The sequence below is a fragment of the Aplidium turbinatum genome, chromosome 4 (assembly GCF_918807975.1).
Source record: "Aplidium turbinatum chromosome 4, kaAplTurb1.1, whole genome shotgun sequence".
Taxonomy (NCBI): Eukaryota; Metazoa; Chordata; class Ascidiacea; order Aplousobranchia; family Polyclinidae; genus Aplidium; species Aplidium turbinatum.
Genome location: NC_137475.1, coordinates 10,176,572 through 10,238,362, shown reverse-complemented (window position 1 = coordinate 10,238,362; position 61,791 = coordinate 10,176,572). Strand labels below are relative to the sequence as shown.

Sequence of the window (61,791 nt, the reverse complement as noted above, 5' to 3'; positions counted from 1 at the left end):
GGTATGACATCTTCATAACTGAGTTTGAACAGTAGCAAACAATGCAAGTGGAGTTAATCGTAGTCCACAGCACATAAGCAGTATAGTTTAGCACTGCTACTGATGTCGTCCAGAAACAGCAACCGCTATATGCCGATGTCACTCCTTCCTTTCTGAGAGCATGAGTTAAAACATTGGAAATTGTAGCATGTGCATTGTGCATGTTAATAGTTGAAAACGAAACAGGTGTTTCATTACTAAAAATCGAATGAGGCTGTTCACCAGACATTTAGTTAAATATCCGTTCTTCGCGGTGCACATTTCATTACTGTTACTTACACTACTGCTTCATTACTGTTATTTAGGAGTGTTTTGAAAAGTTTGAGTTCAGAACGCTGTGCACAAGTGACAGCAAATATTCTATTCCTGATGATTTGTCTTGTTAGAGAAAAATCAACGGCAATTTTTTTTGTTGCGGTTTATTCGCCGTTTGAAGACTTGAGAGCCTTCAACCTAATCTAGTGCAGATACACAAAAAACAAACATTTCAAATTAATTAATTTTTGTTCCTATTTTTTTCAATGCATAATGATTGTTTTGGTGTGTGACAACTGACAAGCCCTCTATTACAAAATATTCTGATAGTTCAGTTTGAACACACCGACAGAACCCGTTACATTATGCTTATTAAATGCCTGATAGACAGATTCGTTAAATTTTCACATACACCTGTTCAGTTTTACGTACATTAACTTAGAAAATGGTTTTTCTCAGTTTAAGGTTGATTTTAGATTGTGCAACATAATACGCATAGGTGGGCAAAGTTACTTTCAAAAGTAACTGAGTTACAGTTACAGTTACTTGGCAAAAATAGTAACTGAGTTACCGTTACAGTTACCAATTTTAAAAAGTAACTAGTTACCGTTACTAGTTACAGTTACTAGTTACTTTCAGTTACTCACAAATCTGAACATAAAATTCTGCACCTGGCCAGCTCTGCATGCAAGTCCAGTTTAACCGCAATGTTTGATATATAGTGTTAGAGCCATCCATGCTAACATAACAGCACAAGTACAAAACGAACAAGGTTTTATTTAAAAAAAATACTCAGTGGCTTATATGTTTATTTCCTTTGATAAATACGAACATTTCAAAGTGCTCGTTACTCAGGCTTGCCCTTTTGGGCTTTAAAATGTCCTTGCCCAATCGTCGTTGTCGTATGAGCCTCTGGGGCCGAGAGTCTATCCTTTTACCGCCCCAAATTCACGATGTTCCCGGACTACACTGGAAGGCTACTAGAGAGAAGCCAGTCTTTGGTTTCATCATTCATGACACGCAGACCTTCCACTCCGTTAGGTGGCTTGAAGATGTTACAGTCATTGATGATGTCCGTCCCGATAGTTCAATTGGTTAGCGCGTCACTTCTGGAACGAAGAAGCCTCAAGATCAAGCTGCACTGGTTCGACTCTCAGGGCATGCGCTTGAGCAACGCACGTTAAGGACTGCTCTCCATTTAGCGGCATCTAATAGATGGAATAATTTCCCGGCAACAAGACTTCAACAATCGGAAACTTCACTCTGTCAATCTCGGTGACCGGGCCTGCGTCAGTAATTTAAAACCTTTAGTCTACAACAGGGGTTCCCAACCTTTTTACGATCTCGTACCACTTGGACGCTTTGTAGCCTACTGCCAAGCGTACCACTTCTTGCAGAACAACTGATTTAGTCGAATTATATTTTATTCAGAAGAATAATATTGGCGTACTAAAATAACACTAAAGCACCACAACTAAATTTAATGAGATTTTTATTTACTGTCCACCAATTGATCGATTCGTGGTGTAAATTTGCTAACAGCGCATCGAAAGTCATTTCTGAGCGCACCTAGTCGGTTTCGACTTTTTGTTCATCATGACTGAAAATCCCTGCTGGCATTCCCACGTGGAAGGAAAAATGAGTACCGGTAGCTGTGGAACAGAATGAGAAGCTAGCGGTGAATATGAAGAGGCCATACTGAGCAAGAAGTTTATTGGAGAACATTCCTTGGAACTGTTATTGAACATTTTATTCCGATCTATTTTTAGCTTACAACTAGCATTATTCAACGCTATTTGTAGCTTAAGCTATAAAACAGTAGATGATATTTATCGAGAGCAATCATTTGACATAATTAATGCCCACTGTCCCACAGCGTTGTACGGCTTTCCAAAGCAACTGTGCTCTGTGTTGACAATTGAGATGACCTGTATTTTGCAACAAAAATAGTTACGTACGTACGTACAAACAACGTACGTACAAACAACAAGAATAGTTACGTACGTACGTACAAACAACGTACGTATAAACAACAAGAATAGTTACGTATGTACGTACAAACAACGTACGTACAAACAACAAGAATAGTTACGTAACAATAAGTATAGGCTTCGTGGAAAAAAATGTAAACAAAACCAGATAAACAAAATATAAAGTTGTGCATCCAGGTTTTAGTGAAAAAAATGGAAGCTTCCCGCGTACCACCTGAAAAACCTTCGCGTACCATTAGTGGTACGCGTACCACAGGTTGGGAACCCCTGGTCTACAAGTATGCGAAACTGACAGAATTTAGTTCTGCAAGAAGCTTTCCCAGTCTGATAAGATAAAGATTTAATCAATCAATGATGTGGTCTGCGGTCTGTTCCTCGGCACCACATTCACAGGAGGAGGAAGAGGCCATTTCCCATTGGTGCATGGTTGAGCGGAAAAGCCCGACGCACGCACGGAGACGGTTGAGGCGCACCCATGCCTGTCTTGGTGGTGTCATGTCGATGGAACGTGTGTCGGCGTCGGGGTTAAACGAATAAAGTCTGGTGATGAACAAGTGCTGCAATGAAAACAATATTTCTACTGCAGCACTTGACGGAATGGGAGTGTTATGTTTTTAAAACAGTTTTTTTATCGGTCCAATTGTGAATGTGGATCCGCTTAACTTGTCCTCAGGGTCCACTTCCAAATACTCCTGTAACAGATTCAACGCGCATTGCTTTCTTTTCTTGGTTTTTGCGTAAAGTGGTGCAAAAAGTCCTCCGTGGCTCTATCTACCACGGTACCACCATCCACTTCAGTGTCGCTGCTACTCCCCTCTTCAGCAGAGCAGTTTGCTTCTTCAATTGCTTGAAGCATGTTCTGTTTTATTTTGGTCTTCAATTCAGCAGTGTCGCTTAATTGTCAGGCATTAAACACAGATGAGTCTAAATTATGGGTGAAATGCAGTCGCAAGCTGAAAGTCGCTGTCCTCGAACCAATGACCAAATCTGGTTTGTATTGCTTCCACAAGAACGTCCACCATCGGCAAGCAAACAGCAATGCTGTTGCTGGTTTTAATGTCAGACAATCTTTTTAGAGGCATTGCAAGCGTTACACTAAATGCAATAAATTTCAACTTCTTGAAAGTAACTAACTAACTGACTATATAAGCATCAAGAAATTGCTTTTAATCGCTGCGTGTTTCTTGATGCTTATATTGCTTATAGTCAGTTAGTCAGTTACCTTCAAGAAGTTGAAATTTACTGCATTTTTATAAATATTTTCAGGTTCCTGATGAGGGCTTAAGTTAAACCGAAAACGTTTGACTGTTAAACTCATTGTAAATATGTAAAATATATTATTATAAAGCTCAACCCTGTTGTATTGTTGTGTCTTAATTGCCTGTCTTTGGTACATATTGATTAATCGCCAAAAACAATTAATTTAGCCAAATCAGTTATCAAAAATCGCCAAAAACAGCCAAATCATAAATATGAAGCTAAACGTCTTAAAAAATTGCCAGATTTCTGGACTTTGGCGATAAATTTGCCAATATGGCAACCATTCTCCACCAAACCACAAAACAAAAGTAGAACTACGCATGCGCAGTACTGCGCCGATACATCTGCGAGAAAAATGCATTATTGCGTAAAACGCAGTAAACACGCACGAACCAAGACACAAACACGTGCAGAGAAATAAACGGCAATTCAAAACTGAAATTTCAATACAAAAGTAACTTGTAACTGTAACTGTTGAAAAAGTGCTAAAATAGGAACTAGTTACCGCGTTTCGTTACTTTTGGAAAATAGTAACGAAGTTACCGTTACAGTTACTCAAAAAGTAACTAGTTACAGTAACTAGTTACTTTTGTAACTAGTTACTGCCCACCTCTGATAATACGCTATATAAACAGTAAAAGTGCATTCCTGCATTGTCAACTGACGTAAACTTATGCCACACAAATTCAACCCATCACAGCACAAGAGAGTAAAAACAATATTTTTCCACCTTTTAAATGTGATATATTTCGGTTAGAGAAGCGAGGTTTCAACACTAATTGAAGGATACGTTTGAAAGTTTCTGATTTCTCAAAAATTTTCATTTGTTACTCTTTCTGAAAGAGGTTATCTTATGATAAACTGCCAAACACTTAAGCAGAGTTAAAATGAATTGAAATTTTTTAAACAATTTGTGTTTCTGTAGAAAATGATGAGCTTAATTTCAGTTGAAAGCAATATTCTATCATTTAGTTAGGCTACCAAGAAAAATTAACTCTATTATCTCCAAGTGCCTTAACGAAAACCAACCTTACCTTGACTGTAAACTGCATTCGTTTCGTTGAGTCTCTTACAGTGAAAAGGTAGGAAGGCTGTTGTTTGTGGGAGCGAAATGACAGAATGATGGTTAGTTTTGGATAAGCGGATTGCTTAATATCTTTCTGTTGACGGAGTAGAAGAGAAGAGTCGAAAATCTGGGAAATTGGCTGCAAAATAATCCGAAAACGTTAATGCGATAAGATTGGAGCTGCCGACACAATGAAAGATGAACGGATTTTTTCTATCTTTTTGTCGCAGTTAGCCTATCTAATGAAGGCTCTGCAAAAGTGTGTATCATAATTGATTTTTTGTTTTTACACAAACTTATAACAATAACAATATTACAATAACACAACACAAGTTAAGCTGTTGCACCAAATACATCATTTTTTTTTTTAAAATCAATGTCTGCTTCATTGGAAAGTTTGTGATATGCATCCGAAATATAATAAAGCGAACAAGACATTGGTTCACGTTACTTCAACGATGCCAAACACCTCATCAATCTGACAAGGTTGACAAAAGACCTACTCTGACTACAGGTTGAAGATTAGGAGGCGCAAGGACAGTGTTGTTGATGTAAGTTGGGCTTTTGGGGTTGGATGGACGTTGTGGCAACTGCAAGTGGGCCAGTATATCAATGCCTGCAAAAAAAAAGTAGAAGTGATACTAGGACAGAAAAGTTCGTTGTCCTTATATTGATGGAACGTCTACAGCCTTACATCAATGTAAAAACCACGGATGTGCTAGCTGAGCAAAGAAAGCAGTAGCTCAACGTCCTTGAAATGTGCAACGATGAAATCACTTGTATCACAAAAGCTTTGACCACAACAAGTTTAAAATTTATTTATGTTGTTGAATGTAAAACTGACGTTTATGTGCTACAGCTGGACGCCATACTTGCAGGTTGCAGTGCAATTTCCTTGTTTGCCCTATCTCAACCATCCAATGCCATGTTACTATATAAGGCTTCATAAATGTTATGAAAAAAAACTCTATTTTTTAAGGTCGTCAAAGGGTCACTACTCATTTCGCGGTTTATTCTTCTCGTCAACTTGACTTTGTTGGCCGACTGTCGACACAAATGGCGGCAAAGTCGCTTTTAAACTGGAAGTAATTTTGCAACAAGCCATAAAGGACAAATTGCATGACTAAGTCGAATGATTAAAGCGTTTTCCGCCGTTACAGACAGATCAAACATTGTGACATACCCCGAAAGATCTAACAACCATTTGTAGTTGCCTGGTATTGTCCATGAATATAGCCATATACATGTCATACACACCGCACCATAAATCACAGTCTTGGTTTGAAAGTTAATTTTTGCGGCAACTCGCCGCTGCAAAGCAACTTACATCTTTTCCACCACATTTTCAATTAAAAAAACGTTAAATTGACTAAAAAACGACCTGCTGGAAATGAAACTGAAATGTAATTGTAGCACAAAGCTAAAAACATACAAACACAGCAGAGACAAAATAAGCAATTTAAAATAGACAACTGCGTATGCTGTATAGCCTACTCTTTCCTTGGCGTAAGTAAACAGGGCAAAAAACAAAATCTGTTTTAATCACAATCACTAAACGTTACTGGTTAATTTTTCAAACTCAAACCGTGTTTGAAGTTCATATCTCATTTGCCAGCAGGAGAAAAATCAGCAAAGCTTCAACACAGGCTAGCGCAACTTCTGCTGCGAAATCTAAATCCAAATTTAGGCGAGGAGATTTATATATTCGGTATTTCAGGCTCGCATACCGATGTCAAGTTTGACGCTGACCATGCACAATCCCAACCATTCAAAATCTGTTACAGCTCAAAACGCTTCAAATTTGGCGAGTACTGTACGTTAGTGTAAGAATTACGAAATTTTTTCTCGTTGAGAAATTAAATCGTAAATTTATCTTTTTTTGGCGGTTATTAAACGTCTTTGGACATGAAAGAAGCGATTTGTGAGAAAATGAAATGAAGAAGGAGTTTAGTTAAAATGGCACTAAGATGTGATTCCCACAAAGGCGAAAAATATTCATGAAAGCTTAAATTGCTTTGACGAAATTATCGCTCTGGCGCTAATGAAATGCTTCAATACAGCCACATCATCTTAAAAAGAACTGAAAACAAAATTCTTACTGAGGAAAAAAACTATATGACAAGCTCGCCATCCGGTCTGGTAGCGATTCTCAGTTGGCAGTGCGAATAGTGAAAAGAAATCACTGGAACCTCACAAAAGAATGACAGAATGCTAACTAAACTGAAGAACTATAACTAGGAAAACAAGATGGTCGTGTTAGCAAAGCGATATCATGGAAGAAGTCCATGGTGGTATTTTGCTAATTAAACAATTTTTATGACTAAGCCACAACACGAGAACATTCTCGCGAAAGTTCTATCGTAACGAAATCCAAACAACAAACCGAAATAAATCACTTTTACAAGGCATGTGTTTTAATGTGGGTGGTTGGCCACAACAACCGAATAATTTGGATACCTCGTGGGCATCTTATGGTATTTCTCTTATGATATTCCAATGGCAATTCCTTGGGTTAATTTACCCGCGTTTGTTACTACGTATCTAACGTTAAACTTGGACCAAATTTCTAAGCCACGTGTAGGCTTCAGCAGACTCTTCTTTTAAGTTTATGACATCTACAGGGGCAGCACATAGACCTACAAAACTTTCACAATCCTTTGTGTCGTTGTATTGTTTTACCAACAAATTTACAAAAAGAATTAGGCTGGATGACTAAACCAAAGTTTGTTTTCACAAAAGCAATACTACGCTACCAGTCGCCGCAGGGCCGCCAAAAAGCGGAAGACAAAAACGTTTAAAGTCGTTACTTTCCAAATTGCACAAAATAACAGTTTCATTACTTTTTTGTGACTTTCCAGCTTTTGAATGCCGGGATGTGAATTGAAGTTATAAATATAATTGTCATAGGTTATGACACGTATTCCAGTATTGGCAAAATTTTGATGAAAAATCTCAGTGCTGCACATCAAACAAACTTTTTGTTATAAAGTTTCGGCGTGCTAAGGTTTCGATACTCTCAAACGCACATTGTGCCAGGAAATTCTAACTTTACCAAAAAAGAACATAATGCAAACATAGTAGCCTACAAACACCAGTACTCAAAATATAAGCCGGAAGATTTTTTTTTTACCAACCGAATGTTCAACAAATTACAAAGATGAAGATTAAGATCGAAGATGAATTTTTAGGTTGAACAAGCTACCTACCTTTTTGTTGATGAGCCTGCGCGGCGGCGAATGAAGTTGTGATGCTCAAGATGACAAGAAACAACCTGAATGAAAAATTATTATCTTTAACAAACTGATTGTTACTACTTTTTTTTTAAATATTTTCCGCTTGCTTTCGCAACGTAACTGCAAAACGTAACTTCTTGCGTGATGGATACGCAGAAAAAATTCACAATTTCAAAAAAAAAGCATGAAAAAAAATTCTGAAGTCTGACAGTTGTGTTTTCACAAAGATTTGAATAGATATAAACATGGAGTATTAAAATACAAATCGAACCTTTTCCGTTCCCATAAAGCTCACAATAGACATTTAACAACAGTTTTCCGGCAACAGGGCGTTTGAGTGGGAAAAATGTCAACAATAAAATATTATGATACTTTTAGTCTGACCAGAAGGTTATGGTGTGGAAATTTGAAAACTGTGCGAAGGTACAGAAACCCCAGTAAGGGTGTATATTATCACATGAAACAAACAAATGTCCATGGACACCTATCACTCTATCATATCACATGCAAAAAATAGACAATAATGTTGCATATTTAGTTTCGGCCTATTGTGTGTGGCTGGTTTGCTAGTCAGAGACTGTAAGAACAAAGTTCTAAGCGCAACTTATATTTATGACTTGACAATGTAAGATCAAATTGTAGGTTTATTCAAAAACAAAACACTTTAATTTGTAAAAAACAACGTTATTTATGAAAATCAGGCCTAGCCCATCTAGCCGGAAACTTTTTTCAAACACAATTGAAAGAAGACAATCTTTAAAGTCTCTGGAATCACCGGACTTGCAATCGACCCAAGAACTACAAGATCCCAGACAGCAAATTTTTATATTGATTTAACGTGTGCAGACGTTGAATCATTGTAAAAAAACGGTTGATTTGCTGTCTGTAATACAGAGGAAAAAACACATAGGTGATTGGTTGGATGGAGGTTTGTTATCCTTAACATTCTGATAATGCACGCTGAAAAAATCGGAACCTTTAGAATCAATTTGTACGACAAGTAGTACGTAGTTTAACTGGTGTCTTGACGTTGTATTTGCGTAAAAACCGGAATTGTTCACTGGAAGTGCCTTTTGTAATATAGTCACCAGTTCGCGATAAATTTATGTTAGTTGATAAATGCGTCCTTGCGCGTACAACCACAACTTTTTTCCTCCTGTTCTATGAAACAGTAGCGCGGCAAATTGGTTGGAGTGCTAGCAGTTTTACAACTGTGATGTGTGCTTCAAAAATCGTTGTCGAAACTTTGAGTTTCCTGATAGTTACCTTGATAAAATTATTCAGAGAAATGCAAAATTTTCAATAAAAATTACCCAAAATCTATGCACAGAATCAACGTCACTCGCTATTACAGTACAATCCTAACATCTAAAAGGTTTTTGAATGAAAGTAATTTCCAGGGACAGAGATTTGTTTATAATAAATATAAAATTAACTCATTAAACACGCGCAATGCGCATTGTTGAGAATTCAAACATAAATGCTATGAGTGTGATGCAAATATAGTAGCCTGAAGAAACGACTTGAAATCTAGTATTTATTGCTAGTGCCTGAATGCTTGGGACATGTTAGTTACTTCATTTACGTGATGCCATGCATGTGCTTACCTTGTTTTTTAGTTATTTGATGTCTGTACATCTCTAGCCTACAAATCAGTTATTTTTTATGCTGAATTGTCAACGTCTGCAGACGTTAAATCAACATAAAAAATCGACTAATTTACTGGCATGGTATCATTACTGGGTCAACCTGCGTTCGACTGAGTTACAATAAAAACAAAAAAGTAAAAAAAAGTTAAACGAATTCTTACTTTCTCATTTTCACTGATGTTGTTTCAGCTGCTTCCAACATGACTATGCATCTAAAATTACTGATTTTCTCATATTATTTACTTGCAAGTTAATTATTAATTTTAGTTAAGTGGCCTAAAATGGCCATGGTGGCACCTTGAGTAGATAATATCTTGTATAAACAATAAACATTAAACTTCAATTTGAGGATGAAATGATTCTGTCGTTTTAGAGAACTAAACTCAACACTTGATGTACATTCAGCAATGAGTGGCCGCTATCAAGTCAAGTTCTGCTGCTTTCACAACCTTTCTTTCTGCAAGTTATCCTTAACTGAAGAATGTGAACTTGTTCTATCGGTAACCAATAACAAGTTGGCGGTTTGAGAAGGCTAAAACACCGGAAATGATACAGTAGGTTGGTTTGTCGTGTGATTTCCGTTTCGTTTTCTATAGATTTGGTCTGATCCATATCAATAAGTCAAAGTTTGAATTTTCGCTTCACTATAACTTAACACACAAAGATACAGCAACATGATGGCAACACAGTTAGCAAATTCATCCTTTATACATTGATTTAACGTCTGCAGAAGTTATCATTAATGTAAAAAGAACAGATTTTGCTGGATGGGATAGCCTATGTTAAGCTGGACCTAGGTGAAGCGAAAAATTGGTATCTTGCTATTGCTTTTTTGTACAATCTCAGTGAGAAAACGCTAGAAATTTTGGCTTAAATGATCAATCAATTCGTACTTATTAAAATTCAATGCTCATCAAATGCTACTTCATTTACAGTAATGCGCAACTCATATTCTCATTTTTTTAAACCAGGTATTTCATGTAAAATATAGAAATGCCTGGTTAAAAAAATGAGATTGTTTCTTTTTCATAAAAATAAGACATGCGGACTAATTAAAACAAAAAAGTACTGAACAACCAGAACCACTGCAAACTCAAAATTAACTCGTGTGTAAAAACTTTCCCTCTAAAACGGGAAAGAATGGTATTTATAGGCAAGGACAAAATGTAGTATGTCACTAAAAATATAGTGCGCTTGAAAGGACAAATCTGCTTTTGTTTGTGAACAATTTGAACATGTTACACAACGTGTTACACAATCACATAAAGTTACCAACATTTCAGAAAAGAAATAACTTTCGCGCAACCCAATATGGGCTGAATTCCCACGTAAAAAACTTGATTCGCTCGTCTTCATTGTCTTGAAGCATTTTTAAAAAAAGACACAAATTTAAGAACGCAATGCAACGTTTTTAACGTAAAAAATAAACTAAAATTTAGATTTGGGTGAAAGGTTTTTTTTTTATCATACCCGCCAGTTCGGTTGATGACAGTTATTATGCCATATGCCATAACCGGTGTCTCAGAACAAGAAGCACGTGCGGCAAGACATACAAATCAAAATTGGCTTTGAAGTTGGTTCGGTTATAGTTGGATGCACTCAGTTGTAAAATTAGGCAAATGGCCGGCTTTCCTGTTCAAAAATATGCTTTTCTTGTTGCGTTATTTGAAGCTTGTCGCAAAAACCCTGCAGCATTGTTATGGACGACTACCATAGGAAACCTCATTTTGACAAACAGCAGTTTCCAAGAAAAACAAGTGCTGCCCTGTTGATTTTTGTGTCGCTAAAACACTTGTCCGTACAATAGGCAACAGGTGTCTGGTCTAAAGAGTGCTTACTGTTGTTCTTGCGTAAATTTCACATCCAAGAGCGCATCACAAAATAGAATACTGTGCAAACTGACATTTCAGTTTCAAAATTGTGCAAATTACAGCGCTCATTCAAGCAAACATATTTTTTAAGGATATGCAATGCATTCGTATACAAAACTGGTATTGTATCTTGACTCTTGTATAGAACGTAAATAACTAAAAAACGACATTGCGTAAAACACCTGTTTTTCAAGAAAGTTTCCAAAAAATCAAATTATATCTGGATTCTGTTGTATAAAACCTTAAAATTAGTCCTACTTCAGCAATTTTTGTTTTGGTACATTTGCCATAAGTTCATGAGATCTACTCTGTTCTTTGAGTCTACAACTACGACATGCCCAACCAGCTGTGCACGGTGACATAAAATAATCGACATAAATTATACAGCCAATAAGATATAAATGGTAAAACTCAAGCGAGGAGGCTAAAACTTCCGATTTTTGAGAAACACAAGGTTGGACTTTAAAAGTGCTGATAAAATCCATAAAGACACTGAAATTATTGGCTCACCCGGATTCAAGGCTTGGGCTACAGCATGATGCGAAAGGCAGAACCACATTTACGTTTATGTCTGTCAACAGAAGTAGCTTTTTTCAAATTCTTAGAAACCTATCTACCAACGAAGACAAAAAATCCCAAAATGCCACAAAATATAAAGTAATAGTTTGCGTTCTTCCAATGACTGCAAACTACGCCACTACATTAGTCTGTAATTGAATGCCTGGTGAACAGTCTTATTCTGTTTTTAATACCATAAAATGTAAAGTTGATGCAGATGCAATGCAGTCAGGGCCGGATTTAGCTGATGGGGGGCCCGAGGCACTTTTAGATCGGGGGGCGCCCCGTGCAAAAACCATCTCTACGTCTACAGTAGCATCAGTCCAGTACTGCACAGCATTTTGCAGAAACTTTAAAGGCCAAAATGAAAACAGTAACACAAAATCACACTTTTTTCCACATAGGGGGGCCCTTCAAAAGTCGGGGGGCCCGGGGCAACTGCCCCCTCTCCCCCCCTAAATCAGGGCCTGAATGTAGTGACAATAACCTAAAGTCTACGATCAGCAGTGTGCGAGTTTGTTCTCAATTTGCTCAGTGTGTGTATGTGTGTGTTCCAAATACGAAATTGTAAATGAATCAATGCACAATGCCGTTTTTTTGCCTGCGCTACTGGACAGAAACGCAGGTCGACCTCAAATGCAATTGCGCAAGCAAATCAAACAAAAAAATCTCTTAGAGATTTTATCATTGTCAAAGCTGTCAAGTCGGATATAAAACCAAGTTTTATTGCGTCAAATTTAGCTGAAGCAAAGTCGTTATATCTTGGCAATGAACGTAGCAGACTATTTATTATGAGCTCGGGGCACCGGTAGTTCAAACACCTCAGAGGCACATTTTGAGGTAGCTATCTGTTGTGTTTTGAGCGTTCACCGAGAATGACGTCATTTTCTTATTTAGACGAGCTGAAAAATGTGCTCTTTGGCGCCACCGAAAGCAAGAACAAGACATGTCATCTTGCTTGTAGCAGATAAGATCAGTCAAGTATTTCCGCTTGAAGATGCAAAAGTATTTGCAAATGCTAACATCAAAACAACACTTGACAACGCGTAAATAATTAATTTTTTTAGGACATTCGAGTTGTATAACATTGCAGTAAAAGAGGCTGAATAAAAAAAAGCCAACAGAATGCATAAAATACATAGCTCAAATAGTTGGTTTGAGCAAGTAAATAAAAAACTCAGAAAAATTTACGAAAAGACATCTATCTCAAAAACAGTGAATCAAACAATTTTTTTTCTGTATGTCTTGACAACCAACAAAATCAGAAATCCTAAGTAAAATTTACTATCAACTTAATAATCTTTGTGAGTCAAGAAAAGCCAATATCAATCTTTAAATAGCGGCACGAGCTTCATCACGTAATAAGATTATATTTAACCTGTTCATTACCGATCATGATCCAGAATTCTGTGGATAGGATTTTGACAAGGGATGAAAAACTTCATATAAATATATGCACATGAAAAACTTTATATGTTCTTTGTGGCATGTTTATTCAGATTGTTTGATAAAATAAAACATTTTCTGAAAGTTAATACATTGAAAACTTGAAAAAACAAATGAAGATTTTAGAATTTAAAAGGTAAAAAGGTGTTTAACCATTTTTAACTTGTTTGCAAAGCTGAACTCTATTATCATGGACAAGAGGTGAAGTGAGGACAAAATTAAATCTATGCACATTCAATGCACAGCTATGTGGCTGCAGCTGTTGTGTTAAACAACTTAAACATCACTTAAGCCAAAAACAACAAATTTTGTCACATCACAAATTTCCTTTACACTCATCTTGCGCACGTCAGGTGACAACCGGCCACTCTACAGCAAGTATACGTTGAATAACCATTTATCGATGTAAAATCAACGTTAAGATTAGAAACTCATAAGTTCTGCAATCTTTTGTAATCGTACCGAAGTCTATTCAGATTCTAGTTACATCAAAGACCAAAATCTGCACAAGCATTTTAAAAATAAGGCTGCATTCAAAATTCAGAAACCGTAGTATTGCATACAAGAACAGTAAACCACAAAAATTGATATTAAGAGTATCTCAATAAACCTTCTGGACTACAATGTTGAGTTTAAAAACATTTAATGGTCTTAAAGTTTTTCCAACTAGCATCAACAAGACTTGAGTGCTTTCTTCTTTTAAAAGAACTGATAAGTTGTAGGCTAACCATGCTAAACGCTGCTCAAACCATTATTCTGAAATGAAGTCAGATAAAAAATACTTGCAAGCCTCGACACTGCAGGAAGTGCATTTGCAGGAGAAGGATTGCAATCGTTTGTTACGAACATATTTTGCAATGTTGGAAATATTTTCTACATGCAAAACGTCGAATAAGGTGATAATTTAAAACAGTTCAGAAAGCAGGAATAGTCAAGTGTTCTGCAGAATGTGCATTTAAAATCAAGACAAAGTATTTTGTAAAGAAATATTTTAAATTTTGAAATGCAATTCTTTGCAACAGCTCCAGAAACGGTGGAACAAGTTTAAACATCTAAGTCGGTACAGAACAATATCTTACCAAATAGGATTCCGACCAAATTTCAAACAACGCCAAGTTGCAATAGACTGATTTAGAGCTCTGAATCGACGAATATGGTGATTGGAAGGCAACGATAAACGAGTATGAGAAAAGCTCCAGCAGGGTTGACCGCCACGCATTGGTAAGCTGAACCTTCTGCAAAGGTACAAAAAGATATCAAAGCACGTGGAAGCTGAAGCATAGCTCATCACTTTGCTTTCACGTAGCCTGCATGACGTGGTTGAGATAGGTTTTTTTCCTTCCTATCATCCGAGAACTGCGATACCTGTAGCTTTTACTTTTTCATGTGATGATTTGGTTATTTTTTCAACTTTAATCCTGTTCCAAAGCGTCGTCCAAAAAAGTCAATAAAAAGAAATCTTATGACAAATAAGCAAAGTCGTTGACAAAAACGCATTTAAAAAACAAAGAAGTCTTCTTGATTGACTAAAATCAAGATTTATTAAAATTAAGATGATGCAATGGCAACTTTGGCGAAAATTAAGCAGCAGCAAAGTGTCTTCGACAGATTGAGCCAGTTATAACACGAATCTTTTCAAATGCATTCCGTTACAAACATTACAATGCGATGCTCTTCCTTTTCAATCAATTCCTCTTTTGTTACAAGTTGTGAAGCGAAACACATTGTTGCACTTGGAAGGGGTTCCCAAAATGTGCCATTGTGGCATTAATCTGACGATTCTAGACGCAAAAGCAACGTAAATGTACCGATTTTACTCCAAGAAAACGTTTTTGATGCTACTTCCCCGTGCAGTATTATCAGAGCAACAGGAAATAGAAAAAGGACTGTAACATTTGGCGCTGCTCGCACACTATGTAGATAAAAAATTTTCGTACCGTATCCAAGTTTATTTGATTTTAAGAGTGTATCAAATCAGATCAAACCGCTGAACACGTATATCGATTATTGTAGCTGGTAGGCTACTATCTTTTTCGTTCCGGACACGTTAATCACGAAGAATAACATGACGACATGATCGCGTTCTACCAAAATCAAATCATAGGTTGTTGATAAAACGAAATGAACGGATCTTAAAGAGTCAATCTAGGATTAATTTTTTCAATATATCACATCTTCTTATTTCAACCAAAACGTTCTGATCAACAATTCTTCTGTTTAGTTTGTTTTAATGTTTGCTAAACATGTTGAGTTAATAATTACTTATTGTAATTTTTAGCAAATGCAGGGTATAACTGATGAAAATAAAAACATCCGAAAAAAGACCATTGGTTCACGCATTGCTCAATCTCTAAGCTAATAGGAATTGAACAACTACCAGTATTTTGTTTTGTAAATGTTTTCCGACAAACTTTACGCGAAAATTAAGTCAATGACTTGACTTTATAGCAATTGGCAGGTGAGTATGCTTTTAGAAAATTATACAAGATTTTCATTTGCTGCTATAGCTTATCCCACCGCAAAGAGGAGATTAGTAAGTTTATAAACGTCAATAACTGTGTGATTGATTGACGGGAACTTAAAAATGGCGTTTGATATAACTTCGTTGAGTGGGTTACTTTGAGTTGTGTTTTTCTGCAGACGTTGAATCAGCGTAAATAGCATGGATTTAGGTCAGGATTGCAAATACCAGTGGATACCTATTTATAGAGGTTTTGAACGTCCAACGTAGACCCAATAGCTCAACTTTCTATCTGAAGTTAGTTTTTGGTGTATGTGTAAAAGTGAAAGCAGACCAGAAGCAACCGGGGTTAGCAAACTTTATTTTCAACAATTTTAGTAAAAAGGCACGCATTTTGAAGTAAACTATTTCAAAAAGCAAAATTGTCCACAATTACGATTATGTAGTTTCGGGAGAGAGTTTGCTTTCTTGTACCGAAGACAGGCAAGACACAACAATACAACAGGATTGAACATTATAACAATATATTTTACATATTTACAAATAGTTTTAACAGTCGAACGTTTTCGGCTTAACTTAAGCCCTCATCAGAAATCTGAAAATATGTATAAAAATGCAATAAATTTCAACTTCTTGAAGGTAAAGCTGACTGAATATAAGCATCAAGAAATACAGAGCGATGAAAAGCTATGATTATCATTATGATTATGCTAATAATAGAGGTGTGCTGCATCGAGAATGGCACATCTTTTCTATCATCTCTAGACTGACAAGCTTGAGAACTTCACGATATTTAATTATTACATGATTACATCAAGCGTAAAGCAGTCTTGTTACTGCCAGACCAAAAATGCTCAGCACTTGCACGGAAAAGCTAATCACATGTTGTTATGGAATTAAAAGCGCATCAGTTTCTATTCGATGTACCCGTTTCTGCTACCACTTGTCGCATAATTACTATAGTCCATTTTGGCTTTTCATATGCTTACACAGTGATGGCTTCTTACGGAAAATGATACATAAATAATTTGGCAACCCTTGTAAGTGAAAACTTCTGAGTTGCAACTCGCTTTGTATAAAATGAAGTGACTGAAGATTTTACCAAATTTCATCGAGCGGAAAGTTACTACCAAGTGATTAAACCTTAGTCCTAATGTAAACACTGAAATGTAATCTTTGACTCTGAATTTTTTATTCAGAGCCGAGTGCCAATAATTGCGTTATTCGGTGAGGCAAAACGTAGTAAACTTTATCAGCCGATTTACAAACTGAGTTTTTAGGAAAAAAAGTTTCATTTCACAGTTCGTTCATATTTCGATTTTTTTTTAACTCAGGTGGTAAAGGCAAAATAGTTCAAAACATAACCTTGTATATTTTGTCAATATTAGTACAAAAATAATAAAACACATTTAAACATCCAAACAGGAATAACTATCAGAAAGTTTCATTCAAACTTATGTTAGAAATTTGATTGCCTTTTGAGATAAAATAGGCACTAGTTTGCACAGCTATTATTTCGCAATTGCCTGCTGTGCTCAGAATAAAAGTAGACTAAAAACCCGATTTTATGCTCAGGAAAACAACAGTTGAGATTCCAACACTGCAGTTTAAGCAACGTAAAACGATGCCAGCTTTATGTTGAACAAGCAAAGAAGTGCATGCACGCATTTTCTGCAAACCACTTTTTTGATCAAAACAAAAATGCATTTCCTCACCTGCACTTAAAAGATTGTAAACCAGGCCCGGTAGAAAACCGGACGATTTGCGAAGACAGCGCCTTCGTTTGAGAACTTCTTGACCTCTTTGATAGAATTCAGCAACCATGAAAGCATATTCAATCCATTAATCTTCTCACAGGAAATAGCACAGTATCTGAAAGTCTTGAATCTAATTTCCAATCAGTCACAACCGCTGAGGCAAACTTGCTTTCTATGGATTATTCAAAACACGACCAGGGATACAACAGCCGCAAATTAAAATATGGTCAGCGTACTCCGTGACGATTCATTTGATTCTATTCAACATTGCTTTACCGACATGAAACTTGGGTCCATTTAATTCCAACGCTTTTTCGATACACTTCAATCTTCGCCGCATTTAACAAACTACCTCCATTTATCCAAATAGCTAAGCATTCAACCCAGCAAAATTACACTACTGAGCTTACCAACCCTGAAAAAAAATGTTTACAGTTTTATTTTTTGCGTTCTGCCTTCGCAAAAACGCCATAAAATTATATGTATGTAACCTTGTTGGCGCCTATGTGAGTCGTAAAAATGTTTCAACAAGTAGGCCTATGTAAGAAATAGTGTAAGATTCGTGTATCAGGCAATTGCCCAACATTTTCAGGCCCACACACGTTTTATCTGGAACAATACAACAAAAATGCACGACTTTTGTAACAGTTTGATACCATGCTATCCTTAAACGCCAGAAATAATACACAAAGATAGACCGTGCTTGGGATGTGCTTCGAATAGTCTGCTGAACAGTGCAACAAAAACCAGCAGTAGTTATCCTTGGGTCACCACACATTTCCACAGCACATAAAGGTTCCATTACACTTAATTAAAAACGCATTGTCTTTGCTACTTGTTCAACCCGCAGAATAAACGCAAAGTAAAATAGATAATAAACATTTTGCGGAGGTCTATTAAACGTGTTTAGCTGTGAATCTTTTCCAATGTTTACGATGAAATTTTACGTAAAAAAACCCTCAGAATGCAACTTCTCGGTTTCTCTACTCATTCACCTACTCATGCACCTACTCATGTACAATTCACAGCATTTTTACATTGTTTGTACCTCTGCTGTGGTCAGCCATCAATCAAGTCAAATTTGCAGGTTGTCAAAGGAATAACCAGTGATACAGGGACATCCCTTATACGTTGACGTGTAGTTTGTTTACGCTAAATTAGCGTAAAAACTTGTAATTTACAAACGGGTTTCCGCTCCTATTTAGTACACTTGAAACAGAGCCGAAATAAAATCAGGCTTTCTGCCCACAGGCGACAAGCAGTTGTTATTAATAAGCTTGAACGAGCTAGTGATAGCACAATTGCATGATTTCAGTCGGTATCTTTTCCCTGGATCAAAAAACAACAATGTACAACTTGGAAACAATCTTCACACTGGTAATTTTATCGCTTCCATTTAGAAGATAAAATACCAATCTCAGTAACCTGCTTGCAACTTTATACCTTTGCATCGTTATCAATTAAATAAAATTTTTTATGGAGATAGCCTTGTGTAAAAGAGGAGTTTCTAGAAAAGCAATCTGGAATGATGCTACGAAAACTAGTGTGTCGTCGAGAAAAAATTATTGATAAAAACAATTGAAGACTAGATTTCAAATACTACTAAGTCACAAAAAAGGAGTTTAGAGAAAATCTATATTAAAGTTCTGTAAATCTATAAAAAAATGTGTGTTGACAGACGAGTTATGCCGTTTACCATAGCCGTAGAAGAGTAAAACATTTTGGGGGTGCGAACAAAATGTGCTCAAATTTTGTCTAAGCAAATACTGTATATTTTTTCAAACGCAACATTTAGCGATTTTTTACAATTTGCCCAAATAACTAGACAATGGACACGTTTGCTCAAATTTGCGATGTTTTTGCAGCCTGGGTCCACTGCCAAAGTGCCACTAGCAGGGGTTTAGATGGGTGCAATAGCCACATTTTTGTAATAGTTCCGTATTTGACATAAATATTGCCATAATAATAATAATAATCATGCTTTTATTTGCGACCATTGCGATAACATACAGTAGGCTACACTGCGATCACAGATGCGATACAACAGACGACAGGAAGCAGCAAAGTGACATAGCCAAACTAAGGAGAGAAGCTGACTCGAAGACTAACAAGGGAAACAGTTTTTTAAATGATTTAGTTTGCCGGAGCGGGATGACGGTTCCTACCAGTCATGCCCGCAAGTATTTTTTTCAAACTATATATAGTTGATTATATCCACACTGAAGCCAATGTCCAGCTTGAACATCTGTGATTGCGGTTTTCACAGCTTCGCCTAGGATGAGAAATGCATGTTGCACCGGAAAATTATTTGCTTAGTAAACTTCATCGTGACTTTTTTAGTTTAACCCCAGACAGCAAATCAGTCGTTTTTTATATGGATTCAACGTTCGCAGACATTGAATCGACGTAAAAAATGACGGATTTGCTGACTGGGGCGCTGCAATGGAGGTAATTTGAATGATGTCGGGGAAAGCCGTGTATTATGAACCCCCTAACAATAAACCTTCCTAATTTCACAACTTCAATGAAAATATGGACAATATTTACAGAACAGCAAGCTAACATGCATACCTATTCCCCATCAATATATTAGCATGTGATATTTTGCAATAAAAAAGTTATTTCAATTTTCTTAATTTACCAAAAGAGTTCATATTACACAACCCTCTGTGTAATATGAACCCCTGTGATGTGTAATATGAACCGCTTTGAATCATTGCTGAATAGAGGTAGATTGACTACACAAAAACTGCACTAAAGCAAGCCACATTACATGTGCAGCATAACAAAATTTATTACCATAAGGTTTTCAAATAATTTACACCAATTTTAGTAAACATGCACTACTTTTTAAATGTAAGCATGAAATTCACAAAAAGATAAGCAACATTAATCGAATGACATGCACTGCATTGAAAATGCTGGTGAAATTGAAGTCTGAACCCAGTTTACAGAACCCAGAAGCACCCCAGTTTACAGAACCCCAGTTTACAAAAATTCATTACACCATCATAAAGCACTTGATAATATGAACCTGGGTTCATATTACACATTCAGCTAGGGTTCATGTTACACACTTGTGGTGATTCCAGTTAAAATGCTGATAATCAACTAAATAATGCATTTTTTAAACAAAACTTGTTGTGATTTCCATCATCAAGTTTATTTGAGGGTATATTAATCAAAAAATTACAAGTCCATTGATATACTGATAAAAAAACAACAATTTCTCCATCTGCAAAATAATATCACACAAGCTTTAAATCTGCATACCCCCAAAACTTCAGCAACGCGCCAACTTTCAACAAGAACATTTCCGGTCGAATGACCAGCAAACTTACTTAATTCAAGCTGTTAAAAGTTAAACATTTTTATTGCCACGTTTTCTGAAAACAACAGGGGGTTCATAATACACAGCAGTTCATATTACACGGCTTTCCCCTCATACGGTAAAACGTGGAACAGCACTTAGCAATAAACGTAGGTCATTACTGTTAACGAAATTGTGGCTGAATGTTTTTACACAAGTGGCTTATGTAGTAAAGAGGAAAGGAATTCTTGGAAGCAGAAATATCTCATTTCGTTTAATTCTTGGTCTTGGATCGGTTTCATTTCGTTGCGAATTCGAAACGATAGGTTGATTTGAAATTGGAACAGGACTTTATGAACACCTTGTATTATATTATATGAGTTTCTGAAAATTTAGCATAATGGACACGTTTTGCCTTTGCCGTTTGCACGTTTGCCCAATGGACACGTTTGCCCAAATTTGCGATGTTTTTGCAGCCTGGGTCCACTGCCAAAGTGCCACTAGCAGGGGTTTAGATGGGTGCAATAGCCACATTTTTGTAATAGTTCCGTATTTGACATAAATATTGCCATAATAATAATAATAATCATGCTTTTATTTGCGACCATTGCGATAACATACAGTAGGCTACACTGCGATCACAGATGCGATACAACAGACGACAGGAAGCAGCAAAGTGACATAGTCTTCGAGTCAGCTTCTCTCCTTAGTTTGGCTAACAAGGGAAACAGTTTTTTAAATGATTTAGTTTGCCGGAGCGGGATGACGGTTCCTACCAGTCATGCCCGCGAGTATTTTTTTCAAACTATATATAATTGATTATATCCACACTGAAGCCAATGTCTAGCTTGAACATCTGTGATTGCGGTTTTCACAGCTTCGCCTAGGATGAGAAATGCATGTTGCACCGGAAAAATATTTGCTTAGTAAACTTCATCGTGACTTTTTTAGTTTATCCCCAGACAGCAAAACAGTCGTTTTTTATATGGATTCAACGTTAGCAGACATTGAATCGACGTAAAAAATGACGGGTTTGCTGTCTGGGGCGCTGCAATAGAGGTAATTTGAATGATGTCATGCGGTAAAACGTGGCACAGCACTTAGCAATAAAAGTAGGTCATGCAGTGGCTTATGCAGTAAATTGGAAAGGAAGTGTTGGAAGCAGAAATATCTCATTTCGTTTAATGCGTGGTCTTGGATTGGTTTCATTTCATTTCGTTGTGAATTCGAAACAATACGTTGATTTGAAATAGTAACAGGATTTATGAACACCCTGCATTATATGCGTTTCTGAAAATTTAGTTATGTTATGTTTTGACACAAATTCTCTCGTTTCGTTTTATTTCGAATGGAAATCTTTTAAAAAAATTTGTTTCGAAATAAAATAAATGATTCGAAAACCTTACTAGTTAAGTAAGAAAACAGTAACTCCAATAAATTCATGAATTCAATCCATTGTTATGCAGCGTTCCGACCGTGGGTTGTTATCCAACAGTGCAGCACTACCCAAACGTTTTCGAGTGTTAATCTTGAACATTTTTGTCCAGAATAAGCAAACTGCACAGTGTAACGATAAGTTGTAGTAACTGGAAGCGTTTTCGAGAGTTTGGAATGCACATAGCCACAGCAACCATTTAGCATCATGGTGATAAGAAAAAATCTTGTTAGTCTTTTACAAAAACTATTCTCTATTTATCTCCAAGCAACGGAACACAGCAATTAATTAGCGTTTGTCGCCCAACTTCAAATTGGCGAACACTTGCTAAAGAACAGTTTCGCAGGGCTTTTGTCTGACCCTTTTCCGTTTGCATTTCTAAAGGCACATAACTACTGCATTCGCTAGCTGTTTGAAAAAAGGCGTCAACGCTTTCATTCAAATTTTTTGCTTTGATCAAGCGCTAGTGTATGGGAGCTTTGCTTTAACATGGCGGCAACATTAGCCTCTGTCCTAAAATTGTTATCTTTGCGTGTTTATCTTTGGTCTTTGCATGTTCGACTTGACCTAACAAAGAAGTTGCTCAATTTCACGCCTATTACTTAAGTGCAGCTTAGTTGCAAACATCAAACAGATTGTTGGTGATGAAAATGAGCAGGTAACAAAATAAAGAAACAATTGTATAATAACAAATGGCTGTACCGGCATGAGTTTTTCATTGAACCACACAGCTCTCAACAACAACGGAGTTTCGAAATCTTTTTTTTTAATAAAAACTTTGCCCTTGCACTTCGTTGTGATTCATTGTATTACTGATTCTAAAACGCAAAAAAGTAGTTTGAATGTATGAAAAAATGCTACAGGATAGCAAAAAAAACGGCCTAACCATTAATATTATAAGTAGTCGGCAAAATAACTTGGGCCAACGAAATTCTTCACTGAAGAAACAATGGAAATAAAACGAATGAAACCAAGGACGTTTTAATCGAAGCAAAATTTTGTTATTGTTTGCATTTTAAGAACGTGACCTAATTCCTTTTGAATTTGACCATTTGTTGACCTTTTTGTGCGTTATAAAATTCTTGTGCGTTTCGACCTCACAACGAGACGAAATTACGACAAAAGGTATTTGCTTCAAAGTAAAATTTCATTTTGAAGTAATTTGTTTCGAACGCTTTTAACAAATTTTAAAATTAAAAGCAAGCTTTAAGTTTTCCGTCACTCACATGCATTTTAAATCGCTATAAACTGAGAAACGAAACGATATAGAAATCGACTGTTCAGAAATACTGGTTAAACTGTGTATTGAAGCGTCAACGCTGGTTTAAACAATCTAAAAAGCTTCAATTTCAAAGTAACAAAATCATTTTTTGCTGACAGAAATTCACTATGTTTCGTGGGACAATTTGTGCAGCCAACGCACAGTATTTGGTGTTAAGAGAAATTTCATTTGCGGTTAATTTTCCAAAACAAACCAACGAAAAACTACAAGAAAGTATCACATTTCAACAGTCATGAGAGCTGTACACTAGAAATGACTTCAAATAGCAGCGTTTAAGGTTATGCTGTGAGCCCACCTACGAAAGGTAAATATGAAATGACAATGACAAATGTCATGAAATTGTGCAAGAAATGTTGATTTAACTATGAAGTATTAATGCGTTTCAAACATACAACATAATATATTAAATTATTGGCTTTTAAGTTCAACATCTTGCTAACTTCGAATGTAGCATAGAACTTAACTAAAAAGATATATGCTTCGGTAGAAAGCAATTACGTTAAACTAGCAAATTTTCGACAACTACGGTTCCAACCAAAAGCAAGCAACGATTTGCATGCGTTTTAAATCGAGTCAGCCTTGCAGCATACCGTCCACCAAGGCCACTTACTGCTCTATTGTAAAAAAGTAAAATAGCACCCCTACTCCTGACTAGTAAAGGCAGTTTGATAAAAAATAAAATAAATATGTCCAAGTGCGTTGATTTAACAAAAGAGATGTATGGAAATCACGATTAGCAAATCTTTAAAAACTGGAAAACCAGTTATTGGCCGCCACTGGTTTACCTTCAAATCAAACGATCCATCAAGTCAAACCAAAGCTGCTTTGACAAGGCAAACAATGATCAACCGACAAAGCGGTAGCTCTTTGACAAAGCAATTACGACTGGAGGTGATTGGTTGAATGCAATTGATCATAAATTAGAAAAGTCCTGCTGCCTGTAATTACATGGATGAAAAAAAGCTGGGTACAGAGTTCGCCAAAAAGAGACAGGTAATGTGCAAAAGTTTTAAAATAATTTTTGAAAGCGACTTAGAAACAGAAAAAATGTTATTTATCACGTATAGCGCCACAAATAAGTTTCAATTGACCACAGCATCACAACTTTCTGATTGTGCTGACGTGTAGTTTTGTCCACAGACAACGTGAGCGCGTCCGATCATGCAGGGCGTCAGCAACGAGAATATGTAGTAAGTTATGATACTATACTTTACATTAATGACTAGGTCAGACTTATCCACTCAAACACCTTTCCCGGGGGGGGGGGGGGGGAGAACTAGGGTGGCATAAACAGATGTCAGGCGCTGTATCTACTTGGACATTCCATCACTAACATATAGCACCATCGTTGAACATTCTATGCATGTGCGCAAAAACTATGTCACGCATGTTATTGAATGAAAATTTTGCCTTTTAAAGATGAAACCCCAGCTACCAACACATGATCTATTTCCTCATTGCGCTGAAGTATCTTTATTCTTTTCAGGCGTTTTTCATCACCACAAAACGTCCTTACAAATATTGACCAATCTATTCATTGTTGTTGTCAACAAAATAATAACGGCTGTGGCTTCGCCCCCCGCAAACGGACTTCAAGTGCCTGCAAATACCCGCGTCAGAAGATCAAAGTTAATTTGATTATGGTATCGTATAGCTTTACCTACGCTTCACATAAGCACACAATAACTATTCAAGCTTACAGTAAAAAGCTGACATATTTGTGAGAAAACTCAAGCTTTCTACGGGTTGCATTCAGACATGAAAACCACTTAAAACTAACATCATTCAAAATCCATCACGTTGTTAAAAAAATCTCTACATTTAACTTCAGGTTTATAACATTCTACAATATAAAGCTATGAATAGTTACAAAATCTGTTGCTTAGCTGTCAAATGAATATGAACCCAATAACCTCTAACTACCCATCCATACTGATAACAAACTAGAATAACAAGGGCGGGAAAGTTACAAAAGCTGATCTGAGCATGAGAAATCTCTTGACTGCACAGTAACTCTTTTGTGTCTTGGTTACAGAATGCAGCATAACGAAGTGGACCCAGCTGGCTCAAGCGTAAAATCCAAGACATTAGAGACGAAATCGCAGTCGGCTAAATCACCTTTGCCTGCTAAGCGCGTGCCATAGACACGAAAGGTGGTAAAATGAGCAAGTTGTAATGAAATACGCTTCAGTGACGTTCCTAGGTTATTTGATCGATGATGGTCATTTTGCTGCATGGCAGAAATAGAAAGGATGTTAAAAGAGGCAAGAAAATATCAGTAACTTATGCCTTGGACGATTGTAAGAAGAGATTGAAACTGCTAACGTTACATTTTTAAGCTACAGTTTTGAATATCAATGTATTCAGATGAGGTCACTCAACCAAATGAGCAATTGCGTCATACTTGAGGATAAGCAAATATATCATATCTGTCAATCATTTAAAGCAGCATGCTTGAGTGAACATAGACAGCATTGAGTTAACCCCATAGCTACTTGGGACCTTGACATACGCATCAATGCCGGTATTTTGCAAAGCTAAATCTCACCACAAAAGCAGGCTGCTTACTCGCTGCTTACAAGCAGTCAGTCATGAAAAGCTTTTGAGAATTTAGAGGACTTATTATGGAAATACAATGCGGATTTGCTTTACATTTGTGCACATGTAGTTGCGCTTCTGTTAAAAATTAATTCATTTCATCCACTGACTTCTTCGAGTTGCTTAACTTCGTTCAAGTAGAACGGCAAATTTTGTCAGAATTTTTGCAGCTTTTTAAAGAAAATTTACTGCGGTGTGCCTCAACAGAAGGCTCGCCAGCCATTTCCAAATTGCAATTGCCAGCACAGGTGGGTTGTAAGTCAACTAAGGTTGAAAAGGACTAAAATGTATCAACCAAAATGAAAAACTGGTAGCCAATGATTCTGATATAACAGCCAATAACATGCATTATAACACAATTTTAATTGTGTAAGATTCTTTTGACCACGGACGTAGTAGATTATGTGGTTAGACTCATGGGGTTAATTTAATTTGATCACGCTTTTTTCTGGAGAAGTTCGTCAAGTAGTATTGGATCTTACAGGGATCTGATGATATTTTGCTGTCACTGCAAAATGTCATTGATTGTAATTACTGTAATTGCTGATTGTAATAAAGTAGTTTAGATTTCCACAGAAAGTTTCTTTCATTTAAGAGCCGGACAAAGATATCTTTTATTCAACCTCAAAGTGTTTGAAACTCAGTTTATTCACGTGTTTGCTATCAAGCCTAAGTATTTTAAAAAATCATAGATATCTATCCCCTCCAGTACTTTGTGGTTTTTCGTGGTTGCGGGCAGCTTTAAAATTCACAATGTACAATAATCCATGACGTCACAAGCCAATACATTCTGCAAAGGAGTTAAAGGTATTTTGCACATTTTTTACTTTATCAAATCACTTCAAGTGCCACAGACTAAACAAAAGATAAACTATAACGCTCATTTCATATCGGTTTAACCTCAAGCTTCCTGAGGGCCTCACACATTCGAGCAGCTTTAACCTTATGTTGGAAGCTTTAAACCATTAATCTTTTAAGATGATTTACTTGTAGAACAAGCACAAAGCAAAAATCAATTTTTCACTGTTCTGTGAGTTTTCATAACGTGATCAAATGCAGTAGTTGTTTAGATGGGAAGACACTTACCTTTAGCTAGCAAGCCCACAAGACCTAAGTTAAGCACAGTACCGACAAGTACAATAATTTTTATGCTGTCATTTTGCAAAAAACTTCCACTGACGGAATCTATGCTAATTACCAAGCTACATAAAGTAGAGGTGTTGGAATGTGCGAGCAAACATCCCATGTTACAATACTGTAAGCCAACTTGCGAAGCAAATTTGTAGCAATTTCAAAGATGATACGCACTGCACATCAAATAGGGCACATGAACTGACACAACTACCACAGTTTCACTCCTACCACTGTTTCTGCAAGGCACTTAACCAAGAAACGTCAAGAAAAAAAACGTAAGTATCAATAATATGTAGTTTGTTGGAACAATGAGAAAGAAATTCTCTTTGGTTTGTGTAATCTAAAAACAGATATCTTGCACCAACAATATATAATGCAATAAATGACAAAGTGTTCTACTACAACAAGCAGGTTTCATTAATATCTTTAACTCAAACAACGTGACCGAGAATAAAAAACAACTTGGAGTTGTAATGATGTTGAAAAACAACAACAAGTTTGACAATAAGAATTCGACCAAGATAAAGGACTTTGACTGGATGCATGCTCTGTCTACAAACGAATTTGCATGCTATAGACTACCCCTATGCAAAAACAAACTACTGTTAACATCCACATAAAATTGCCACATGCACGAACGGGCTAACTACATCTTCTTTCCGTTGCTATAAACCGTTAATTTTGAGGGAAGGTCTTCTTGATTACAAGATAAAATTTAAAATCTTATGTTATCGCGTTTATGTCAAGAAAAAGAGCACAGTTAACGTTCTTTGCTGAAATTTGCGTAGGAGTTTGAAACAGTGAAAGCACCCGAAGCAGACTCGGTTTTCACAGAGAGATTGTAAAAGAATGTTAGTAAAATATTGCTAACATTTAAGCTCTGTGGTAACAAATTTAGACGGAAAACAGGAAAATTAACGGCATGGATAGTGTAAATCTTTTCGAACGACAGGACAACTTCAACAACAAATCAGTTGCGTCAATTATCCGACAATAAATTGTGTTTTCTTTTTCACAGAGGGTCGTCGTAGATTTTCCTCCTCCATTTAGATCTCTGATTTGCTTCCTCAACACCTACTGTACTTTTATTTCAAATGCATCTTCTCTGATTTCATCCATGGACAAATTGAAGCATCATTCTTGATATTTCTTTCGTATGGTGGATGTAAATCCTGCCATTTTTCTCTGTGGTCTTCATCTCTTTTCCTCGTGTGTCCACACCGACATAAGTGATAATTTTCATTTGTTCTGACGTTTCGTCAATCATGCACGAACAAGTTCTTCGAGGAGTCACTTCAGGTAATGACTTGTTTAATACATGGCAGATCCAACGACCATGTTTCTCAGTTCAGTACGCCATAGCCCTCAGGAGGGCCGTAGGTATTTCTCTCTGAAGCAGTATACTGTTCATAATCATGAGAGAAATCAAGGGCTATGTTACTGCATACTACCACACAGGCAAAGTAAAATTTACAAATTCAGAACGAAGTATAAAATTTAGGCGGAGTAAAAATTCGAATCTTTTGTTTTGCCCTCTTCTCAAATTCTCCATTATCATAGTCAAGGCAGATGTTGCATCAGTGGTGCTTTCCAAGGGCACGAAGTCAATGTAAAAAGAAACAAAATACACCAACATAATCGAAATAAAAAAATAAATAAATAAACATTGTTTGGATTGTTGTGAATTGGAGCAGTAATGTTTAGTTACTTTAACTTTACAAAGTAAAATTACACATTCATAAATCATGCCACACACTGGGTAAATTATGTTCCATCAGTCAACACTGTTTTTCCGTTACACAACGTTACATTGGCATAAGTGAGGTTAGAAAAACTGGACTGGATTTGGAATAAAATCAAAAACAATTTTTGAAGCTCCTGACGAGGTCTATTGGTCTTCAAAAACAGTCCAAAGAATATCCTTGCATTTCTATGTCAACGCTTTGGGACCCCACAACCGCAAATTACATTATGGACAAGAGGACTGTACTGACTCAAAACCAACTAAACAATCTAGGAAGTAAAGTTGCCATTTTTACAAATTTTCAACGACTGGCAACGCTGAAACGATGCAAAACTGGCAACTTTTATTACCTGGAAACGACAACACATCAACGGCGATGGAACGCTTTGATCAGATTTTCCATTAGTTCCTTGTTGTTTTGGTAGAAAAAATAATTTCTTAACTTTCGGTGATGGGAAGAGTCTGGGACATGTCAAGCATGTCGTGTGATAATGTAGTGTCTTTGTTATGTTAATGAGACGTATAATTGCATTGATATGATGCAAAATTCTGCAAATGTTTGAAAAGCATCAAACAACACAAAAACCGGCTTATGAAGAGGCAATGTGTTACTCAAAGACTCCACTTAAGTATTCTAAGTGGTTTGTAGAAACAATATTTAAAGTACTCAAGTGGATGCTGCTTGTCTAAATTGTGTGAACAGTTTCTTGATCCACGAGTAAGCTGTTTATGGATTTCGCAAATAATCAATTTTAAAAAATCAAAAAAATTTCAAGAAATCAGTGAGGTTTGAGAATTCTCAGTGGCATTACATGAGTGTAGAAAAGTATACAATGATGTGTAATTGCCAGATCTACAGCAGAAAATACGCGATATCTATTCTGCGATATCGACACTGTTTTCTGACATGACGGTCATTGTCATGGCAATGCAGAATTATAGCAAAGAATAAAATAATGGGCTGAGGCAGCAAAACAAAAATTGAGTAGAATTTCAAAAAAAAACACTTAAAAGGTTTAACGTTTCTGTTTCGAAATGCTTTTTAAATGTGGGAGGGGAAAACTGCACAAAAAATGTGAAAAACCAAAAAGTCTTATTATAGGAACAACTGAATTAACACAAGTAAAGCTACCATGCAGCTGCACAAGTTCTCAGTGCTTTAACAAAAAAAGAGTTTTCATGAACTATGCGCCAAGAAAAGAGGGGTTGCACAGACAATATGGTACCTGTAAATTGCGACTGGTTTCCGTGTTGCGACATCTAGATACGCGAGGAAGCTTGTTCCTACTTGTGAAGCCAAACACTCAACGAAGTCATGAACAAAACATATCACCTTCACTTGAACGGTGATTTCATTGTAGACAAGACGACAAATTGCTGAGAAAGACCGACATAAATACACAAACAAGACTCAAATCTCGATCGCTAGAAACAGTGGACACCGGAGGCCGATCCAGCCAGTACTGTAAATCAGTCTTTCTTGCAGCGATTCAACGACTGCATAGTCCAACGGTGGGCAAACTGCGGCTCGCGAGCCGCATGCGGCTCTTCAACATATTTTTTGTGGCTCTTGTATTGAATCGTAATATTACAAAAAAATTAAGATTATACTTCATAAACATATTATCTCGGACTGTCAACCAAGCAGTGGCGTACCTAGGGTATAGCAGGTATGGCTCGAGCCATGGGCGCCACATTGATAGGGGCGCAAAAATCGGTTGGTATAAATAAAAATTTGTGACTTAGCCTACACTGTCTTCAAAGTCTAATTTGCGGCCAATACAACACAAACATCAAAAAAGAGTCTCTCTTTTACTGTAGCCATTGTTAAACAATAGAATTGTGACTTTGCAAAGCAACATTGTGCTTCTCCTGGGTCATTTTGCGTTCAGTCAGCAACAATTGGAAGTTTAGTAAAGTCGCTATAAGCAGCGATTAGTTAAAGCTTAGAAGTAGTACCAGAACTTACTTATTTATTTTTACAAAAATTTATAACTTTGTAAAATCAAAACATCGAGCAACCTTGACAAACGAACACTTGGAAGAATTAATTCGCACAGCATTAACAACTTATCGTCCAAATTTTCAGAGATTAGTGAGTCAAGTACAAAACTCATATGGATAAACAATCGTTGTGTTTTTATTGCTGTTATGTTATGTCAACTGATTTTGCGGCTCGCTGGTGTTTATGGTTTATCCGCGAGCGGCTCTTTCTTTGAACAACTTTGCCCACCCCTGGCATAGTCCAATCAATGCAAAAAGGGCTCTTTTACTGCCTGTGTATTTGCATGGTGGTGCGACAGGGGAAAATTGCTATGAAAGTGAGCACGACTTTCTATGATGAATATTTTATGTTAGATGTTGACCGTAAAAAGCACGAATAGGAATTTTTATCTGGAAAATAATTTAATGTACAATTTCAACAACCTGTTTTTCAAAAGACCATTTTGTCACACTATCACTCAACCGCAATTACCCCAGTGGTTAAATTTCCTATATTTTCATGTTTTTGACTCTGAAGAGGCTCGTCAGTCTCTCTCATATACAAAATGTAAATCATCCGATAAAATTGCAATTCAACTCAAATTTTAATCCAACAGCAATGAGAATGTTCTAAAAACAAATACAGTATTGTTGAACAATAATAAAATTTCAAACGCTCTACCCACAGTAACTCTGAATTGTGGAACATTTGTTAAAGTTGGTCATAAATTCAGCCCTACCAATTAAGAAGCAACAGTCAGTTTTTGTCAGAAACTGTACGTTTTCTTCATAATTTACTCACATTCTTTTGCGGTGATTGTCATGTCTGATGAACAAGAAAAAAGAAAAAACTGTGGTTGAGCAAAGGCTTGAAAACAAAACAAGATATGAGACCTTCGTCTGAGTTTGGTCTGAATCAAAGCATAAAAAAACTGTGTCTGGCCAAGTCAAACTTTTATCCTTGAGCAATGCAAACAAAAAATTAAAACGATAGTATTGTAAAAAAAATTGATTTTCAATCTTTCATCACAGCACGGTGCTGGCACGTTGTAGACAAAGCCTTCAAAATTTTGATTGAATCAACTCCGTTGTTTTCGATACAACTGCTTTGGGTAGAACAGATCACACAGGTTACCGATATGGTCATTTCGTCTGCAACTTTCGCTAATACGATTATCTTCTCTTTAAATCAAAAGAATTTAAATACAGCAAAAAGAGCAAAACTTTCTCATTTGCAAGGAATTTCGAAGCTCGGCCATGTTTAAAAGAATGTACAAAACAACGATCCATCTGGAAAAAAAATGCCCAAAATATGACGTTTAAACTTCTTCGGACTTGGCAACACTTCGTCATTGAAACTCCAAAAGTCCGTTTCGACATCTTAGTTAGTTGAAGCGCTAGTCTAGTGCCCAAAGAAACCGTAAGATCAAGCAAGGCTGGTTCAGCTGTTGGGGTGTGCGCTTTTTAACAATTTAAACCTTATTTTCCATTCAGCCGTACCAAGTGGATAAATTAATTTACGGACAACCACACTTTAACACATGGAAACTTCACTCTGTCAGTCTTGATGACCGGACCTGCGTCTGTGTTACAAAGTCTCTGCAAGTATAAGAAACTGTCAGGATTAAACTCCCTAAGAACCTTTCTCAGTCCGCGGGATAAAATTCCGAAATCGATCAACTGCAGCAGCATCCAGAACATAAACAAACTAACTTTGGCAATTGAAAATAAAATATCTCGTGCTGCAGAGAAACGTAATTCAGCCATATCTTATCATAGGAAAATCTGGCACCAAAGTAATCACATGGCTCTCCTATGGCCTCACTCGAATTAATCTGACATGGAGAGAAATTTTAAATTGAACAGTTCTACAACGTTTGAAATGCTGCTTAGGGATTAAAGTGAAACAAGAAGGTTTAAAACTCTTACACACATGTTTGAAGACATACAATCTGCGAGGCAAAACACGTGTTGCCTGGAACTAACAAACTGTTACAAAATTAAAAACCGGCTGCCCCCAGACAGCAATTCAACCGTGTTTTGTATGTAAACGTTGAATCAACGTAAAAAAAAACGATTGATTTGCTGTCTAGGCTGTCCGATAAACCAAATAAATACCAGGATACACGTAGCAGGTAAGGAATCCATTGAAGTTCTTTTTTTTGGTTTCACAAACACAAATTGCGAGCACTCCCTCCACCTGGTCCCAAACAAGGCATCAAACTAGTTCCAGTAAGTAAACACAATAGAGCTTCTTCTCTTGACATTCACAAACCTTAGCAAATAAAGACATTCATATCTTATTAATAGCTTTTGTGTCAGGGCTCAGCTTTGGTGGACACTTTCAAGCAGCAATTATGCAGACATTGTTAGAAACGATTCCCCGCCCATTTAATATTATTGTTGTATCTCTGCTCCATTCTATTTTCATGCTTGAGTGACCCGGCCATGCATTAACAATTTTTGCTAGTTGATCTTTCTTTTTACGTTTTGGCATGGACTGGAGTGGTCATTGTTTTATAAATCTGGAGAACTGGAGATTTGGAGTGACTAGGGAATATGTAAGAATTCGGTAAGCAACTGTTTGTTTCGTTTTATTATTGTCGTTTTCAATACACCATTTCTTCTAATAAGTAAGGCCTGCACTTTATCCAGTCTAGGCAAAAAACGTTTTAGACATCATTTATAAAACATACCTTTGCTTGGTGCAAGGTTATGCCTGTCTAGTTAACTCTAGCTAGTTGTGTAATTTGTTTGTTATCCTAGGGTAGTCTTTTCAGGTCTGCCAAGGATTCATTTATGGTATGTGCCTTTGTCTAGCTCACTTTAGCTAGTTGTGTAATTTGTTTTGTTATCCTAGGGTAGTCTTGTCAGGTCTGCCAAGGATTCACTATTGGTTTGTGCCTTTGAGCCTGCCATGCTGTAAAGTTTGTTTGAATTTTGTAATTTGTTTGTTATCCTAGGGTAGTCTTTTCAGGTCTGCCTAGGATTCATTTTGTTGGTGTGTGCCTTTGAGCCTGCCATGCTGTAAAGTTTCTTTGAACTTTGTAACTAGTTGTTTGTTATCCTAGGGTAGTCTTTTCAGGTCTGCCAAGGATTCATTTTTTGGTTTGTGCCTTTGAGCCCGCCACGTTGTAAACTTTGTTTAAATTTTGTAAATAGATCTTCACTTTGGGCAGTCTTGTCAGGTCTGCCAAAGATTGAAGCTTCTAAGCCTGTACTCTGTCAGGCCATTGTTCTAGTCAGGTAGAACTGGTTACCGTTAAACCCTGTAATTTTAGTAGGTTGCTTACTGACATTCTCCGTAATATCGTGAAGGTCAATTGTCACCTCACCTAAGGTAAGTACCGTACAGATTTTGTTTTTTGTAGCTTGTATATTGCTGTGTGTTAATTATGGCTCGTAAAAAGCCCAAGCAAACCCCAAGACGGAGTAAGCCAAATGGTTATGCTAGTGGCTCAACAGAGCAGCATGAGGCCGCCTCTAATATTAGTGGTCAACATGACATTAGCGAAGAGCTGCCAGGTCTCGTTGTGTTAGAACAAGAGCTGGTTGAAATCGAGCTTGGCATAACTTCCATCGACATGGAGCTATGCTCAAGTGATGATTTCCTGAGTTCTTCTGAAGTTTTGGAGGTAAAGAAAAGATGCCTCGAACTTCAAAGGAAGCTCTCCCTTAAACGTTTAGATTTACTCAAATGCAAACCACAGCAATCAGGCTCAATGGAATCTAGGATCAACCGTATGGGGGAAAGCATTTATGGTTTGCTTGAAGCCTGCTCTACCCTCCTTCGAAGCTGCCGAGAACAATCCAAGCAAGTGTCACATCAAACATCATCGGTAGTTATGGATGCAGGCAGTGACACAGGCAAAGCTGCTGAGTCTAGCAGTCACGTGACACCCCGTGAGAGTGGTGTAAAGATACCACCTGTAAAAGCAGAACAGGGTATCCTTCAGGGCAGCAGTAGTGCTAGTAATATTCTTAATCCTTACACATCTCCCTTTCGCACTGAAGCTAATAATAGTAGTGAATTTCCCATCGTCGTGCCTCAACCCCAGCTCAGTGCAGGGTTTCAAAATGTTCATGGTCCTCGATTATCGCTTGAGAAATTTGACGGCAATGTGTTAAAGTTCTTTAACTTTAAGAGGCGTTTTGAGCGATACATTGAGTCAAATTATCTAAGTTTTGAAGATCGCATCGCCTTTTTGGAGGACAATTGTGTAGGCCAGGCCTTGGAAGTAATATCTGGCCTGAGTTGCTTGCAAAATAGTGAAAGAGCATATAGAATGGCATGGGATAGATTGAGAAAAAGGTTTGGCAACCCTGGAAAACTCATGGCCAAAGTGAAGGAAGATTTGCTGCAAGGACCCCCTATTTCAGAGTGGGATGCGCCAGGCCTCACAAAGCTCTGCGACAAGATGTATAAGTGTGAAGTCAGTTTCGATGGCTGGGGCAAGTCTCATCTTTTAAATAGTGACGAGGTGCTTCAACGGCTGTTCCTGCGACTTCCTTATAAGCTAAAGGAGCAGTTCGTTAATGTTAATCACTTAGGATCGGACTGTGCCACGTTTGGTGATTTAAGAGTCTTGGTCGAGGATGCAGCCTCTCGAGCCGACAGCCAATATGGCCATCTTATGCAACCAGGCAAAGATGTTAAGAGAGCTCCACAACCATCGCTGGCTCGATCTAATCCGCAAGGTGGCTACAAGCGTGCTTCGGTTTGCACAACCCAAGAGCAGATTTCCCAATCTGCTAACCATAAGCAAGAGTCCTGTTGTTTGTGTGCAGAGTCGCATGCCCTATGGAAGTGTGAGATGTTTAAACAAAAGCCTGTTGCAGAAAGAAGAACCCTGGTGCAAAAGCATAGACTGTGTTTTTGTTGCTTGAGAGCAGGCCACAGAGTGGTTGATTGCAGATTTAAGAAATCTTGTGCAACGTGTGGATCGAGGCATAATTCACTTCTGCATGTAAACCGTGTGGAAGAGGAAAGCCCCTCTGCTCTGAAGAAGGGCATCTCAGCAACAACGTCCGCAACTGTGCCAGCAACATCTGGGACAACAATTTTTAAGGTTTTGCCAGTTAAGGTATGGGCTGGGGACCCCTCCAACTATACCTATACTTATGCTTTTATCGATGAAGGTTCTAGCGTCAGTCTATGCTCCTCAAGCCTCGTATCTCGCTTAGGGGTTGCTGCGACAAAAAGCAATGTGGAGTTGCTGACCACCAATGCTGTCTCCTTTCATGACAAGAAAATTGATTTTTTGGCTGTGCAGGGAATGGAAGAGCAGGCTGTGTTTTCCGTTGCAGATGCTCTGGTGATGGACCAGATTGTGGATGTCAGCCACAGTATTCCCACCGAAGCACTTAGTAGTGCATATAGTCATTTGGAGGACTTAAAGTTCCCTGAACTAAAAGATAGGAAGGTTGAGTTGTTATTGGGTAGCGATCTTCACCAGGCTTATCTTTTGCAGGAAGTTCGTACTGGCGCACCAGGAGAACCATGTGGACTGCACACTCTTCTGGGTTGGACCATTTATGGGAAAGATGGTGGCGATAGGCAACTCAACTCACCAGTAATGGTAAACTTTCTTAGCGTAAAGGAGTCTTGCGATAGAATGTTAAATGTATTGTTGCAGGATTTTAATGACATCGATGAGCCACAGGCCCCCTGTCCTTCAATTGAGGATAAACGTGCGCTGCAGATCATGCAGGACACGGTGAAGAAGGTGGATGGACACTATTCTGTAGGGCTGTTGTGGAAGGATGAAGACCCGGACTTGTGCAATAATCGCTCTATGGCACTCAAGCGCCTAGAGGGAATGAAGCGCCGATTTATTACTGACCCGGTGTTATTCAATAAGTATCGTGATAAAATGCAGGAATATGTTAAATGTGGCTATGCTGTGCCACTTGAAACTGGTGTGGTAGACACACCAGGGAAGACGTGCTATGTGCCCCATCACTGCACGACCAATGCGGCCAAGTTTAGAGTCGTTTTCGACTGCAGCGCGAAGTTTAAAGGCGTGTCATTAAATGACAAGCTGCTTCATGGCCCAGATCTCACCAATAACCTTGTAGGAACATTGTTTCGCTTCAGGCAACATCCGATCGCTGTTGTGGGCGATATTAAGGCCATGTTTTCCCAAGTACGTGTAGACGAAGGAGACAGGGATGCCTTTCGATTCTTATGGTATCCGGACGATGATCTCAAGCGGGAACCTGTCGACTACCGTATGCAAACTCATGTGTTTGGAGCAAAGTCGTCGCCATGCTGTGCTGCCTTCGCACTTCGGATGACTGCCAAAGACAATGAAGCAGGTGCTGATCAAAACACTGTTAACACAGTTTTAAAAAATGTTTATGTTGACGATATTTGTCATTCATGTGAATCGCCGGATCAGGCTATCGAACTAATACAACAACTGCGTGAACTATTACAAAGTGGCGGCTTCCATTTAACTAAATTCCTGTCTAACAGTGCAGAGGTCTTGAGTTCTGTGTTGCAGGAAGACTTGGCGTCGAAGGTCGATTTGCCTCAGTGCCAGCTTCCAACGCAGAAAACCCTTGGTGTTGTGTGGAATGCTGCGAGCGATTGCATGGAGGTGAGGGTGAGTATCCAACAAAAGCCTAACACCCGGAGAGGCGTTCTCTCCATGATTTCGCAAACATACGACCCACTAGGTCTAATACAACCCTTCATTTTACCTGCTAGGCAACTCCTGCAGCAGGCATGTGACGCTCAACTTGATTGGGATGAACCCCTTAATGGCCTTGGGCCAGTAAACATTAATTGGGAAGCTTGGTTAAAGGCCCTTCCAGAGCTTGAATGTGTTTCCATCGCTAGAAGCCTGACTCTTTTTGGTAAATGTGCTATCCGCTTTGAATTGCATGGTTTTTGTGATGCCAGTACCAGTGGCTATGGGGTCGTGTTTTATGTTAAAGTGTTTTATGATGATTCTGTAGTAATTTGTAATTTTCTATTTGGCAAGGCTCGAGTGGCTCCATTAAAGCCTGTTAGCGTACCTCGCCTGGAGCTCACTGCTGCTGTGCTCGCTGCCAAAGTCTGCAATTTTATCCTGACGGAGTGTGATTTTAAATTCAATTGTGTTGTCTTATGGACAGACTCAACTGTTGTGCTGCGTTACATTAATAATACTTCGACTCGTTTCCACACCTTTGTGGCTAATAGGCTGAGCACTATTCACATGCTTACCAGTGTCAATCAATGGCATTATGTACCGACTACCTTAAACCCCGCTGATCTCGCGTCTCGGGGAGTTTGGCCTGATAAAGTTAATACCGCTAAGCTTTGGTTCAATGGTCCTAAGTTTTTGCATGATGTCACGAGCAATTGGCCAAACCAGTCCGACTTTGTTGGCGGAATTTCGTCAGACGATCCAGAGGTTAAAAACATTGAACATTGCTCAGCCCAACAACACGCGATTACGGACTCGGACTCTCTCTGTCGGTTGTTTACCCGCTACTCGAACTCCCACGATCTACAAAGAACGGATGTTTGTATTTTTAATTGTTTGGCGACCCGTGCTGTGCACTTTGAGGTCGTGCAATCCCTGGAGGCAAGTGCATTCATTCAAGCCTACCGAAGATTCTGCAGCCGTAGAAACGTTTGTCCTACTGATCTGTACAGTGACAACGGAGGAAACTTTGTTGCTGCAGACCGCGAACTTCGGCAAGGACTCAAGAACCTCCATCAAAAGAAAGTCGCAGATGTCTTACTTCGGCATGAAACGAACTGGCACTTCAACCCTCCGCGTGCCTCACACCAAGGCGGCTTCTACGAAACATTTTTTCGTTTATTAAGAAAATTGATGCGGTCGCTGGTGGGAAACGCTACGTTGGATGAGTTCGACCTTCTCACGCTGGTAGCAGAGATTGAAAGAATTTTAAACGATCGTCCCATCACTTCGCTCCCATCGTCACCAGATGATCTGCAAGCCCTGACTCCAAGTATGATACTCACCGGATCAGCTTGTGACACCCTACCGCCAGATGTTTTTATGAAGGCTGACGGTTATCGACGCTCTTGGAGAAAGACCCAATACCTCACAAACAAGCTTTGGGAACAATGGCTGTTGCAATATCTCCCTCTGTTGCAGCCCCGACAAAAGTGGTTTGGCACATCTCCAAGCTTGAAACCAGGCGATTTGGTACTGGTAACGGACGAGGCAACTAAACGTGGGCACTGGCCCAAGGCTATTGTAAAGGAAGTTATGCCGGACACTAATAAACTTGTCAGACGCGTGCGAGTAAAGGTTGCTGACGGTACAGAGTTTGTTCGCGACATCAGAAAGATCTGCCTGCTAGAGGGCAGTATGGACTTTTAAAATGACAATTTTGTTTTCTAGGCTGGCTGGTTGGCACGATTGCACAACTGACATTGCTCATGCTGCTTAGGTTTCATATTTGAATTGTATTGCGTGTTTGTGTTTATTTTACTATTATTATTCTTGTGCTCCTCACTACCGCAGCTAGCGCGGCGTCGTCGATGCATTTGCATCCAGCAGTTCTGCCATAACTGTGTTATTGACTCCCATTAATAGTGTTGTTTCTATTTGCATCCTGCAGTTATTTACACTGTAGCAGTCTAGCTCTGTTTTTGGTCTGACTATTTCACACACCTGTCTCACTACTAATGCTTTTGCTATGTGCGATATTATTTTTTGTGTTTTGTCAATTCATTGTTTAATTATCACGACTCGACTTAACAGTCGCGTGTTTTTTCTGGTAGCCTACTTTTTCTCTGACGTTAATGTCACTTGCGCTGGTCATAGCATTGTGCAGTATTAGGTTGTATGTGTGCTTTTGTTTATGCCATATCCCCACTTCTGCCACTGGTACCATGTATGCTATCATTTGTTTTTCGTGTATCCGTTTATGCTGACTTCCAGTTGTCGGTAGACTTATGTTTTTGTGCTTAATTTTAGCAATCGCTAAGCATGTTGGTCAAAAGGGTTTTTTAACTCCTCTTGGGCGTGTCTTCGATGTCCTTCTGTAGGCTACTGTTATGCATGTTCTATTAAGTTTGTGTGTAATGCAAGCCAGCCTTTGTGTTGCAATTGTGATCCTTGCTAACCGCGAATATTTTTGATTCTGGTCGATATTTGCATAATTCATGTTCATTGTCGTTTATTTGGCCACCTTGTGGCAATTAGTTGGTTTGTATTTTGCTTCGTTGTAATCGTTTTACAGTGGTAAAACCCTCATTTGTTAAACTCTGGTTTTGGGGGTGGGTATGTTAGAAACGATTCCCCGCCCATTTAATATTATTGTTGTATCTCTGCTCCATTCTATTTTCATGCTTGAGTGACCCGGCCATGCATTAACAATTTTTGCTAGTTGATCTTTCTTTTTACGTTTTGGCATGGACTGGAGTGGTCATTGTTTTATAAATCTGGAGAACTGGAGATTTGGAGTGACTAGGGAATATGTAAGAATTCGGTAAGCAACTGTTTGTTTCGTTTTATTATTGTCGTTTTCAATACACCATTTCTTCTAATAAGTAAGGCCTGCACTTTATCCAGTCTAGGCAAAAAACGTTTTAGACAGACATTTCTCACCGTGTTGTTGTCGTTTGATTAAATGTTTTCACAAAGCTCTCTATATTGTGTAAGGCTATCAAATACTTCAAGTACAGCAGTGCAAATTTGCATAAGATAACGATTTGGTGTCGTTCAAGTATCAAAGTCCTTATTTATAGAAGCGAACGTGCCGGTAATTCTGTGTAATTGTACGTCTGCTGAATTACACCCTTTTGGCAGGTTTTGACGAAAGCCTGGAGCCTTCATCCGCAGAAATCCTACACTTTACAGCCAACCTAAGCTACCAAAACGCTTGGCTTACTCACTAAACCAGCAGAAAGCCTAAGCTAATACATTTTTCTGTATGTAAGGCAATACAGCACTTGAACGTGATGTTTGTTGAACACACAAACACGATAACTTGCAATAAATCAAATGCTTTTATACAATCTACAAACTAAGGCTAACCAGAGAACTAACACTGTGCTGAAATAGCATAATCTCTCATCTTCTCTTTTAATTTTGGTAACTACAAATTTCTCATCATACCAAAACAACGACTGTCTCAGAGCTCAAATGCATCTTTGGCTACCTAAACCAGAATTTTTATGTAATAGATTTGAATACTGAAACTTGAAATGAACTACACCACTGACATTTTCACCTCTGCATAAACTGTAGGGAAACATGCCCAGACAGACAATCACCTTTATGGCTGTCTTGCAGCTGATTGAATGACAGGCTTTGCCGGTAAAGGAAAAAAATGGTGTCTCTCGGTTTGAAGTGTAGGATGATGACCTACTAAGTCGGCAAAAGCAAACTTGTGTAAAGATGTAAATATTTGAGCAATCGTAAAAAAAGGTTTAATAACTGCTCGCGGATCAGTGGTTACTGTTGATGATGAACTAGTCTGAAGAAGTCACATGCTGTTTTGATCATTTTTTCGTCAAATTTATGTAAAACAACAAAAAATTAAAAAAATTGATCCTATTACAAGTTGACCCTTGGCTGTTCAGCCAAAGTATTTTCAGTTTTTCTCTATTCAGCACAAAGTGACCTGTAACTTTGCCCTTTTTCAACTTTAGTGCAAAATATCTCCGTGTTTCTAGGCACTTGAGATTTTGTCATTATTTTCCAATTTAAAGCGATTTGTCCTTTTCACAAGATATTTCAAATGCAGAAATGAAAAAACTAACCAGCCAAGAAATCAGTACCTTTTTAAATTGATTCAATTCGGCTTGTTAGAGACTCGTGATTCCCAGTAAACGTAGTTTGTTTCTTTTGTGTGCTTTCAATGTAAAATTGACATCACTAGCGACTTAGTTTGCTGATAGACTGGGTTATGCATAAGACACCTGCGTGATTTTGGCTGTGTTTATTGTACTAGAATTTGATCCTTTTGCCGTGCTGAAATCAGCTGATATAATTGAATGGACACTTTGAAGCAAATGGTGGTTTGGTGTTAATTGTTTGTTGTGGCGTAAGTGGCTTTAACTTGGCAAAGTTTTCAATGATTTTCTTCCTGCCTAAACACCATAAAAACTACAAAATTCTTAATACGTTTGTCTTAAGAATTTTGTAATTACTGTATGTTGCAATTACTGTAATTACTGTATTTTGCAATTACTGTATGTTGATTAATAGTTTGGTAATTTGTATTTTTATAATTACTTACATTGTTTTCAAGAACGTTGTTGCGTCGTAAAATATTTTGCTGAACTACTGAGATCTCAAGACGTTCCAAATGCGTCGAAACGTGTGATATGCAAGAGTCAAGAACATTTATCTTCTGTCTACATCTGCAAGTAGAAACGATGCATTGCTGGGATGTCAACCACAAAAATTACTCAAAAACCTCACGGAAACTATAAACGTTCATTGCTTTGTCAGAGCAGTTTTATTTTGTTTTCTGTGAAATTTCAAAACGTTTGTGTGTGTGTGTGGGCTATGGGTAGCCTGTTGCTTTATTGCATATACTATGCCCCGAAAAGAAAAAAACTGCTGTTTTAAACAATTGTACGCGTTGGCGGCCACCACCGTAACTCATTGATTGTAGATATCTTTATCTTTCGAGTGAAAAAGCCTCTTTAGATGCTTAATCCTAGCAGTTCTGCATACTTATATCTAGACTATTAGAGTTTTTGTTCAACTAATGCAGGCCGGTAGCAGAGATTGACAAAGTAAAGTTTCCGGTTATTGAAGTGTTATTGGCTGTGTAAAGTATTATATTTTCTACGTGCGTTGATTTGGAGAAATGTCTTTAAAATGTGTTGTTCAAAAACGGAACCCCGAGATCAGTGTCAGATCCAGTGGGGCGAAAGGGGCGATTACCCCTCTCCTCAAAACACAGAAAAGTAACTTTATTCATGGCGAATTTTTCAAGTCGGATTAATACAGACCTAAACATCATTGTGTTTTTTTGACGTCGCCCCCTTAAAGCTACTTACTGGATTCGCCTATGCCGGGAGCTGAACCAGCGTTGCCTGATGTTACCCTTTATTTGTTTATAAAGTTGAGCGCTTATCCAACTAAACCATTTTAGGGAAAGGATTTTTAGCAAGTTACGAACTTTAGCATTTCAATCGTAGGCTTGCTAAGGTCCCAGAATGTCATTTCATCTACTCATTTTAAAATGGTTCACCTGTCCTGACTGCCTTTCAAGTGACTATTTCTAATTGTTTTGGTGGTAATATTAGCTATTTGCAGATTTAAATCTTCGAGCTAAGCACACATTTTCACTTCCTTTCTCCTACCAAATTTATAAAATAGCAAAACAAAACTTTGAGTGTTTGCTGTAAGGCGATTTCACAAAATTTGCAAAAAGGAGAATTTCAATAAATTTTGCACTCTTAAACATCAAACATCGTCTTTTTCCACTTTACACTTCATATAATTTGGTGGATTTTTGCATGCTGCTAAGCCCATATATTTCGGTACAATAGCCTTAAAATAGGCTTTAATTTGCATAAAATTTCGCAGACGTATAAAAGTTTTTTGCATGATTTTCTTCATAATTTTGTGAAAACGTTGTTTAGCAGCAGAGGCCTTTTTTCGTCTAGGTTGACAAGATTTATCTTTTATATCCAGTGCTGTATTCGAGGGTATACGGCGGTATACGCAGTATACTCTCTGCTTTTTCGAGCAACTATTAGTATACCCTCTGGTTTTCCAAAGAGAGTGCGTATGCTATCCTTAATTCTTGACAACTATACTAACTAACTACTTAACCCTTTGAGGACCATTAATAATGTGAGCTGTTTGATGTTTATTAATTGCAATGGACTACCTGTGGCTATCAATTTACCGCTAAAAAATATGTAAGATCCTGGCTGCTAAACCACCGATCAGCTAAAGATATATAGCCGAGCTGACTGCACAGCCAGCTGCATTGCCGAGTGGTGAGAGCCCTCGAACGGCAATCGAAAGGCGCCGGTTGGATACCGCTTACGAGCATGCGGCTGTGTCTTTGGCAGGACATTTTAAGGCATGCTTGAAGGTGGACACGAAGATTGGCTTCCTTGTCTTCCCGTCCACATAATCTAAATCTTCAACCACCAGGGTAAGCCTGGATGCAACAACAAGCTAAGATTACTAGATCCCAACTTTATAAAGAGGTTAAAGATGTAGACTGTTTGGAATGTATTTATAGAAAAATAAACAATTTTGTACCTCTCGTCTAATTTTGATGTTGATAGTTCATGTTATGGTAGAAATAGAACAAAGATTAGTATTTTGCAAGTTGTGTATTATTTATCATTTTGGCAAATCTGACAGTATACCCTGTGCTTTTTTTACGAATACAGCACTGTTTATATCCATGAGAGAACTTACTGCTATTGTCATATGGCGTGCTTCTTTTTTATCTTTATTTGTCATAACTTAGAACCGAGGATCAATCCTTTTAAGTTTTCATCGCTTTGCTAGGAAAGTATTGACTTACTGTACCTCGGATTGCAATGGATCAACGGTTTGACGTTTCTTCTCTTCTTTTTCCCATGAACCTTTATCTTCTTCGCCACCCCAATGCTAGAGGGGCTCTACTTTTTACCACTCTTAAGCAGTGGCAGCGACTCGGCGTAGATCAGTGCTTTCCAACCTTTCTAGTCACGACCCTTTTGATAAATTTTCAAGCCTGCGGAGCCCTACCTACAATTCTCCAATAATTTGATTACGAAATGTTTAATGCATTATCTACTACTGAGGGATATTCATTGTAATTTCGGAAAGAGACATACACAGTAGCAGATTAAGCGAGCGCAAAATGTTTGCAAAAGTAGGGGAAAATCCGATGTTTTTTCTCCGTTTTGAGGAAAGCAAGTCATCATGTGCCCCCTGCTGCTGGATATATATGACAGTTTCCGGAAATTTTAATGAAACAAAGTGTCTTAAACGAAACATGTAAGGCTAGAACGTCCAAGAGAAAGGTTGTAGCATATGAAATCAAACGCAATACGAAAAAATGAAACAAGTGATGATAGTGTGTCAATTATGCAGGTAGCCTGGTATGATTGCTTTTTGATTTCTTTTATTATTCTCTTTCGTTGCACAAACAATCGAGATTACGGCAACAACCTAATACCAAGACACTCATGGACCTCATTACACTATCTCACAAGGGGTCCGCAAACCCGACAGTATTAAAGCAACAACTAGTATGTATGATGTATTGCATACGGCAGCAGCAGTAGCCTATTCACACTTTATTGTACCTGTCACGGTTTCTTTCTATCTCTTACCAGGAAACAAACTTGGAAAGGTTCAATGACGTAGTTTAATGGGATATTACCGAAAGGAAGTCAATTAAATGTCGAATAGTTCTACTGGTGAAATCATAATGAAAATTCTTGAAGGACTTTAACGAATGGCTTCTCAAATAACTCTAATTTCGAACACAATTTATATCAGCACCAATTCTCATCTACTTGTATTCAATTACTTCAAATCTCAATCAACAATAATCTCTGCGCCTATTACCAATCCACAATTCATAACACAACTCTCATAATCAACTCATAATATTAATAACGATTACGCAAATTACACCACTATTTATAGAAGGTTGTTCGGTCTAGTAACTTCGAAAAGGTTACGTAATGTTACATCATAAGGACTCATTGTTTTGTCAAGTTGCACTAAACGTAAACAAGCAAGTTTAAAGAAGCTTCCAGATTGTCACGTAGGGTAGAAGATTCTAGAAAATGCATTACATAATAAAGATTTCACAATCACAGATCTACTGGTAAACATCCTTATGACGTCATGACAAACGACACTTGGCAATTGTGAAAAACAAAAGAACATTCCAGGTTTGTTCTGAATGAATGTTTTGGACATACAGTACATAATAAAGAATTTGCAATCAGAGGTCACTACAGGTCAGTAACCGATAATAACACATCGCTCAAGGATTCCACAATCAAAACAGCACGTTCGTTAGGATACAAAGCAGCCCGTTGCGAGGCCTTGTACATTGATTGTGACAGTACTGGTCACAGCGGTAAACCATAATCTCTTCTTGGGAAAATTTTAACATAAAGTTCCCTAATCCGTTCGTCTGTATATAATGACCGAAGAAACACACACTTGAACTTCTTTTCAAACAGTGTATTCCTGTAAAATTAGCCCGAGGCTACCGAAAACGAGGGGGTGCAACGCCTACACCACTTAAACTGTCACTACACAACAGATTACTTGGATAAAAGACGGAACCTTTGTCCAGCTAGCAAGCACTAAGCCAACAGTTAAATGTGCGGCCAACTTTCAAACAATCATTTTACGAATGACCAGAATAGATAGCAATATCTCAAATTCACGTAGAAAGTAACTGTGACGCAATAAATGAAAGACAATTATGAAGTCATTCCAACAGGTGTTTAAAGCTGATGTAATATTTCCTGTTTAAACAGGCCCAAACAAGTCCAAACAAGTTTGACACAAGTCTATGAACGATGGTGCAATTTTGGCACATTTTCTAGCAACTTCCATGACGTAATATTCAGTAGACTTGAACGGTTTTATATGACGTTTGATTTGTACAGAGATTGGCCGTAACATAGCGGCCCCTAGTTATGACAGTCTAACATGGCATAACTAAAAAAGAATTGAAGGACAATCGTGAGCCAATGAATAAAACACACGATACACAAATTTTTTGAATCACTCACGTTTAAGTTAATACGCAAATACAAAGGGCATGCAAAGAATGAACAGCAATAAGAATAAACACGACGATACATGAAATTGGTACCATAGGTACACGCTAAATGACGCTATATACAATAGTTGCGATAATAACCGACTGTTCCGGGCTCAGACAAGTATCGGCCACCGCAGACAAAACCAGGCTCAAACCCTAACACTTAGGTGTTCTTTACGGGGGCGAGGCACGAAATATCCCTCAACACGTAGTCTACTTTCACTTTCCCCGTACTCTCATCATAGTTGCAGACGGCAACTTTGGCTCTACGAACCACAGGCTTCCCTTTCCTAATTTGTGGAACTACCTCATGCACCCTCCCAAGTTGATACTTCCCACGTTTACCAATGTCTTGGAGAGAACCTACCACTACAAGTTGACCAGGCTCCAAATTCTCGGCCATTTTTAGCCATTTTTTCCGGCCCTGAAGACCTGGCAAGTAAAAATCGATCCATTTATTCCAAAACTGCTGAGAAAGTGACAAATTGAACCGATAATCCCTTCTTAATTGGTCACGATCATGTGGTTGCCCAACAGCACAGTATGGGTCTAAGTATGGGGTCAAAAGTGAGGCAGGGGTGATGACAGTAAAATCCCTAGGGTCGTCACTCAAAGGTACCAAAGGGCGTTCGTTCACGATCCGAACGGCACTGCCGGTGTACGTAAGCAGTTCAATAAAATTGGGCTTACGAATTGAAGAGTCCAAAATGTGAAAAAAGTATTTGGTCACATCAGCCATGAAACCAAATCTTTCAAGCCGAAATCTAGCCAAGACATCTGCCAGAGGGTTTAACAAGGCAGACAAGTCAGGACAAGAAGACATTACATCATTTACACAAGTTCCTCGGAATTCAGATTGTTTTAAAGCCTTCTTCTTTAAATCAGCAGCTCTATCTGACGCAAACACAAAATTGTTAGGTAGATCAATATCTTCCTTCAACGGAACAGGTATCTCAAATCGACCATCTTTCAACTCAATATTCGGTTCGACAAGTTCTCTAGCCAAAATATCATTGAGAGACAATTCACAGGTTTCATTTTGCAAAGTCAAATCCTGAATGACTTTATTCAGGTCTGCTATTTCCATATCACGAGACTCAATTTTACGCTGAAAGCCAGAGATGACATCCGACTCTGAAGACGTCTGCACTCTGCACACTTTAGCAACGCTTTCAACTAAGGGTGACTTACCACCACAAGCCAACCAACCGAGAGGAGTGAGTAAAGCATGCGGTTCACTGCGATTTTCACCAACACGTTCTTCTTTTGCCCACATCAAATAAGCGTTGTCGTTTCCAATCAGTACATCTACAGTACTACAATCATTCAAATGAAACATATTCACGTCATGAAAATGACGGAAACTACTTAAATCCTGCTTATGTGGTAAAGTCTTAACATCGTCAGCCCAAGCTGGGTTAACCACCGAAGTTATATCACAAAACAGTTCATTCGTCTCTAACGACTGAATGTTGAGTTTAACAAGGTCAGCACAAGTAGGTTTCTGACCAGCCAGAGTATCCATTTTAAACGACGCTTTATCATACGGTTTAAGACCAAGTTCGCACACCAAGTCACTCGAAACAAAGGTCAACTGCGAACCAGGATCATGCTGACAATACACCAACTTCGATTTGCCAGTCATTGGATTCAAAACACGAGCAGCAGTAACGCGGTTAAAGGCTGCTTTAACATTTCCAATCTTAACATTACGCACAGGAACTCTGGCACCAGCCTCATCTTTACCGACCAAATCCAGAGAATCACGTGACGTCACATAAAAATCATGCAGAAGAAAATAGTGTTTCCTATCGTTGGTAGGTCCACACTTACGACAGTTATTTGCATGATTACAGTCTCTAACCATATGCTGGCGCAAACAAGTCAAGCATTTGCCAGCTTTCACAATGACATCTCTCCGATCTTTAGGTGTCAAGCGCAAAAATTCTTTACAATTAGACAAAAAATGATATTCAACTTGACCACGTGACGAACAACAAAAACATGCCGGTATGTCACTACGTCTGGCCACACCGCCGCGCGGTGCGCCAACAGCAGTCGAGTACTGCGAACTCCCTGAAATCACATTATCATGGGGTTTTACCGACGTCTGCCTAACCGGACATGAAGGCAATTTTCCTTTGCCAAACTTTTTAAATTGCTGCGACTCACCAGAATCGCCCATTAACATAATGCTAAAATCAGTCGACTTGCGCGTTTCCTCTCGTACTACAAATTCAAACAAACTCTGAAAGGTAGGTTCCTCAGTGCTACCATACTGATCACCTAAAAAGTCAAGATAACGCTGCTTAGCGTCAAACGGGAGTCGCTTAGCCAAATCCAAAACAAAACGTCCTTCTAATTTATCACGCTGACCATAAGCTTTCGCGTAAAGCAAACACTGCGACAATTCATCTTTAAACTCTTTCAAATCACTGGAAGAGATAGAAGTCAATTTGCTACCATAGCGATACTTTCTAATTTCTGGTTCTGCGAAAAGACCTCCACGAACTCCAAAACGTTGGGACAAGCGAGATAACGACATTTCTATCCTGTCTTCCTCTGACAAGCCAGGAGTGTCGGAAACCAAATTAGCAATCGTTTGTGCAGCTGTTCTAACACAAGCTGCTTGCAACAAAGTCAAACGAGTTCCCTTAAAGGGCGAAGCTGCCATCAAGGCCATAACACGATTTTTAAAGAAGACAAATGGCATATTATTACCATCGTAACCAATCAAGGCCGCCTTATCGAAGAACGTCCTACTATTTTGGTATTCAAAAAAGCAATCCTGCTGTTGAGAACTCGATTTAGCGGGAGAAGACAAGCTATATCCCTTAAGGGGCTGAGTGGGCTCAGTCACATGCACAGCCTGATCACGATCCTCAAACACGTTAAAATCAGGAGACACGATACGCCTCTCACAACCACCTAAATTACGTGTAGCTGGGCGATCAGCAACTAGCGGCGCAGAAAACTTTGAAGGGGGCAAAGCATTACTGCTAATGGCGGCCCCGTGACCTGTACGCTCTGGGGGAGGAGTTCGGTTGTAATTTGCAGACCTTGGCTCTACAGCCTTCGGAAGACCCTTAGCCGTGGCCCCGAGACCTCCTGAAACAGCTGGAAAACATGTGGATTGTACAGGTCCACTTACGGATTGAACAGGCGTGTGGAAAAGGTTAGGTAAATTAAACTGTGATTGATGTTCACTTCTGGAATGCCTAGAAGAGCCCTTCCTAGAGCTACGCCGGGAGCCCAACTCAGAACGATATTCAGCTAAAACTACCTCTTTACGTTGTTCGGCCCTCAACTGAGCGTCTTTGAGTGCGAACTTAGCAGCTCTCGCTTCGGCCTCAGCTCTCGCGATGGCCTCAGCTCGTATGGCCTCAGCTCGTATGGCCTCAGCTCTCGCGGCGGCCTCAGCAGCTCTTGCTTCGGCCTCAGCTCTCGCGGCGGCCTCAGCAGCTCTCGCTTCGGCCTCAGCTTGGATCTGGAGCTCCTCTCGTCTTAACTGTAGGTTAATTTGTGCAACTATCCGTGACGAGCTCTCAGACATCCTAGTGCTTACATTTGAGGCGCTATCCTCAGGATGTATGCCAGCATCTAACCTATCTGAGAAATCACTTTCTTTTTGTTCGAAGTTATTTTTTAACGAGTTAAATTCGGGATCTACCCTATCACGAAGTTCTGCCAAGATTGCAGAGTTAACAATTTTACTCAAAAGAGCATGGAAATGCCTTAATTCCTCTTCTAAAGTAGATAAGTTAGATCTAAAAATTAACAGTTCCTGCTTATCACTCAAAGAACCTAGGGCCACAGAAAGTTTCCCAATTTGAGTCAAAATATCCCGTCTAAGATGCCGGGCCTCTCGAACTGACTTAGCCTCATCGTTAATGGGTCCCTCCCCAGAATGGCCTGCCCGACCGCAAAGAACATCATCAGGCTTAAACTCAGTCGAGTCGACGGCGGTCGAGTCCCTGTCACCACCGAGTGTAGACATATTAAATGTTAGGGCTAAATTTAACAATTAAAAAATTAAGTTACACAAACACACAAATTACAGTAGTTATAAAAAACTTAACTGCAAAGACCGTAAAAATACAAAAAAGAATTTAAATGCACGATACCGTAGCTGTACGAGTATGTGAAGTCCAAACGTCCACAAAACTTGCTTGGATTCTTCCACTTGAATCTTCAAGCACAGATGGATTGCCTTTAATCTTCTTTCTTGCCAATAAATGTCAAAGTTATTTTTCTTCTGTACCAAACTGAGAAGAAATGTCTTTACTTTTCTTTACTTCTTTAGACTACCAACCAATAAGATCTTCTTTTATTATTTCTTTGCTTCTAAGTGCTTCTTGGCCTACCAACTAACTAACTTCGTCTTTTATTTTTTGCTTCTAAGTGCTTCTGTGCCAAACACTAGACAGAGAATCGTCTTTTATTTTTTATGGTCACAGCGGTAAACCATAATCTCTTCTTGGGAAAATTTTAACATAAAGTTCCCTAATCCGTTCGTCTGTATATAATGACCGAAGAAACACACACTTGAACTTCTTTTCAAACAGTGTATTCCTGTAAAATTAGCCCGAGGCTACCGAAAACGAGGGGGTGCAACGCCTACACCACTTAAACTGTCACTACACAACAGATTACTTGGATAAAAGACGGAACCTTTGTCCAGCTAGCAAGCACTAAGCCAACAGTTAAATGTGCGGCCAACTTTCAAACAATCATTTTACGAATGACCAGAATAGATAGCAATATCTCAAATTCACGTAGAAAGTAACTGTGACGCAATAAATGAAAGACAATTATGAAGTCATTCCAACAGGTGTTTAAAGCTGATGTAATATTTCCTGTTTAAACAGGCCCAAACAAGTCCAAACAAGTTTGACACAAGTCTATGAACGATGGTGCAATTTTGGCACATTTTCTAGCAACTTCCATGACGTAATATTCAGTAGACTTGAACGGTTTTATATGACGTTTGATTTGTACAGAGATTGGCCGTAACAAGTACCCACGAGCTTCTTTCCAAGAATCGTTAAGAATACGAACCTGGAGCTGGATGCTACTAAAACTGACCTTGACTTCAGTCCTTCTCAAGTATCAGCGATCTAAAGCTCGTATGTATAAAGGACTTACTGTAAATAACTTACTGTAAATACTGTAAATATGCACTAAAAGTCTATTGGAGAGTAGCCCAGTCATTCATTGGTGTCCAAGGCAAGCAGATTTTCTGCTCCATTTGGTGAAGTAATGTTTAAAGTAATTTTTGCCTCTCTAAATCTATTAATAGAAATGTGCTGCTTGAACCGATATTTCATCGTTATTTTAAAACTTCAAATGCAGCGCTGGTCGCACGATATGTTCATGCTGGTTGTAGTCTATATTTAACACACATGCAATGCGTTGATTATTATGCAATGAATGCTGTCAACACAACAAAAAGTGTCCTCGATGCTAAGCAAAAAATTTCGCAAAGAAAATTCAGCAAATATAGTTTCTTACGTAGCCTACTATCTAGAAAAAATCTTGATTTTCTGTTTCACCTTTGGTGAAATCTTCAGAGAGTTCTTATTCAAATGAAGCTTGCACTTTGTGGAAGCCAACAGTAGAAAATAACAATCGAACAGTTGGTAACTGTGTTTACCTTCAGTTCTGGTCTATAGACCTACAGTACTTACACATTTATCATTATCCCTTCCATAACTACTTGAAGTTGTCTAGGTACTAGATAGCCATGATTTTTTACTTACTGTATATCTTTCATACCAGTAGGCTGTAGTGAGATACTACTCTACGAGTTTAAAGTAAGCGTTTGTCACAATTAGGCTACTTTATATTTTCTATCTTGGCTTCAATAGGGTGAGTGGGCTCGTTTGAAGATGCACGCACTTGCTGGAAAAATGGCAGCGCTTGCACGCACTAGAAACATTTGAAGAATTTGACTAAGAGGACAAAAACACAAGAAATTCGTTTTTACGTTGTGCCGTCTGGCTTACCATGTCGTATTTCAAAGATACAACCATGTGTTGAATCGTTGCACTTCCGAAGGTCCTGGCTGTTATCTATAACCACTGTAACCATCTATTGGCAGTCATTACTTGACTAGGTAACCGACATGCGTTGATGTTTCAAGCAACATTTAGTAGAGTCATACAAAAAAAAATATTGGTACAATTAATAAATAACCACAAGCTATGTAACTACATAAGCTATCAAGGAAAGGCAATTGTCTTTTAGCATCAAAACGGGCAAAATTGAAATGATCAAAAAACTCAACCATTATAATAGTTTTTTTAATTTGTGTTTTGAAACGAACTGTAGTGGTAACCTATTTTCCATAGCAAATTTACCATCGAAACTTTGCAGCCAGGGTAACCATACGTTTAACCGCAATAGCATGATATTCCTACTATATAGAATATATTTCTTTTGCCATTTTTTACTAAAAGATTAATTTATGTCTTTATTTCATTTTTCAGTATGTTACTTAAAGGTTTAACCCTTGCCGTCTAGGACAGATTTAACCAGCCAGCAGCACTCACTCAGCACAGTCCTTTCTTTTTACATTGGTTTGACGTCTGCAGATGTTATACCAATGTAAAAAGAACGGATTAAGTAACTGATGCTGAAGCAACTGTGACTCACATTTTAAACTCAAACTTCAACTTGGTAAACCATAACTTTTTCTTTAGTATTGTGGGATTGTCCTTCGTGTTTTGATGTATGCTTGTTTTGCTCAGTTTTGATGTTCAATCGGCTGTTGATAAGTTGTTATAGCCTTTTCATGTAGTGACACATCTCGATCGTAAATTATGACATCAAGTTTTATTAACTCTCTTTAATGGAATGAAATTAATTCTCAACTAAAATTTTAATGTTTATGTCGAAAACCAAACGCTTGTAGTTGGATAGATGCATCATACAAATGCACGTCGTGTTCAAGCCCTTCCTGCGGGTGTGCTCAAATTGTGACTTTCGGGTCTTTTAGACAGAACAACAAACTCACAGAAACGCTTGCTGTTTGTTGTTGTGCATGGGGGTTCTCTGAGACCCTCTCATTTATAAACCTGATCGCCAATAACAACCATGTAGTTAATCTTTTCTGCTTTAGAATTTAAAGATTGCTTATTGGGCCTCTTTGTATTATATTTGTTATGAACATTTCATTCTGCAAATATTGTTATTTTTTGTCGCGTCAACTTTTCGACATCTGCTGCATTTCAAGATGAACGCTTTGCCTGAAAAACTGGAGAAATATACAGGCATCCAATGTGGTGCAAATTCGCACTAAGGTCATGACTCCAACCGATAGCAACCATTTTCTATAAATTTTAGCTCATGTTTTCTACCTAGCGGTAAACTTTTTTTCGAAAAAAAAAGACAACAATCAGGAAACTTGCTTCTCTCGTCTGGGCTGTTGAAAGCTGTTTTCACATAAATCAACAGGCTATTTGTTTTGAACTTGACCGTAAAGTGAATTGTAGATCACTACCATGGCGACCTATACACACTACACAGGTTGCTGTAATCATTACTTAATGTGAACTGTAACTTCTTTACCTAACAAGTTTTCGAAAAAGTCTTGGTTAAGCACATGTTAAACGTAACGGATACTGAACTATCGGGCGTTTGGGCCTAACCCAATGTGGACTGTCCTGTGTGAAAATAAATACAACTAAAAGTCATTTTGTGCATTTTTGCTTAAGGCCAGCCAAAGCATGCGGCTAAAATGTTTGACATGGTGATTGCTGAAAGGTGGGCATCTAATTCTGTTTACTGTTCTCTGTATCTCCTTAATGCAACTCTTCACCTGCAGGCCAAAGTCGATACACAATACACAAGCAATTCTACTCTTTGATTTGCAGCTTTTATATTCAGTATAATTCGAAAGATCTTGCTAGCACTGTTGCACCCAGCCATATCCACATCAGCGGTGTTGATACTGTTTGATTGGATTTTAGGCTATATTCTAAAAAGGTTCAGAGTGGTAGATTAATACTTGAAAACAAAACTTGCCCTATATGTTTCCATGTTAAGTTATTTTTTTGAAAAGAACAGGTGTGTTTATGGACTTTTAAAGACTTTTTCTGTATTATCATTTATTTCAAAAAATTTTCAAATGTTCTTTGGCCATCATAACTCCGTGTTCGTTTTTAACAAACTTTTTAACGTTTTAATTATTGTAGCCTACCTAATTTTTTATATTGTTTGTTTAAATGTTTGGGTGGCAGCTGGCTTTGGTGACATTTTGGTCTTTCGCTGCCATCCTTGTTGTGCGAATTTATTGGTGTTTATTGTGTTTTGTATAATTTTGTTTTTTCGCCAACAAAACAAACAAACTGAACTGAACGAACGTGTTTTGGGTATTGTTTTTTGTCATTACATGAATATTAATGTTTTAACAAATAAGCCATACACTTACAATCCTTATGTACAGATTGTACCCTTTTTCAAAAAAAAAAACGTTTCCAGTCTCCAAATGTCAAAATGATTCTTTGTACTGTATATCTGGAAAAAGATTTTGAGTGGATCACTTAACATCTAGCAGCTTTGTTGAAATTCATTTTGTGTTTGGTTTAAGGCATTTTTTTCAGGTTATACAAAAGTTCATGTTTCAACCCAAAAGCAACACATTTCAGGAATAGCCCATCTGCGACAGTTCAAAATTAGTTTAGTGAATGAATTAACACGTGATCAGTCTACGTGATGGAACAATTAAGTCATGTGACAAGTTTGTGAAAACAAGGAAATGATGCTTTACAAAACAGGATGCATTAGATTATGTTGTGAAAATATGTCGCATGAAAGAGAGGAAAAAAACAAGTTATTTTTTATCTTTACGTGCTTTGTTTTGTCTGCTAGTATTCAGGGCTTCCCAAACTTTTTTGCTCGCGGCCCCTTTTAATCTCCTATAATGTTTCGCGGCCCCTTACGATTAAAACGACGAACAGTGCAAAATATACATTTGTGAAACTTATTGAAAAGCTTAAAATTAAATCTAATGAAAACCAAAAACAATTTACCGTTCTCAGTTAAGTTTGTTTTTATTTATTTCTGACCATAACAACGAAGCCTATGGGCAGCCTACTGGAAACAAAACAAAAAAGCAAACACATTTATTCAGTGTGAACAAAGCAAGTCCAGCCGTGGCGCAGTGTTTGTTAATGCAGGTCTCAAGGCGGTTTTAATGTTGTTTAGGCTGGAACGGTAGGCGAAGTAAGAACATTTCAGATAAATCATTTTGAAATTTTTGTTTCCAGATGTTCAATTTTTTGATGAACGCATCAATTTTAGATTTCAACGCAAAATATTGATGTTTTCTCCTATGAGGGACAAATTAATGGTTCAATTTTTCAAGCCAATCTGACATTTGGGCTTTGGCATAATTCTAAAAGCTAGATGTCATTGCGAAAATGGTGGACCAAGACTGCATTTTATTCTGTTGGAAAAATTGCCATTTTGGTTTTCAACCTTAATTGGCTAGCCATTTTAAAGCTTTGACTTTTGAAAGCCACCTCACTTCACGATGCAGGAAAAGAGTTTGTAACTCCGATTTCATTTCACCTCACACATTTTCAAAAATACGGGCAGCCTACTGAGTGCGCGACTCTTAACAAAGTTAATAACTGTCACAGCATCTCGCACAGAAGTGTTTAATATGCAGTACCTTGTGTAAATTGGTATACTTTCTGCGACCCCTTAAGTTCGTTACGCGACCCCCAGTTTGGGAAGCCCTGCTAGATAACCAACATGTTACTAATTACAGCAGTAAGAACTTTTGATGCTTTGAAAACGACTTTGAGCATGACGGACTATGATTTTGTTCTTTTTTGTCCATAAACCACAAATGAGTTAAAGATAATGTTAGCAAGAGTTAGACTTCCTACAACTTGATTTATTTCTAGATGTCGGAATTTCATCACACTAACGAAAATTGAAATTTAATTAAAGAAATTATCGTTTAATAAAACCGAGTTCACTTGTAACAAAGTTACAAACGCCAATAAAACTTGAACCTAAATCGATAACTGTTGTTTTAAAAATGCTCTTCCGACAGTTCAACAGCTGAGTCTGATTTTGTGTTGATTATGCGTAGCTTAATGTAGAAATAAAGCAATCATTGAAATTATGATTGTAATACTATAGAAAGACCCAGACAGCAAAATTCGTCATTTTTAGATTGATTCAACGTCTGCAGGCGTTAAATCAATGCAAAGTTGATGGATTTTGCTGCCTGGAGAAGAGGCGCGATAATTCAACGTTTCAATCACTGCACGATTTGAAATTTTGGGCTCGCGTTTTCCTGCAACTAAAACGAGTGGAGGACAATGGTAGAGTTGAAACAATCATGCAGCAACCTTTACCATTGCTAAATAAAGAAATTTATTTTTTAAACTATCTTTAGAAAAAGAAATGTTCATTGCTTAGATATTTGTGAAAGCATTACTTTTGCTAGCTATAACTGAACTAGTAATTAGCCTATGCGGCCACTGAGCTGGTACACGTCATGTGAAGTCAATGGTGAATCGTAAATTTTCTTTTTCTTCTTAATTTTCTTTTTCTTCTTCTTATTTATTCCCTGAAGCATGGTCTCTATATCTCGGACTAACCAGCTCAGTAGACGAGAGTGGTTTCCCCTTCAGATCTAGTGCTGGCAAATTTGAGATCGATTCCAGATCGGGTCAAACCGAATATTTTAAAAACGAAACCGATTGTGTTCCTTCTTGCATAACGCAGTGAGAATAAGTCGATCAATACTATGATAACATTGTAAACCTGATATAAAATTAAAATAAATTCTGTCGCTAAAAGACCTTAGGCTTAGCTGTTGTAGAGCGACGATGAATAAAACCATAACATTATTATTATCTGCGGCATTACTGTAAAATTGCAGAGGCGGAATGCGTTGATACAATGGGTGCAAGTCAAACAGTTTACGCGTGCGAAAGGAAGTTCCTTTATGTGGGTCGTAATGAGCGCTTGTGCATGTGGCACAGTCATGCAGTATAAGGGCCGAGCGCATCAGGTAAAAGTAAGGTACAGAGTTGATTTTTTTTTTGTGTATAGACGTACGATACCTTTAACAGGTTCACCGCATGTCAGTTGCTCTGATTTGAAGACACAATCACTTGATAAATGAGACAGTCGAAGAGGAATTTGTCGTTGTATTGAAATTTATCAGAAGTTACAGAAGCAAGTCACAGTTGAAAGATGTCAGATCTGTTAACTTTTGCATTGTTCTTGACCACTGGTGGAAGGCATTGAACATAAATGCAGCTCCGGTTACCGAGATTAACATATATACGGTAACGAAAACACAAGGCACTGCTATAAAAACAGAACAACAAAATAGAGATATCTTCCTAAAAATAGGCAACCGAAGGGTCGAAATACCAGCAAAATCATAGTTAAAAACAATTTTATTTTCAAAGGCAGGAATTGTCTTCAAAATAAAATGAATTTGATGCAAACGCACTGTAGCAAAAAGCATGCGTCGTTTTCTTCAACTCCTATGATTCCTTAAAAAGGCTCCGGGATCCTGAAATCATCTCTGGCACGAGTGCAAAAGTACCACCTGGACTCTCTGTCATCGCGACTACTTATGACATGTGCAAATTTTCTAGGTATACTTGAAAAAAGTACAAAAACTATAGCCTACGCTTTTTTAAAACTTCTATGCCGTATTAAGGCTATTTTAAACCTTTTCAGTGCAAAGTAGCCTACTCAGAAAAAAAATTTTTGGTCTTGCTGTGCACCATCAATCCCTTTGTAAGTTACAGCCTTTTTTGCCGCAGCAAGACTGCCGTCACTTTGTCCTTTGACGGACAATGCTAAACAATGTTTGGTTTCAATCACAGCCACAACAAAAATTCTACTTTGCATGAATACGACAGAAAAAAAGTATGTGTGGTGACGCAGGTAGACCTGGTTTTTGTTCGCCCACCATTGTAATGGAAAAAGGATATGTTTTTTTGACATACAGTTCTTCCTTCACTTAATAGGTGAGTAGCTTATCAAAGGATGTTTAAAGTATAGCCACCTCGACCTGTTATAAAGCAAGAAATGTCGATATCTGCAAATGACAAAACACATCGGAAAAGAGCGGACGGTGCGATTACTGTATTTAAGTCATTAAATTATTTTGAATTTATGACATTCAACATAAGCAGTTTTGTGTTTCCACTGTGTTATATGTATAATGATATGACAATGCTCAGGTGAAAGAGTCACTGATACGCCTCAATCCTTTTAACAGCATGTGATGCTTTTATGGAGCGATGCTAACCTACTGTGTTATAAAAACGCCATTACATTTTAAGATTCCGTACGATTATTATTTAGCTGAATTGTTCGCCGTAAAATATCTAAACATAACTAACTTATTGTATGATGTTAACTTAATCTTTTAGTATTGTATCCACTCTGTCGCGTTGAATAGATTATGACCTAACAAGTTGAAAGGTCAAATCTTAAACCGATTTTAAACCAGCAGTTGTTCATATCCTACTTGTTAGAGATATATTATAGTTGAAATATGAAACATTACAGAAGACCTTAGCAGTGAGGTGAGCGAGTAAATATAATGAAGCTAAGATAAAGTTATTGCAGACCTATAATAAGATTTGAAAGAAACGAATATGTAGTGAAATACCAACGTATGATGTTATAACCGAAATAAAGCAATCGCATGAAGCATTTTATTTATTTGGCAGGAGGCGTGAGGCTTCTTTACGTTTTGAAGAAGATATATTTCCGAAGTTTTTCTAATTTTAAAAAACATTTCAGTTTTCACACCTTAAAACTATTTTGATAAAAGTATGCAATAGGTTGATTGCCCGCACGCTATTCGTGGCACAAGCGAGTAAAAACGAATTCAATTAAACCCAATAGCCTGCAGGCATAGTTTATGAGAAGGGAGTCAAGCGGGTACAATATACCAGGGCACGAGAGCTACGGAGGTTAGAAGTAGATGATTTAGGCCAGCCAAAAACTTAATGGGCAAGTATTGAATTCCCCGACATGCATATAGAAAGATGCGTTAATTTTTGCGCCTTGGTGGTCCAAAGTCGGTTTTGTTTCTTGCCTTGAACGATTTCTCTTGGTTACGTTAATGTATGTTATCCAAAGCAGCAAAAAACGGTTACTTTCAATGAGTTTTACATTGTTTCGTTGATTGACTTGTTTATTTTATAGTAGGCTATGTGTCTCTGTAGTGTCTCCTCTATCTTCTGTTGCATTTCGGTATGAAACATCAAGATAAACAACAAATATATATTTTGTTTGATAGTCGTAATGGCTAGCGTAGACGTTGCACCTTTATGGTTAGCAAATCACAATTGCTCGCTGTTCTAGTAAGTAGGCTATTCAGCTTTGTGCTGTCTGCCGGAAAGAACGCTGCTCTTTACCTACAGTAGGTAAAGTAACTGTAAAAGGTAACGTTTGTTGTCATCAGATCTAGACGTTTAAAAGTTATGTTTATATTTGTTGGAATCTGCTACATGCAACTTCCATAGAATCAGAAATGGTATTATCATACATTGATATCTTCATTTTTCCACATTTATGTGCTTTCCTCTCAACGAAGTGTCATTTTATTCTAAATTTGTTTTAAACTAGGGTTTCAAAACGATAAAAACAATTTCACATCTACGTATTTTACAACCAACGAAACGAAACGAACGGAAACATTGCCATATTTACCCAACGAAAACATTGCCATATTGCATGTTTGTGCTATGAAATATCCGAACCTTTTCTCTAACTAAATTATCAGCGTTTTTTTTTTGTTGGTTTTTCTAACGCAACGTTTCAAGTGTGTCCATTCTGTTTGTGACAGTCACATGTTGGTGCATATGAAAAACAAAACCTTCTCAGCAGCTTAACAACTGGCAACAAAATCAATTTACTTGCTTTTGATTTACAATTTTACAACGTCATTATGACGTAGACAGAGCTGGAACAAATGCGGCTCAGCCTTGCTAAAGTATTGTCACAACTAGCTGTGAATGAATTGTGGTTACACTGCCCTGCAAAAATCATAAACGACAAGTTCAAATGCACTTGGTTGAACTCATAAGAAAAGGCAAGAATTAGGCTTCTTAGTCAGATTTCTAAGTGTCAGTAGCCAATTACAAAGCTAGCTGGAAGACTTGAAATAAAGATTAGGCCCAACAATGAAGGTAGAAAAGCACCATTTTTATTTAAGCTGATAAGAACGATTAGAAAACCGAAAAAAAAAAAATTAAGTAGAGGGTGTATGTGAGTTAAAAATTGAATGTTGCTTGATTTAAAGTCTAAGAATTTTATTTTATCCCTTGTAAAATATAAATTTCATTCTTGAATCGCGCCGATGATGTCACATGAAGGAGTTCATGCAACTAAATACTGTAAGGCGTTTAGATAAGGTTAATCAACCCATAATTTGTTTTCATCTTGAAATTTTGAGAAAAATTTTGAACAATAAGTTCTTCTTTGTGTACCATGCCTGTTTAAGTCCAAGGCGCTCATACACAGCTCCTTCCAGTTATCTCGAAATTAAAAATTGAACTCCATTAAAAATTGTTGCGATTGGAACTTAAAGATGATCCTTGAGGTTATTGAGAAAAGTGAGGCGCTGAACAATAACAATTAAAGAGTAAGCATCAATTTAGTTGTGGAAAAGGTGTAAAATAATGTAGCCTAATTAAGTTGATTAATATCAATGGCTGTGCTAAAGTCTTCTAAAGGCCTTTAACTGACTTTGGAGTGTAACAGATGCCGCAAATACACACACAAAAAAAATTGGCATTCAAAATCCTAGATTCCATCTCTTTTTACATCGCTTTGCATTGAAATGTTTGTCTGCCTATTTAACCTATGATTTCCGGTTATTGTCAAATGTTGTTGTTTTTAAAGGCATACTAAATGAAATTTTCAAACGGGAATTAAGCATTAAAATGCGTAAACTGTACATTCAAGAATACATTTAAAAAAAA

General features: G+C 37.9%; 2 protein-coding genes across 2 annotated transcripts; one reads left to right on the top strand and one right to left on the bottom strand.

Moving 5' to 3' along the window:
• Positions 1 to 1,743: 1,743 nt before the first annotated feature.
• On the bottom strand, positions 1,744 to 17,860 carry LOC145768135 (uncharacterized). The gene is made up of 6 exons (XM_082579608.1): positions 17,545 to 17,860; positions 14,448 to 14,603; positions 7,818 to 7,882; positions 5,115 to 5,227; positions 4,580 to 4,750; positions 1,744 to 1,946 (listed from the first exon to the last, which is right to left on the bottom strand). The coding sequence occupies exons 2-6, from the start codon at positions 14,585 to 14,587 to the stop codon at positions 1,848 to 1,850; spliced, it is 588 nt and encodes a 195-aa protein (XP_082435734.1). The 5' UTR covers positions 14,588 to 14,603; positions 17,545 to 17,860; the 3' UTR covers positions 1,744 to 1,847.
• Positions 17,861 to 34,467: 16,607 nt separating this feature from the next.
• On the top strand, positions 34,468 to 39,417 carry LOC145768889 (uncharacterized). The gene is made up of 2 exons (XM_082580494.1): positions 34,468 to 37,933; positions 38,195 to 39,417. Exons 1-2 carry the CDS (start codon positions 34,468 to 34,470, stop codon positions 39,415 to 39,417), a joined length of 4,689 nt encoding a protein of 1,562 aa, XP_082436620.1.
• The last annotated feature ends 22,374 nt before the right edge of the window (positions 39,418 to 61,791 follow it).

Bases quoted from the DNA above. Each gene is read 5' to 3' on its own strand.
- LOC145768889 (XM_082580494.1), top strand. From the start codon at position 34,468: ATGGCTCGTAAAAAGCCCAAGCAAACCCCAAGACGGAGTAAGCCAAAT. The intron at 37,934-38,194 runs GTAAATGTGCTA...TCTTATGGACAG, and splicing joins TAGAAGCCTGACTCTTTTTG to ACTCAACTGTTGTGCTGCGT.
- LOC145768135 (XM_082579608.1), bottom strand. From the start codon at position 14,587: ATGCGTGGCGGTCAACCCTGCTGGAGCTTTTCTCATACTCGTTTATCG. The intron at 7,883-14,447 runs GTAAGATATTGT...TTTTTCATTCAG, and splicing joins TTTGGTCGGAATCCTATTTG to GTTGTTTCTTGTCATCTTGA. The intron at 1,947-4,579 runs GTAAGGTTGGTT...TCTGTTCCACAG, and splicing joins GAATGCAGTTTACAGTCAAG to CTACCGGTACTCATTTTTCC.